The following is a 62,200-nucleotide window of genomic DNA, read 5'->3' as shown; positions in this document are numbered from 1 at the left end:
CCTGTCAGCTAACTAACTAAATACTTCCTCCTAGTCTGAGAAAATAATGTCAGTTACTATTTAATGGTGTTGTAAATAGGAAAGTGAAGCACTTTGAAGTTTAATTTATTGCACAGTTACTGTGATGTATACATAACAGTTTTTCCTCTACTGCTTATTGTATATATTCTATAGGCTAAGCAAGCAGCAGAAAGATTTGCTTGATGCATCTCTGTTCCCTTGCAATGGCTGGGGTAGGGAGGGAAGAAGCCATCAGCGGCAGGGCCTGTGGAAGCTCACTGCACTGTCACAGTAATCTCCCCCAGGCTGTGAGGTTATCGTCTACTTTGCTGTTTGAAGTGTCCTTTAGCCAGATAAGAAGCCAGCAGAGCTAAGTTACTGGCCATTAGACCTGTCTTGTAGCCAATATTTGTAAACCAATAGCCAATGCAATAAATCAGTAGCCAAGTGCTTGCAAAATGCTTTTTGTGACTAAATAGCTGTGTGGTTTCTTCTCATCCAACTGCATGTGTGGATGCAGATAGTTGCAGTTCTGGGGACTAAAACCCAGCCACTTGCCCACCTGTTGAGCACAAGAGGAGCTGACCAATTCCCTCCCGCAGCGCCAGCACAGCCCCTGCCAGGAGGGGAAAGGCCCTGCTCTCTCCTGCAGCTTGTCTGAGGTTTGCATCCAACTGCAATGCAGCTGTCCGAGGGAAGAGGGGTGGGAGGGGGCATCAGGGGCCCGTTGCCCATTTCAGAAACCATGCTTTAAAGACGCTCAGTGGTCCGTATGTGTCCTATAGTTATCAAATATCCCCTCGGTGCCAGGACTACTTCACTGGGGGTAGGAATTTGGACCTATGGCAAGCTGGGATCTCACCAGAGCAAGAGCATGCATGTCAAGCAATAGTCTGGCCCTTCAAAAATTGGAAGAAACAATCTTGTCCCATTCTCAAGGAAAGCTGAAACACTTTCACTTCACAGACAATCCACCACTCATTTACACAAAGGTTCTTATTAATACAGTGACCCTTCCCTGGGTCTTTCTTGCACCTCCATCAGCAGTTCCTCCTTTTCCCTGTGATGGGGACGCATCCCTGGGCAGGAAAGCAAAGAGGTGGCGAGAGCCTCTCACCCAGCTGGGAAAGCTCCAGCACAGGCTGGCTTGAGGACCACTGCAAGGCACAGAGGACAGCTGCTGTCCCCTTGACCCCCTGCGCCCCCCATTCCGCGGCTAGCTGGAAACATAAGGAGAAGATGTGGAGGCTGTTTCCCATTTCCTCCCCCTCCCCAGCACATGCCAGGCTGTGCCACCCCATCCCTGCCCTTCTGACATTATTGAGCCCCACAACTGCCTGACAGGATGTGCCCGCTGGGCACAGTGACGCCCGTTGTTGAAGGGGACATGCGGGGATCAGCACAAGCGGGACCCACTGCCACTCACTTCTTTCTCTGGGAGAAAATGGCGACAGGCAGCTGCAAAATGTGCTGACCTCAGCAGCGGGTCGGGCCCGAGGGGTCCCCCCTCCCCGGCACAGGGAGCCCTTAGCGGCAAAGGCACTGCTGCCATTGTGCGGCAGGATTGGATGCTTCCATGTATTCATTTCGCTTTAATGAAGGCGCATTCCTCAGAGGAGAAATATTTACATTCAGCTTCCCAGGTGGTCACCTTCGCCCAGATGACACACAAACAGGCAGCTCCCCCCCCGGCTCCCTTTTCCAATCCAAACCTCTTTAGAGGGCTCAAGGAGGAGGGGGGCAAGGGGAGGGGGGCTGCTGGGGAGTAGAATAGAGAAGGGAACAAAATGCTAATAAATCAGCCAGCCAGCCCTTTTCCCCTCCCCTCTGCGGAGTCAATGGAAAGTGTCATTTCACATGCTAATCCCCCTCCGCTCTCTTCACAACACCTTTTCCGAAAAGTGTTTGGGAAAAGTCCTTGTGGCCCGTTTACAGCTCCCTGCCGCTTCGGATTCCTTCTTGTCTAAGGCCGCGGCCCCGTGCGGGTCTCTCCCTCCAGCCGGGCTCCTCACAAAAAAAATCTCAACAAAGACTTTGGAGTTCATCAGCCTCCCACTGAAACTCACAGCTGCTGAACAAACTAATCCCCTCTCTTGGCCTTTCTTCCTTTCAATGGGTTCTTGGCTTCAAAGACACTTTGGGAAAGGACTTTGTGGGGACTCACACTGCTCCCTCAATACAAGTTAGTGCAAGCATTATCTTCAGAGCAAGTGGCTTTACAAACAAATACTGCCTAACAACCTCTGCCCCTCCAGCTCCCCCAAACACACACAAGCCTCGCCTGCAGACATGATGTTATCTGCAACAGGATTAGAGCTCTGTTCTCTGCGCCCAGGGATCCTTTCCTACCGCTCCCTCCTCCCCCAGTTCTTTGTCAACCCAAAGGCCTTCTCACCCAACAGAAAACACTTTCGCTGTTGAGCAGCACAGGGATGCTGCGGGAAGACATGCCAAGCAGCCCCTGCCTGTAGACCAGAAGCTGTAGCCAGCCCACAGACAGCGCTGAACTGGAGGAGTGCTTTCCCGGGCGGCTTGTGAGGACACATACCGCAGCGGGGCCACAGGGACAGGGCTTCTGCCACAAGCCTCTCAAAACCCCTCAGGTGGGTTGTCTCCCTGCTCCCACCTGGTTTCCCTAACGAGAGTTTTAGGGACAGCGCTCACTGGGGTAAACCTGAAGCAAAACTGAGCAACAGTGGTACAAAGGGGCAAGCAGGAAGGACATGCAGCAAAGGCAGGATAAATAGCCAGTCCCTGCATGAGCCCATGGCTAGCAGGAGCGGTGCATGCTAGAAGGAACTCAAGTCAAACACACCTGAGAAATACATGGAGAATGCATGCTTATTTCTCAGTGGTACAAGCGGCCTGAGTTAGAGAGAGGCTGGGCTGCACAGGGTACTATAACTGGATCCAGAAAGGCAGAATCTGAGAAGTATCAGGCTCCTTAAATTACCTCAGAAAGCTAGGACTTTCCTTACATACTTGTTAAGCATGTGTGCCTCCAGGGTTACCTGCTCGCTCATTCAGCATCAGAAGGGTCGTAAGACAAGTTGTTTCATCTTCCTGATAGGGGATGGCTGGCGGGCCAGACTGTTTGCTAACTGCTCCCAGACTGGGCTGCAAAAGCCACCTGCAAGACACCGTGATGCTTCATGTTTGCCTCTGCCAGCAGCAGAACTAGCAAAGGCTGTTCTTCCCTGAATGTGTGTGTGCTGTGTCCATAGTACCCCAGAACCTTCATAAACCTTCCCAGCAATAGCCCTTCAAATCTTCCCCAGCAAACAGTCTTTCTCAACCTTTAGTTCCTCCAAACAGGGGAGGATCTCATCACAGGCTGGTTACTTACTGACATACCTCCAACTCTCAATGTCAAGTGTAAAATCCCCAAGGCTGCTGTGATTCCCCAAGAGAAGGTCAGCCATCCCAGGGGCCTCCTTGTGTCTGATGCAGATGAACAGTCACAACAAGGTGGGTGATCTGGAGAAGATCAGTTCTCTGACCCTGCAGCTTTAGGGAGTGGGTAAAGTGTGAGGTGTCCCCACACAAGGACCCTTGCTATCCACATGAGCAGAGCCCAGACTCTGGTTTGCCCCACACCATTCTCAATCCCACCCCCCATCACAGCCAAGAACTCAGTGGGTGGCCCTGTAGACTGAGGTAAGTCCCCTGTAGCTGGAGGTGACAAGTTCATGAAAAAAGCTAGCAGCATCACAAACCACAGCTTTTATTTCACTGTTCTGTAATTTCTCAGTGCATCAAACCGCAGCAATAGAAACAACACAGCAGCAACAAGGAGGCACTTTGACCTGGAAAGGTGAGAATGAGACATGTTCTCTCCCTCCCTTCTCTGAATCCACTCCCTCCTGAGTCTTGTGGTAGAGCAGGCTGATCCATGTAAATCACTGAACCACTGGCCCACGATGGCATTATCACTCCAGTAGCAAGCAGAGGAAGGGGGGGCTGGCTTCAGCCAAACATGGGGAAGAAGCCTTGCTCCCAGCTAGGGCCCAAGAATTACACTGCCTGGTTAGAATGAAAGGGTGAGAGGAAGAGAGGGAAAGACACACATAGATGTGCCCTAAAATCCCATCTGCCTTCCCAGACTTCTTCCCCAGGACATGCATCTGTTTTACCACAGAGGAAATGCCAAAGTGATGAAAAGCATCAGCACAGCCATATCCTTGAGACCTGATGGCATGTACGTTGCACGAGGTGATGCTAAGGGGCCTTGAAGAACCACCTTTGCACATATCTGTCACTGTTGGCAGAATGAATTCACCACACTTGGAGCAATGAGCTGTTTCCCCCTGTTCAAGTCTGGGCTGGTTAGAGTAGCTTGAGGGGATTCTTTCTGGGACCTGAACAATCCATGCTACTCTTAAAGCCCCTAGACTGTCTGAAAAGCCCAATGTAGGCAGTCTTCAGATAACGCCAGTGGGCAAAAGGCCAACTGTATCAACATAAAATAAGTGAAAAGGGCCAGGAGCCAGAGAGTGTAACTTTTAGTCCAAACGCAGGATGCAACCGGCTCTGGGAAGGAGCACACAGAGCGGTCCAACCTGCTAGTATTCCTGAATGGGAGAGTACCACGAGCTGGAGGAGGGAAATAGCCCTGGGCCTGAAATTTAAAGGGCTCAAGCTTGCAGCTTATGGGGGAAGAAAATATAAAAGTGGGACAGGCAGTGAACAGGAGACTCGACTATGAAAAGAAAGGGCTGGGTGAAGAAGAGTGAACCAAAACTAGGCCAGAGCAGGCTGGTAGTTAGCCCTAGTTGTAGCAGGATATAGGTGCAGAGGGGCAAGAAGGTGAGTCAAGGATGAGAACGAAGGAGGAGGAACCAGAGGAGAGATCCCCACTGCAGCCCAGCAGAACAGGGACACCCCAGCTTAGGTCCCAAGGGAGCCCAGCTACCACTCAGGCAGCTTACACTAGAGCAGGGAATAGAGCCTGAGGCTCTTCTGTCCGGTGGCACTGCAGGTGCCAGCCCTGTTTGTCTCCTAAAAGAATAAAGCGACCTCACCCTGGTCAGGAAGCAGTTTCCCCTTTGTGCCAGGTAAACAGGGAAGAGGGAAGATCTCTGCAACCTAGGCAGCCTGAAACTGGGAAGCAGCCTCAGACTACTAAGAGAGTAGAGAGAAAAAGAACAGTCTCCAGGAGTCCCAGGCCCCAGTTGGCTGTCTGGAGAGCAGGTGAGGCCACACACACTGGCCCAGCACAGTTCCAGGCACTGGCCCAGACTTATTTCTCCTGAGTCAGAAGGAGAGTCCATGACCTGCAGCATGTCAACAGGTGAGGGAGTCCACCAGCTCTCAGCGTGCACTGTTCCAGCTGCTCCACACTGTTTACACATTCAGCTTTCCAGCAATGGTCATGAGGACTTTCAGGATGGGCATGAAACCAGACACCTCACTGAAACTGCTGCTGCTCACCACCTGGGTGTGAACCAGGAGACCCTGTTGGTAGTTCCTAGCCTCAATGCAGCGGGCAATTTCATGGAGACCCATGAGGATGGTTGGAGAGAGCTGTGGGGAGGGAGCAGAAATGAGTCAGCATGCTCAGCACTGTAACACAGACCCCCTGACCTCCACATCCTTCCCTCTTGTTCCCCACCTCATCCTCAACAAGCAGCACCTACACAGTCAAGCACTGACAGGAAGGATAGCCTGCTTCTTCCCTTGGTTTCCCAGCCCACAAACACTAATCTAATACCCAGGCTGGTTTACAGTGAATGCAGGTCCTAAGTAATAACATTTCAACATAAATTGAATATCTGAGGTATTTGAAGAGGTCAAAGGCCCATCTAGCACAGAACCCTGGCTCTGTTCAGGCCTAATATGGACACTAAGGAAAAGGGTGTATGCTAAAAGAATTCTTCTCCTGATAGCTATTCCTCCAGCAAGCGGCATCAGCAGTTGCAGAGTTTTCTAAGCCAGAGGTTACACTAGGTTCACACTTAACAACTACCCCCCAACTGCCCATTCCCATCTGGAACCTGTCTATATGCCAGTGTACTTCCTGGGGGCAAAAGGACTCTGCAAATAGCTCTTCAGCTGTCTGGGCCAAGGTTAAGGAAGATGAGATGGATTCAAGGTATGTTATAAGGTTTGGCACTCCCTTAGCTTTCTCGAGAGGGTTTGTGCTGGTAGCACTGGGACAGATACCAAGACCCACAACCCAGTGCAAAGGTGAGGTCAGGAACCTGGGTAGACCTCAGGGAATGGTGGCATCTACTTACTGCCTGCTCACGGAGCTTCTCATACAAACATTCCAGCCGCTGCAATGCATCCTCCAGCTTCCTTCGGGTTTTCTGAAGTGAAACAGTTATTGCTAGCTCTGTCAGAGCTTCCAAGCCACCTTTCCCAGAACAAAGTTGTTCTCTCTCAGTCCCTCCCCTCTTCTCTGTTCTTCCCACAGCACCTTACAAGTCAGCTGCATCTCAGCCTTTGCCAGCCAGGGACTGTGACACAAGCCAGCCATGCCCTCACTGTGCACATATTAATGCACATGTTCTCTCCCAAGACAGGAAGGTGGATTTGCCCCTTTTCCCATCTCTCAGTTCAGGTGTTCCTCCCTTCTGACAGTGCTTACAGACCACAGGAGAGAGTGACGACTTCCAAAGCTTGAGAAATATCCACTAGGTGACCCAAGGGACATTTAGACAGCCTCACCCTGACTGACCTAAACAGGAGGAGACCTCCTGGTCTCCTTGAGGAAAAGAGGGAATATCCTTCCCACTCCAGGTTTGACACCAGTCAAGCATCTATGAGGGCAAAAAATCCAAAGATCAGAGAAGGGAGGACTTACTGGATCAGTGGCAACAGCAGAGCAGCGTTGCACCAGCCCTTCAAATGTGGTCTTCAGAGCCTGGTGCTCAGGGGGCACCTCCTTCTTCTCAACCCTCTCCACAGGTAGCTGGTGATACTGGCAGAGAAAGAAGGAGCTGAATTAATGCAACAGGAGCATAAAGGGCTGGAGCAGGGAGATTCCTCTCCTGCAACTATGAACACAAAAGAATTTCACTCCCTCACACACCCAGAGAATACCTGGAAGCACAGAGTTAGATTATCATATTCAGACTGCGGTACAACTTCAGGTCACTGTGGATCCCCAATTCCAACAGGCTGACGGCCTGCCTGGCCTCCCTGCCTCTCTCCCAGCCATACCCAGGTGTCATTTTCCAACCTGGCAATTTCTCTAACAGGCAGGCAGAGATGTCTTATAAGGGCCAGGGAACAACATAAGCCCTGCAGCTGCCAAGCAATAAGAATCTCAAAAGCTGAGTTGTTTTTCTACTTGACTTGTGGCTGGGGAGCATCCCACTCTCCCTGGGTACCTGCAGGTTGCCTTCCTTGGGTGCTCCTGGGGGTGACTGGCCAGATTCTTGCAACCTAGACAGCTGAGGATGGATCCCTTGGGGCTCAGCAGGCAGGTTCATTACTGGAGCTGTGATGGGGGCTGGAGGAGTAAATTTCTCAGGCAACTGTCAGCAAAATGAATGAAAAAAAAAAAAATATCAAGAAAACCGATTCTGAGGAAGGAGAGTTGGTTACACTCTCTGCAGCCAAATTCAACTCCCTTTCTCACTTGCACAGTTCTGAGTTCTCAAGATGATGCATAACACAACCCTGTTCTTCCAGCCCCCTGCCCCAAAGCATGGGGCCCTTCCTCTTGCATCCTAGATGAACAGTCAAAGCGACAGCAAGAAAACTCCTCTGGAATTGTTCAATCAAACAGATCTGTTGCCCCTGAAAGCACTGGTCCTCAGAAAGCCGCCTTGGCTCTGCAACGGCACGAGTCCTGAATGCAGAGATTAGCAGCAGTAAAGTGTCCAACAGCGCAAGTGTTCGGGAAAATCCCACGACATGGGGGGGGAATCCTCTTGCAAACACTTCATCATGCCCCTGCTAAGCCACAGAGTCAGGATAGATTCACTCCAACGGGGCTAGATCAAAAGGAGATGGCTTTAACAAGAGGCTAATCCTGTTGTAGTGAGCACAGCCTGAAGCAGGTTCCCAGCTATGCTGCCAGAAAAAGGGCGAGAAGTCTGTTCCAAGCTAAAGAAGAGGAGTGGGGGGTGGGAATGGTGCCAAAGAAGCTTCTCATCACACCTGCCAGCAGGCAGCAGTGATAGAAATGGGGTACTGAGAGCATTTGTTGAAAAAGAGCTCAGCTCACAGGTGCTCCAGTGCAATCACTACAAGGCAGAGAGCAGCAGGGCCAACATGGCAGGCAGCTCACAGCTACACCTTTCCCAGCTTCTTTCAGCAAAGGTGTCTCATCAGTGAGTATCTGAGTAAAATCCCTGTGGGTCTCACTGTGCTGAGGGGAAATGCTGCCCCCAGCTGTCAGGTGTGAAGTGAGCACGATCTCCCCGGCCACTATCAGAAAAGGTGCATGGGCAAAGGGATGAGATTAAATCCATATTTCTAGCAACAGGTGACTGTAGTCAGCCTGGGAAGCAGTGACAGGATGCAGCAGCACAGATGATAACCATGTTACAACACAGCCATCCTGGAGAACAGCATGCGAGTTTGGATGGCAAAGGGTCAAGATGACTTAGACTCCAGTCGTAGCTAAGCATGTGATGCAGTAGGCAGACCAACATGGAATGAGACCTACTGAGCAGGACAGGGAGCATTTATAGGAATGCATCTGTTGCATGGAGCTCCCTGGCTAAAAGACAACAGACATATTGCAACTGAAAGCTTACCTTTTTCTTTTGAAGGCCTCCTCTTCCAGCAGAGGGATCAGTCCAAGATTCCTGAGCTGCCAGGAGAGACAAGACAACACAAATGTCAGAAGGTGGCCACAGCAACAATTCATGGTTTCTTGTGTGGTTTGGAACCTCCCTCAGCAAAAGGGCCCATGGCTCTAATTCCCTCATCACTATACCTTCAGATCAATTCTGCTGAGGAATTTCAGGCCCAGCTCACAGGCTCAAGAACTGCTCTTGCTTCCCCTTCTCTTTCTTAATTACATGCTTAGCATCTGAGTATATGCAGAGGCTTCAAGAGGTGATATCTGATCAGATTGCCCTGGTGCATACCTACTCTAACACAGAAAGCTTTTTTGCAACTACCTGAAGCTTTCTGCATCCTGCACAGGCTGCACAAGTCAGACTCAGAGTACCAGGCCTGCACCTTGTTTGGGACCTGCATGTGTGTGCACATCAGGGTTCAGGGAATTCCTGGGGTTCCCCAAACAGAGCATGGAGTGCTGACCTACCACAGCGAGGGCTGCGTGAGGGGTGAGAGGAGGCTGCTCAGCAGCATTCACAGGAGTGCCTCACGGTGGCAGTCCACAGCAGTGCCAGCTGCTGTGATAAAGGGGGGAAACTCAGGAGTGGGTTGAAATTTTCCCCTTCCAAAATCAATGTTCAGAACCAAAGCCTGGCAAAATTTGCTGGCTTCTCAACTAGAAGAGGACAGACTTAACCAATAACGACCTTGGGAGCCAAGGCGTGTCTCAGCAGATGCTTCTGTGGTACCCAGCCTCTAACCCCCCTCCAGGTAATTAAAAATCCATCAGACAACATGACATCAAAACACTTGCGACCACGCTTCATTCTGCGACGGTCAAATTCCAACTACCTTGTCTGCTGCTCTCCTGTAAGGGTACCTGCATCTCTAGACAAAAACCCAGTGCTTCTTTTGTCATCCCAGTATTAATAACCTCAAGCACATGAGACAGAAATAATCTGTGAGAAAGTGGCATAATTCTAAGGGGCAATATCAGAATTGCTGGAGCTCAGTGCCACACTTAATGAGCCACTGATCCTGAACTGAGCTTTAAAAATCTCAGGGGAAAGATGCAAAAGGTGCTTCATTACTTTAATTACCTTTATTATTAAAATTCTGGCAGCTTCTTTTTGCCCTCCCTTTTCCCATGATTTCAAGACTCTCTCTCAGATGAATTTGGATCAGTAGTTTAATTAAGTTGGCACTTACTTCTAGCTTGAGGATTCTGTGTCCTAGAACTCTGATGGCCCCCACCGAGCCTGTGGCCTAGCAGCCCTTGGCACTACTCCAACCCAGTGGCACTTTGAATCCTCACAGGAAACAGCTATTTAAATTACAGTCTTTAAACCAGGCACTTAAATCATCAGACATGAGACAAGAGGACCTTGCTGCAGTTTGCTTGGATGAAACTCTGACTATCTGGCCTATGCTAGTCATGAAAGAGATTTCTCATCAACCCTGAAAGGAGTGCCCCATGGCAGTGATCGCCAGCAATGCCTGTCCTAGAAAAAGCAAGACCATCACAGGCTGGAGTCAGGGATTATCTCGGCCAGAAGGGAGATCAGCCTACACGCTGTCCTTCACCCTGCCCCTGATGCTCCCCAGGAGCACGAGATTTCTACAAGTGGAGATCTCCCTTCATTGTGCTAGTGTGAATGTGTTCATGAGCTGTTCAGATCATGTTCAGGAATTTCCAAAGCAAGCAAGTTTGGCCAGTCAGATTGAATGAACTTACAGGCCCCTTCAAAACAAGAACAAAAACAGCAGGCAAGAAATCCCTCTCAAGGAAGCCAGTCTGCACTGCTGACCTGGATGTGTCATCTGCTGCCATTAAAACTGAGGGTAAATGTTGCCAGAAGCAAAATTCCCAGCAGAGAATTCCCAGAGGGCATCTTCAGTCTGAGGAAGTGCTTGAAATCCTTCCATGGAATCATCTTGCCTTTAAAAGGGAAACACTGCGTTGTTTTGTTTCTCTGCTGAAGGGACAACTCCTTTTCTAGAGTCCCACTCCACACAGCAAGTCTTGCTTCCTGGTCTAAGTGCCTATGGAGTATTCACATTTCCGAGGTAAAGCTGAGACTCCCTAGATAATCTTTTGTTCCTGGCTGATGGCCTGTGGTGCAAGAAGCAGTCACTGTGCAGAGACAGCCCACAATATACCACAATGTACTGACAAGATAGATTGGAAGATATCCTGCTCTTCATCATCAATGAATCTCAAGGAGATAAATCAGTACAAAGTATCAGTCAGAAAAACTCTACCACCCAAATTCTCCTCAACAGATGGGCTGAGATTCGAAGCCAAACTTTGCCCTGTAACTAAAGTCAAAAGGGTTCTCCACTTCCTCTTGGAACAGAGCCGCCAAATTCTGCTTGGGAAGCTCTACTCCACCACTGCTCATGCTGGGACCCACCTCTTTCAAACCACCTGGGGAAAGCACAAGCAAAGCCACACATAAGGCTGGGGGTGTAACAGGGAGAAAAAACCCACTGGCCTGTTCCTTGCCTAGAGACCCAAGGAAGGAAAACAGTGGGCTTCCCTGTCCTGCTGACCCAGCAACTGCCCAAAGGGACACAGAGACTGAGAATGCCCTAATTCCTCCAGGACTGATGTAAAGTAGAGAAGGAAGAAGCTGGAGCCCTGTTTTCTGTACCCAACTCATCAGTGCGAGCACAGTGCTTTCACTTCACTTTCAACACCCCAGCTGTTACTTACGAGTCCTCAGGACAAGTATGTCCACTCCCCCAGCTCTATAGCTCCCCAGGCATGCAAAGAAACAAAAAACAGCAATGAGCATGCACGCATGCACACACAGCAAGATGTGCACACACCCCACGTTTCACGGAAAGCAGCAACATTGCCTCCCCCTGAGGTCTGGAGGCTTCTCTGGGTACTACCTGCATGATCCATGTGGGGATCTAGCCAAGGGAAGAAACCTGAAAATCAAGGCAGGGTGGGAGAGTCATCAGCACCAACAGCTTTTACTCAATGAGTAACATCCCTGGATACTATCTCTGATAGCTTCTCAGAAGGAATTTGTCCAGCCTCTGGCACAGAGCTTCACACAATGGGATTTGCTGTTCTTCGTTAAACACAGCTCAGCAAAGGACTCCAGGTGAAGGCAAACCTGAAAGCTGCAGTTCCCTCGCTCTCAGAATATATGTGGCTTGAAGAAGCATCTGCTCAAAAATCTAAGGATTGTCAGCCTTGTTGTTACGGATGTCCCCAGCCTGAATAAACCTGTCCCCTGAGACAGCAAACAAAGAATTAACAAGTACCAGATGTGGTGATGTTGTGGGAAATAGAGGGAATGCACATCCACTGGGGACTAGGTCCAACAACACTCTCTTTTTCTTCATCATGCTAGCAAGGACTTCACAGCACTTGCAGGCTGGGCTGGATTCAAACTACAGACTCAGAAGGGAAAGGCTCCAGGTCTAGAGCACTGCACAGAAGAACCCAGAAGTGCTTCCCAGGCAAGCAATTTGTGGCAACAGGAAAAAACAGGAGAACTAGAGCACAGTAGACCAAGGAACTTCATCGTGAAGCTAAGCAAGGGGTATCCTGCTCTCCCAGCATTTCAAATGCACTTCTTGTGTAAGTTACACAAGCAGTATCAAGATCAGAAAGCCTTTCACCACATATTCCCTGTGAATCACCACTCTTTCAGTCAGAGCAGATACCTCTGGAGTAGATGACTACTCAGGGTGCATTAGGGACCTGAGGAGACAGCATCTTGTAGCCACAATCTGGAAGACAGAGCAGCTGAGCAGGCTGAATGAAACTGTCGTCTTTGCTGTGTTTCACCCCCACAGCAAGACTCGGCACAACGTGCCTGTAAGGTTAGTCTCAGCCTTTATGGTGACAGACCAGAACTCAGAAGGTCTGTGTCCATTACGTACTGCAAACCCCATCCAGGAGTGTCGTGGACACTTGAGTCACACAAGCAGTACTTACCCGTGGGAGGAGGAGCAATGTTGGCTGCTGGCAAGGGTTTAGTAGATGGAGCTCCAGGACCTCCCTGAGGATAACTCATGTTCGTGGGACAGTTGAAGGGTGCTGCAGAGAAACTCAGAGGAGGCTGGCTTGGCACAGGGAGAGGACAAGCTGCAGGAAGCTGAGATGATGGGACGGAGACTGGGGTGAAGACAGCAGGTCTGGGTGGCGGAACACCAGGAGATGTCATGGGCATGGACTGTCCTGGCAGAGAAGGCTGGCTGGGGAAGGGAGCAGGACCAACAGGTCTGACCCCTGCTGGTCCAAATGGCTGAGACTGTGAGACAGCTGCAAATGAGAAAGAGCATCACTTGTTTCATGTGAAAACTACTCCTGATGCTCTCCATGCTGTTAAGTCTGCCCTCCTCCAACCATACCCTAGAATATCCATACCAGGTATATCTCCCACAATCCAGGCTATATCAGTCAAATTCTACCACAAAATTGGCTGTGGTTTCTCCAGCCATGTATATGTTTAATATCAGTGGACATGAAGCAGCAGTTGCTAGAACTAGATGTGACAGAAGCACTGAAAAGCCTCTCAGACAGCTGACTTGTTCTTTGCAAATACAATAGGCTTCTGAGGAAGAAAGCAGAGCAGCCATCCAGGCTGAAGGCTTTAGTCTAAGAAAACCTGGAGAATGGATTTGACTATGAGACAATGCTTACCTGGCCCTGAAACGGTTGCTGGAGCCAAGCCCAAGTTGTACTGTGGGTATGGGGGCCCTCTGGAATAGACACTTGTTTGTGGACCTGGGCTGGTCTGGGGAGGGACAACATGGTGAGGTGTCATAGACATCGCTGGCACTGGCTGAGGTGTGAAGAGGGAAGGCACTGAAGGCTGAGGAGGTGCTGAAGGGGCAAATGATGACTGATAGTTTGGCTGCAATCAAAAAACAAAGAACTTGCAAATGGCTGACAGACATAAGCAGATGCTTTCTAGCCCTGTCACTTCTCAGGCAAGAGAAGATCCTGTTGCTGTCAGTGTCCTGGATGGATCAAAGGCCTTTCCCACCATGTAACTTGCTCAACAAGCTGGGCACCACACTCCTCAGTTTTCTCTGGCTCTCAAAAGAATTAGTCCTCAGGAGCCAGTTTCCATACAGTAACTTCCTTGAAGCACAGCCAGAGGAAATAATGAAGGAACAATAATGAAGTAATAGAGGCTGGACGCAAAACTTCCTGAACAGTTTTCTTGTGCAAGAACTGAGATTATACCATGCTACACTAACTTTACTGAGACATGAGGGTGAGATGGGCATAGGAGAATGAACCACAGCCCCCTTTTCCCTCAGTATGTGAGATCTCAGTGGATCACTACACCTGTTAAGAGTTTCCTCCAGTGACTGCATGTGGGACAGGGCTTTGTGAAAAGATGCCTGACATCCTACTTTAGATTATCATAGAGCTTCTGTTTGCTTCAGTGAAGGACATCACCGATGAGCTCCTCAGTGCCTGCAATCTGCATCATGTCATATTACTTTACATGCCTTCCACAACCCAGTAAACCTTCCTTCCCCTCCTCAAGCCACAAACCCCTGAGTTTAAGGCCTACCTTCTCTGGATGTCTGGGACTTGTTTTGTGGGCTGCTCCTTCAGGGGCTGAACCACCCTTGGCTGCTGGAGATATGTGTTTAATGACACCTACATTGACACGAGTGTAGGGAAAAGGTGGTGGCTGCTGATCAGCTACATTCTCTCCTTGAGCATGGAAAAGCCGGTCTCGAAGCTGTTCGATCAGGAGCTGAAACAAACTATGCTTTAGGAGAAGTGCCTTGAGAGCCTCAGATGGAAGGTGCTGGGGAGGCACTCAAAGCAGACCCTGACCCCAAAGCACCCAGCATCAACCTGCAAAACTAACCATTTCCCCAACAGCCACCAGGGAAAGAAAACCCAAACACCTGTAAGTGACAATCTGGGACTTCACCTGTCATATTCCCAGGCAGACGAAGTCTCACTGTTCCTTCCCCCAATCTTTAGAATTTTCCCTCCGCAACCTCTGCCCATATTTGGGCACTCAACAGATCTGTTTCAAACTACAAGGTGACCTCCCCATTCCCTCCCTCTACCAGCTAGTTTCAGGAATAGATGCAGCTTCCCTAGGGAGCTGCTTCTCTGCATTGTTCTCCAGGAACCATTTTATAGTTCTATAGTTCCCTTCCTTTTCCCCGAATCAAAGGGACTACACAAAGAAAAAACAAATGAAGACAAAAGCTGTGTCCTAGAAAAAAACCCACATAACTCTGTTCTCAAATTACCATAGTTAAGGTGAAACTTTAAGTCCTGATGCATGTCAAAACTCAAGCACCTTCTCAGACAAAGTGCCATTTTTCCCCATATCCTGCTCCTTCCCAGAACAACTCATTTCTCACTCACCTCTTTAGAGCTGCTAGGTAGGTAATTCATTGCAGCTGCCAAGCATCCTTGTGATGCCAGGAGACTGGCATATTGGGTGATTTGTTCTGCCAAGACAGGGCCTGGCGCCGGTCCTGCTGTGCCTCGGAGCAACTCAATGGACCTGCTCAGCACCATCACCTTCTCTATGAGATCCTGAATAAGCCAGGGGGAGGGAAGAAACAGACCACTCAGAATCCAACTGGCTTTTCCCACTTTCAAATGACATCAGGTCCAATGTGAACAGAAGTTACTCCACTCTGTATCAGTTACTACCACTGATTACCATTTCCTTAGATGCACTTTGTGGAGAAAAAACAGGAAACACAAAGCAAACCCTGACATTGCTACTTTTATGGCAAGGGAAAAAGAAAATCAGAAGCCACAAGGACATTCCAAACAACTGCCGTCTTTTTACTAGGAAATTTGTACTGTATCTCTATGAATTACAAGCTACCAGCTTGGAAGAAGGATTAAAATCACACCAGGAGAAATTCGCTAGGAAAAACTACTGGTGCTGACAAACAGACCAGAAGATTTTTAGTTATTCAAAGCTCCTTCAACTCATAGAAATCAAGGTTATGTTTATATCTTTAGAATGATATATACATGATTGGCTGATAATTGGGAGGAGGCCAGTTACAAACACAACCAGGAATGCTGAAGATGTCTTTTTGTTGCTGTTATTCACCAATGGGTTGCAAAAACAGGGAACTCTGTAGCAGAGGGCATTATCTGCAGATATCTGAGTGGAAGACTTGTCTAGTTCATTCTAGTGACTGCTGGACACAACCGGGTTTAGTGCCTTAGTCAGGACAGGTTTAGGTGTAACAGGTAGTTAAAAAAAACACTTAGAAGCCCCAATTCATCTGCAAATTGTGATTTCCTACAAATGATCATTCTACTTGCAGTGGGAATAATACAGTCTAGACTTTATTTTGCCAGAGGTTGTTCTGAAGGTAAGCCAGATAACTCGACCATAACTGGACACATGATAAGCACAGCAGCAAATGTACTCCCAGGCAACTACTGGTAAGAAAACAGGTACAGTCTAAACTTCTCTGACTAAAAGGAAGCTCAGAGATGACACTGGTATACAAAGACAGGCAGGTAGGCTGTAACTCCTGTCCATGGCTGGATTTATATGCAGTGTAATCAGTACTCTCTAAACACATGAACCCTTAACTTTTAAGAGTGCAGGTCTCCTTTAGATGTAAGCCTGTAATCCAGGCTAGAAGGAGATATCTTGGTGACTACGAACAGGTCTCCACTGTCTGCTGGGAGTCAGATATCCTGCTTGACAGGATAATGCAAACAGATCAGGGCTACCAGACTGGCCTAAAAAGGAGTCAAACCAATATTATAGCACCTCTACCTGCAAGGCAAGGGGTGACGAAGTCTCATGGTTTTTTACCCAGCATTCCACCAGCCTCTCCACATTGCCCGATGAGATGTAGCAGAGACAGGCATCATTGGACAGAGCTGCATCTCCCTCCGACTCCAGGCGGGCACCCAGCATGTCTAGAGAGAAAGAAATACAGTCAACACTTAAACACTCTCTTTTTGAAGAGCTCATTAACCCCAATGCTCATCTCTTAGCAATTTTGCTCTGTCTTGGAATGAAAATGCATTGACAGCTTTGTATCTGCACTTAATTCTTGCATAACACAGAGAAATAAGCATCATTAAGGAATCCCAAAGCCAACTTGGTTGAGAAAAGAAATAATTTTTAAAATATCTGCTAATTTTTATATGTCTGCCCAGACATACAAAAGAAAGAAAAACCCATAAAAAATGACAGATGAATTCAGTGAAAAAAATCCAATGCTTTTTCTTTCCCAAAGAAATCTCCAGGCAACAGTAGTGTCCAGTATCAGGGACTGCTAGTAATCTGGTAGTGGTAATGTTTAGCAAACACTAGGAGATAAAGGTGAGCTGGAACTATCTCACTAACACACCACCACTTTCCAAACCTACAATTTGATCTGTAAAAGATGTCATGTTTTCTTGCATTTCAACTTGTGTCATCTTACTTGTATAAAGTGCTGGCATTTCTCCAACAGCACCTGGCTGTTCCCATCAGCCAGGAGCTGGTTCCCAGCAACACGAGTAACTTCATCAGATTCAGTCACTAGATTGTCCCTGAATTCTGACTCTCAGAATAACCAGTTGCTGAGCCTGTTGGACTATTAATAGGACTGCAGAAACTACTGAGGCAATCAAATATTCATTAACCTCTGTTTCTGAGCTTAAAAGGGAGGGAAATGTGCTGGAATGGTAAACCTCTTTCAGATGGAGTGAAGCCACTTGACCTTTTACTGTCAAGGAAATCCCCTTCCCTGCAAAATAAAATAATAAATATCAACCTCTTAGTGTCTCAGTCTAGTGCCTATCCTATTTTCTTCCATGCTATTGGTAGAGGTGACAGGAAATGTCAGCATATATAACTTTACATTATGATTCTCAGCTATAGAGTGCATAAATTATTCTGCTAACTGAACAGTCCCTGCTTATTCAATAAGTTCCAGTTAGCTGTAATGAGTAAGGAATACTTTCCTTCCTCAACAGTATCCACTTCTTTCTGTAAGCGGTCCCGAGTTGCCTTCCCCTAAGGGAAATCCTACCAAAACGTAGTACACTGCATACCACAGAGTTGGGTATAGTCCTCATGCTTTGAGTATGTTAACAAGATGGCCAGTGCCTCCTTCCAGCTCTGTAGATCACATGTGCAAACAATATCTTGCCAGTTCTGCTGCACGATGGCGGAAAGCAGCTGTAAGAGAAGCAGAAGGCCTGTCAGTCACTGAAGACAAAGATAAGCCGACTGCTTAAGCAAGTGCACCCACAGGGATAGCTCACTCTCAGGCATGCTTCCCACTATGCCTCAACTACCTCACTGTACATTAAGGTCCACCAATCCCAGCATCCCAGTGTTAACAGTAATTGGAATCCAATGCCCTAAAGAAAGTAAAAAAGCCCAACAAAGCACTTAAAAGAATATGAAAACAGCCACATTAGGCAAGACTAAAGATCTGTCTAACACATTTCTTGTTTCAGAGCAGCTAGCATCAGTGACTGGGAATATAGTGTTAGGAATCTATCCCAAGCCCTCTTAGACTTCCTCATTTGTCAATTAATAAGCTAGGACCTTCCTAGCTGGGCTGTAAAGGGGCAGGATGCTCCACAGGCTACAAGCATGGGGAGCTGAGGCAGAAACCATTGGATAAAAAAAAAAAAAAGAAAAGGAAAGCAGAACAGACATTCTAGGTAGGCAACATTAATCTGTCATAAAACTACCAAGAGATTAGAGTAAATGTCTAGCAAAGAGGAGACGCACAGAGTCTGCAGACATTCTATTTCCTGCCAAAGCATTTGCACATATATTCAGACAAACATCTGCCAAGATACCACACACCTTGTCCTGCTCAGTAGCTACACAAAACTGTCACTTACCAGGGAGAGTTTTGTCTTATTCTTGGCAAAATAGCGCTTCTGGGTCTCCTTTAGGAGGTTCTCCCCACCAGCTATAGCTAAGATGATGGCATCAGCAAAGCGTTCTGCCCTCAAGCACAGCTCCACTGCACCCTCAAAATTGCCCAACAAAAGTGCTTGGCTGATGAGTCCATCTGTATCTACAGAGGTGAGAAGCAGAGTTAATCCACAGGGGCACCATCCAAATGCATTGATGATGTTCATTTTAAAGAGCAGGCAGCAAAAACCACTAATGTATGGAAGCCCAGCTAAAAGATGTGGAAAGCCAAATCAGGTTTTGTACTTAACCTTCACTGACTTGACAGTAAGTCTTCCATCATCTAAAAGATTCTTCTGTACTTTTAATAGGTCTCTTATATGTGAAGAGTATTTCCTTGCACAATGCTGATAGATGTTGCATGACATTGGGATGGGTCATGTGTTTTAGAAGTGGAACAGATTCTTCCTGGTATCTCTAATTTTCTGGTTTCCCCCTTCTCCCCTTTTCCTAAAAGGACAGAAGCACATTTCATGTAACATACCTTCTGTGACAGGAATCTCCAATGTGCTCATATTCTGGGGGATGAGGTTGTCAAAAAAGGCTGAAGAGGAAACAGCAGCTACATCATCACTGGAATTTATCAAAAGCTGTGCAAAGAGGGCAAGAGGTTAACTAATCCATTGAATGCACAGATCCTGCCCAAAACAGTGTAATGGATTACTGAGTGAGATGGGGCTGCCTTCCATTTGGTTAAGCATGCTCATATAAATCTGATTGCAACTTGAAAACCCATCATGCCTCCTGTCACTGCTCTATCAACCTGCACAGTTTCACCAGGGCAGCAACAAGAGCAGCGCTGCTACTGACAAATCTTAGGAGACTGACAGTATAACACATGCAATGCCAACAGTACTGCTGGCCAGCATTCATCATCTCGAACACCAGCCCTTGAGTAAGCCGAACAATTTTAGACGGAACAGGGACAAGCACAAGCGATATCTGTAACTAACAAGGTAGAATCACAGTCATGCTTGGTGCTCTGTTGAAATGCAGGACACAATTGCTACCCCTAGAATATCTCAGCCAGTGTTTAAGGTTTGTGAAGAAAGTTCCTAATTTGAGGACAGCAATTTTAGATACCTTAGAGGAATAAAATTTACAGTGCATGGTGAACCAGGCCTTGGAAGGCATCTCAAGATGGGCATCCCAAAATCATGTGAGAATACATTTCAAAGGACAAAGGTAAAAAGGAAAGAAATTCAAAAGAAATACCACAGCAGAAGCTTCACAGAGGAAATCCAGAACTGCAGCATGAAGTTAAGCTGCGGTGAGGCTAATTCTATCACTGAAGATAGAATGCACTTGTGAAGCAAGCCTTCTTGCGGCGCTGGCAGCCAGAAGTCCATCTTCATCATCCACTGATTTGTTTTAAAGCCAGAAGGGACCGCTACAATCGCTTAGTCTGACCCTGTGAGTGGCTGACAGGCCTGTGAACTGCCCTCTGTGATGCCTGCATCAAGCCCAACAACTTGTGGTTGGAATTAAACCTTCCTGTTCATTTTGCCCTCCACTGCTTTCTCAGCTGACAAGATGTACAGGACATACCTGATCTGGCTGTACACCGTTTGTCTCATCTGCTTCAGGAAGGGTCTGTTTATCTGGGATCCTGTTACTCAAACAGGAGGCGATCTGTAAAAGCAACAGACAGAGTGAAGCCCCTACCAAAGCTAAACACTTGGGCAACAAAGCCACCAGGTGACTGGCAAGCCCCAGACATAATTCCCCCAGGTCTTTCACCCGTTTGGAAGCTCTTCCTCTCCCTGTTCCTGGCTGGTTGCCTATTGGAGGTTATTTGTCCTTTTCAGAGCATTATCCATGCTGCTGCAAGAGTCTCCTCCCCTGCAGCTCCATCAGTGCTATGCCAGCCTGTCTTCCTCTGTCACCTTCTTCCTGGCTGAGGAATCCCCTGAGAGCTGGATGCTCAAAGAAGTTCTCACAACTGCACCATTGTTACACACCTCCCAGAGCACCAACAACTGGAAGCAAGATAACAGGGCTCAAGACCCCCTTGGTTTGATCCAGTACAGCTACAGTTATACCCTTAGAGGTGCCCATTGTTTTTTAATGGGGGATACTTGAGGTGCCTCTCAACTGCATTTCCTACAGTTTGGTCTTTTGTGTGCTGTGAGATCACTCGGTCATTTCCAGTAGGGACCCTACAACTCTCCTGCAGCAGCTTCTGTCCTGTAAATGTTTCTCTCTATTGGAAAGACCCTTTACCTTTTTTTGCAGATCCTCTTTACTGTAGCCCAGCAGCTTGAGGAGTTTAGTCCTGGAATCCTGCTCCAGATTCACCTGAGTCCCAAAGGATATTAAAAAAGACAAGAAAACATGTAAAATCCTAGACAGCTACACACTGCCAACAGTTGGCTACTTTTGGAAGCATCAAAGTTTAGAGCTCAGTTTATAGATAAGGAACTCAACTATGACAAGTCCACATAATGACTACTGTGGGAAAATCTATGGAATTTAAGTTATAATAATGATAAAAGGGTGGAATTCAAGTTTGTCATGTAGTTACAATTGAGGTACAACTGCATATCAGGGCTATGACTGTATGCATATGTAGTGTACACGGTCATTGATTCCCTGGATGGTATAGGAATTGCCAAGCTCATCTCTGCATAGAGACTAGGGAGTGATTTCAGTTCGGATGAAACTGAGACAAGGTGGTTGCCTGAACTCCTAGCTGGCTTCACTTGGTTTGTTCAGCCTGAAGAAGAGGAGACTGACGGGAGACAGATGCAGAAATGGTCAAGCAGGACAGCCTTCTGTACAGAAGCTTGATTTGTAGTTTAAGACAATCAATAGTAATAGATCTTGTACATGTCAGAGTGGTTTCACAGGACCATGGGCCAGCTGGATTATAAAAATCCACTAGAATGACAGTTTGATGTATCTCAGCCAATGCAGCTGAAGACCCTTATTGCAACAACCCTTGCAACAGAGACTACTGTGACTACCTAGACAACCTATTCAAGGGACAGGATTCTCCATGCAAGTGTAACACTATTCCAAATATTTCACCCCACACACAGCCTGCCTACAAGTGTCTGTAAGCCACTACCAAGACTAAGCCCTGCCACTCCTCACTACCGAACTCTTTCATATTACCAAGTTGTCAATGAAACCATTGTCCTACATAGCGCTACAGTCAGTCCTTGTGCCACGACAGGTCTCTTCTTTTTTACTGGGGAATCTTGTTGCCCCTTTGGACTTTGCCTTGAGAAGTAACAACAGTAGAGCTCCACAAGTAGCAGGCAGAGATAGCCTGGCAATGGGTTAAGATGAGAAAAATCCTGTTTAGTACCTTGACAGGAAATCCAAACAAGTTCACTGAAAAGACCATTCCTACTGAAAAATAAGAAAACCTCTAATACCCCAACTGCAAAAACTTTTCTTTAGACAAAACTAACTAGCCTACTTGGTTCCATTTTATATCTTTAAAAAACCCCAAATATAAAGGGCTAGAGAGGACCATAATGAACACATTTCACCCCAGGACTCTAAAAGAACTTATATTTGTGTTTCACCACAGCTATCCTACCTTCAAGAAGTTCCAAAGGTTCTCATCAAATGGCAGCTTGGCTTTCTGGATCTTGCCCTGGCAGTAATCAAGTAGGTTCCCTGACTGCAAGGCCATCTGCAGTTCTCTGGACCGCAGCAGGAATTCAGTTTCAGTAGTGACTTGACTGATGAACACCTCATGTGGGTAGGTTTGCTGTATTTGCTGTCCAGGAGCTTTGGTAAGACCAAAGGTAACCAGTTTTCCTCCAAACTAAAAAAGACAGAGGGAGACACAGTGAGCATTCTTATAAACAAAGGTAAAAGGAACTCAGCTCTTCATTTAGTGAGGTGGACTCAATCTCCAGCTTTGATCACAAGGAACCCAAACAGTTTAATGTGTATGGATGGCAGGGACATTGAGGGACTTCACATCACAAGCCCTTCAGCTGAAGACTGATAACCATTACACTTGTACATGTGCTATCAGGCCTAGTCAACTGCAAATAGCTGAGAGACACAGAGGAAAAAGTACCATTTGGAACTGTTTGTTCTTTTCTGATGTGGAGAGGCAGGCTGCAATGATAAAAACTACAATATAAATGGCAGCCACTAGACAGAGAACAAGACAAGCCAAAGGTTAAAAGAACTTTCAGCCTTCTGATTTAGGAGTGAAAAGGTGAAGAAAATCAAATATCTGGATAGGAAGGAGAAAGAGAAGGATGGGAATGCACATCACAGCCTACAAGATAGCTTCGTTAACTCCCACTTATGACCTCCTGTTCTCTGCTACAGGACTCTTTCTTGTTAGAAATATATCTGAATGTTGAGCAAAAGAGCTTTGGCTCCATGGGACATCACACTGCACCTTAAACAGGTATTAAAACAACTAGCAACAAGAAGATAAAAAGGTTTCCCTAGAGAAAGAAAAGGATTGTGTCACAAGATGACATCTATTGCATTTTAAGGTAAGGATGCTCCATTAACTTACTGCAAATGAAACACCCACAGGTCTGCGAATCCACTTGGGTGGCTTTTTTAATGGTGGAATCACGGTGGTCTGAGCTACTTGCTCTGGCACCTGCAGAGGAGGAAGGATCTGTCCTGTGCCAAAGGGATCCAGGTTGTTAAAGGAGGAAGAGATCTAGAATCAGATGGAGAAAGGAATAAGGTATGACTCAATTCCTCTCTCTATGGAGTAAGCACAAAAACCAATTGCTTAGTAATTAGTCACTTTCCTTGCTGATGAAGAAAGAGGCTATTACAGCACCTCTTCCTGGAACACCACCAAGCCCCTATGTGACAGACTTAGTATTTCCAAAGAGTTCCAGAAATTATTTCTCAAGAAAGCTCCACCATGGGAGATTTTCAAGTAATTTTCCCTTAGCAAGGTGCAAATGCCCTAACAAATACTGCTTTGCCTAGCACCGAGCTTATAAACACAGAAGTTACAAAATTACTTGTTTTAGGCAAGACAGTGACCACATATGGTCAAAAGTTATCCAACTTATTTCTTGTTTTGCTCACAAAGGAATGCTGACCCCCTTTCTGTTGCTGGGGTCTTTCAAATGGGTTAGTTTTAAGGATTGTCTCGAGCTTTTACAGCTTAGATGAGGCTGGTGAAATAATCTCTCCAGACTTTTTTGCCTAGAGAAGAGAGGGTCAAAAGTGGCCTCTGATCTGGATTTCTGACATGGAGCATACATACAATGCTGTTCACATGCATTCTTAATTTTTAACATTGCTGGCATATATTTGTTGTTTGCTAAAGATAACCCTGTTCAAGTTTGACTGGACCATAGGGCATCGCTCCAAAATACAACTGACCTGCATACCTGACAAGAAGCAACACAGGGCTCATCAGGCTAAGGTTGCCAAATAATCACAGGCAAGACCTACATGTCTCTTTTGAGGGGAAGCCAATTCCAAAGACAGACCATTTCCTGAAGGAACAGCTTATACCTAACATATCAAACACCCTAAACCTTCAAAAAATAAATACACACTACCAGGGTACCAGTAACACCAACCACGTCTTCAACAAAGTTTCTGTCCTGATACCATGGAACCCAGAGGAAAGAGACTTCCTGGTCATGAACTCCCCGCCTCCAGAATTGTCATTATCTCCTCCTATGTTTATTCTTTCTTGTTATTCTGTTTATCGAGGAATTGTTCTGCCCTACTGTCTTCCAGCTTTGAAGAGTGAAAGTGTGGCACGTGCACGTGAAGAATGCACAGAAAGAAAATTCTCCATAGGTTAAATAGATCATTAATCTTCTACAGCTGCTGCTTGATAAAGTATTTTCTGTCTCCTGCAAATCCTATGAAACTGAACCCAGACAGTTGTAAATGACTATATAAATAACACTTAAGCCAGCTCATGTGTATTCCCTTAAAATCTGTACTGTAAGGCATTTGTTGTCTGGGAGAGAGGGAGGGAATTAAAAGACTAGACACCAGATTAAAGCTAAAATTTTAGACAGTACTGACGTTTAATCCATTCAGAGTTTGTCCACCTATTCAATGGCTGAGTAATGGGTTTCAGTATCAAAATACTAACATGCTCCAAGTTATAGTCAGTTGATGAGGAAAATTGCTAATAGTGCTTATAAGCTACCTATAAACATTCTCTTCTGAACTAATAAAGAATAATGTGTTGTATTAATTAGTATCAATGCATTTAATTTTAACCTAATGACAAGACAAGCTTGTTGCTCTAACAAGTGTGCTGCTTTATTTTCAGTCTAGTAGTAAAACTATAAAATACATATAACATCAAAACTACAGTTGATCTTGGTTCTCTTCACACACGACAATTAATTTTGCAAGAAATACTGAGACACTTTAGCCAAGAGGCAATGTAGTCCATTTGGGACGTGGTGGATATTAAGTCCCCACAGAGGTAGCTTCTGGTTTCCACACCTTACAGCTACACATCCCGGTGGGCAGGACAGACTGTGTCACTCAGTCATCCTGTGGTATGTGTGCTTCTGACGCTCTCAGCAGTGACATGAGTACCTGCCAATCTGATGAGCTATAAGACATTCACAGGACTTTACCTTGTCAGCCTGGGTCTTCTGCTGAGCTTCTAAGTTGCCACCCATAACAGAATAAATGTTGATCCAGCCATCGAATGTAGCAGCAGAGAAGACTGAAGGATTCCTGGGACACCACTGGACGTCAAAGCACCACTGACTCCGAATGGGTAACTCGTAAACCACCTATCACAGAAAAAGAGGAGGCAGAAGCACAACACAAATAGTCCCCTGCTTTCCTCAAATTACTTGCCCGTGGCAATTGTGTCACACTTTATTTCTATTTCACCATTGTATATGAGTATTTTATTTTTGTTTTTTGAAGGACACATTTGCGACCAAATTACAGTGCATTGAGCCCAAACAGCAGAAAGCCACAGAAAAGTGCTGTACAACAGGATTCTGATTGTAGGAAAACAAACAAACAACAAAAAAAACAAGTCAGTTTTGCTGTGCTTTCTAAGTACTACCGTATCACAACACTACAGTATTGTCACACCTGCTGTTAACTAAGGGAGATACACCAGAAAACAACACAGAAAAACAGAAGCCAAAGAGCAAGAAGGTGTCATGAGCAAGAACATGTAAACAGAAAGAATAGACTAGAACAACAAATTTAACAAGGAAAATAAAAGCCTATGGGAAAAAGCAGAACAAGAGAGGACTGTAATAGCTGCAGATAACTATGAAGGATAATTGCAGCCAACTAGTTTCTGGTCCAGCACTCAAAAATCCAAAGTTCAATTCACAGATGCTGTGCAACTCACTAACACAACCTTGACTTTGAACCTCCAGTTTGTAAAATTAAGGTATTTTCTTTATGCCTCACAGGCACAAAGCACAGAGGATCACAGCTTCCTTGTCTGTGGAAAGAAGAGCTGGTTTTCTTTTCTCAGGCATAAAATCTTGCACTTTGTGTACCAAAATCTGAACTGTTAAGTTAAAAAAAAAAAAAGAAAAACAAACAAACAAAGCAACAAACCCCACATCTGAAAATTTTCTGTTCATTGGTACGAATACAAGTAGAGCCTCCTAACAATAGTTGTGCAGAAATGCATAACTTGAAGTAGAACTTTGCAAATCTACAGCAGCATGCAAAAAGATGAGCCAGCTGCACTAAAATTGCTTTTTCAAAAATTTTCCACTAAAACACAGTGAAAAGACTTCTGTAAAAATTAGACATCAGGAACATTTCGGAATCTGACTCTCTTCTAACCACTAGACTCTGTACCGAGTGAGCATCAAATCCCATGAAACCACAACAGCAGCATTTCATGCATTTTATGAAAATGGATTCATTTTTTCCATGCCTTCAAGGCAAAGGTGGTCAGCTAAGTGAAATGGTCCCATGAAATTAATCCAGCCTGAAGCTCCCAGCTGGACTTCATTCAGTATCGTTAGAGCTGCTTTCCCCAGTCTATTATCAAGATCAACTCCATAAACTTTGTTCAAAGTTCAGAATTCACAGTCCTATTTTAATTCAGGTGCTCCTAAATATTTCAAATATGGTAATTTTGAGATACATGACTAGATAAGCACATACATGTAACACCACTGTAATATAAATAAAGTGTACACACGTACTTAATTACATTGTTCCCTTCTCAATGACCCTAACAAATGATGTTCATCCTGCCTCAAGTTTCTCCCCCAAAAACTTATCTCCCTAGGAGAAAGAAGAAGAAACAAATGGACACAGAGAACACTACATGTGTGAACACAGCAAGAGTAATCATAATTAGCTGAAACTAAGTTTTAGTTAAAGCTTTCTTTTCTCCATGACCTCTGAGCACAGATACATCACAGAAAATCTCTGCCTGTCTCTGTTGTTTTCAGTCAGGATATGGACAACATTCTCATTCACTCCAGAGAGGAAAAGTGCAGAAAATATACTGGAGAAAATTACATTGGCAATCCACAGGGGTACAGAGGGACACACACATAGCACACAACTCTGTATCAAGCAGATTGTGTGTACTTATGGTTGTGGTTATGTACCTCCCCCATACTTGGGTTCCAGCACAAGATCCGGTTGTCTTTGGCACTGCTCAACAGCAGTTCAGGGTCAGCCTGGCACCAAGAGACAGAGAGAACTCCCCTGAAATAGATCAGAAAGAAACCAGTCATATATCATACCCAGCCCACTCTCCCACCCTGTCAGCAAGCAAGCACCATGCACCAGCACTTACGCTCAGAAATGCTAGTGCTCATTTACATCCTCAACCAGACTCAACTGTAAAACAAAGCAGGTCTAGCAAAAAAATCATGGTTCTCCTAAGTCCAGTCTCCCAGATGTCTGCCTTTTAAAGATGGAGATCGTTGAAAAGGCAACAAAACAAGCAGGCCCTACCTCGTGTGCCCTTCCAGCTGGCTCAAAGGAGAAGTAGCAAAACGTAAATCCCATATTTGGATCACTGGCAAGCGGTCATCCTCAGAGGAAAGGACTAGCTGGGTTGCAACTTCTGGATGCCAGGCCATTCCTGAGCAATGCATCTAGGGACAAAAATAGCACAGGCTGAAAATTCAGCAAGGCAAGGTGGCAATAGCACAAATGGCCCAGAGCCATGTTATTTTGCACTTAACTGATCTAAAATGCTTGACATAAAGCAAGTCTAGCAATGTCTTGCTAAGGGAAGCAAGTACTTCTACCTTCCCTACCCAGCAAAAAAACCCACTAATCATACAGAGGTTGAAAGACTAGTTCAAAGTTGACAGAAACAAAGCTGACAGTTGATTTTGTCTAGGAAGACAGCTCGGATTAAAAAGCAGGAGACTTCTCACAAATGAGCTGCGAACACAGAAAATGAATGCAAGGGTGCCCTAATTTTAGAAACAGCTGGGGCTCTTGTATCTTCATTACATTAGGGAAAAAAAGAGAAGAGGTGTTTTGGTGTTACAGCTCCAAGAGAACCAGGCCCAACAGCTCTCACAATAAAACCACTTGATCCCAAGAGCGTGTGCCACTGTTTCGCAGTCACACATGGCGTGTTGCAAGCTAGTTAGAATCACAGTTGTTCCTCCACTCACTCTGTTGCTGTGGTCACTGACTTTGATGATAGGCTCATTCTTCCTGAGGTCCCAAACCACAGCCTTGCCGCTGGGGTGGGCAGAGGACAGGATGTGCTGCACCTGTCGGTTCCAGGACACCACACTGATATCTTCATGAGGCTGCCAAAACAGGAAAGGCCACACATCCATTACCCCCATGTTGAGAGAACAATAATCACAGGGTTCTGTCACTGGCTTAACTAAGGGATTTGATGATACATAGATTCCTCTCTTCTACCACTGATCAACTAACTGGAAACATCAGCAGCATTGACCAGAAAGACTAGGGAGCATGGGAAGTCCTTTAGTAAGAGAGTACAGTGGACAGTCAAATTTGATGGCCAAATGTCACCTGGAAAAGTACCTTTGCATTTTGGGGGTAGGTACTGGAATCTTCATTGGCCAAATGTGTTACAAAATGGTCCACAGAGAACTGTAACTGCAAGAATATAGATGCTTCAGCTCCTGTGATGAACTTAAATGGAAAGATGACCTTATGCAACATTCCAGGAGTGCAGCGAGATGGAAAATGATGAAGCATTCAAGGCTAATTGATGTTACTGTATCTACTGCAACGCAGGAGACAGGCAACAAAACAAATGGGAGGCTTATTGGAGGAAAAACTGGGCCTGCTTTTAGGCAAGCTTACTATGATTTTGCCAGTTTCAGGAGTTGATTGCACTGAATAACATAATGAGCATCAGAAGCTTCTTCCTTTTCAAACTCAGGAAACATTATCTGGGAGTAATAGCCAAGATACATTAAATGGCTCACTGGCTCTGCTAGGGATATTACTTTCATAAGATATGAAAAGCTTCAGCTGAAGCCTGAAATAAATTCTTTCCTCAGAGAAAGTCCCATAAGCATTCTTAATCCATCACACATGCCCCAGCTGGATCACAAGATAAACTGGTCAGTTACTTGATTCAAATCCACAAAGAGCTTACCCATGCATGCAAAGCACATCCTTCCAGAGCTTGCTGGCCTACTTCCCCCCTCCCTTTACAACATTTTCTACCTCCCCAGAATGAAGCTGATCAGTCACTTCTGATTCATCTTTCTCCTGACAGACATCAAGGTCATTCCCCCTTCACAGACTGACTAGACCAGCAGGACTCCACACACTCACATCTTTTTGCTTTGTCTACTGAGATATAAAACTGCAGAAGTATTGCCCAGAGGAAAACTCATTTACCTGTGATTTAGCCCCTGGAGTCATAGGCACACTGAAGTTATTCAAGTCCCAGATGAAAATTTCAGAATCATTGGCTCCAGAAGCCAAGAGGTTACTCTGTAGAAAAAAGAAAAGCTCAGACGAGTTTCCTGCTCACAGGGAAAGCGGACAGACTTCTTAAAAATACACGTAAGCAAAATACCCAAAATCTTCCAAAGTCAGATGGGAGCCACATTTCACAGGCACTGGTAAGTAGAAAGATATAACTGGATTATAAACCAAGCATGTCCCTAGCCTCTGTGCCTTGAGCTGTGCCATAGTACAGACCGGCTTAAAATTTGTCTGGGGAGCTACATGCACAGGTGGCTGCTGTTACTTATCATGAAACTCTGCCACAGGCATGGAGGCCACTGTCTCTGGCCAGCTGAGGCTTTGTCCTGCATCCCAGCACGAAAGACATTTCTTCAGAGAAAATGCAGGCTTTCCACAAGGGTCTGCAGGCAACTTTCGGTTTGCCTTTGTGCGGCCATGAGAATTTGTGTTCTGTCCATCGCTTGCTTATGCTGCAGTCAATTCAAGAGTGATTAGAGCCTCACTGAATTAGACATCAAATGACAAACGAAAAAAAGTAGGTACGAAAAAAAGTACTTCTGATTTCAGACAAGTAATGCTCTAACACGTAACAGCATTAGAAGACATGTTTTTACAGAGAAGTAAGAGGCTTGATCAAGATCACAGGGGAATTCAGTGGCAAAGCTGTGAACAGATCCCAAATCCAAGACCCAAACCAGCCTTGTGTCACAACTACGGTGCCTCTTTCAAGTTAAAAACGGTTCCTTCAGTTTATAAATCTCTATACGCAAGGGAAAAAGAACTTTTTTAACATGGAGGTTAACTTTCCTTTGGTTAGAAGAATCTTAATGTTACATACCTGGAAAGGGTTCAAGTCAAGAGCTCGCACAGGACCTGAATGCTTCTCTGTCTGCCCAATTACGGGCTCACTCTTTGAAGCCAAGATCCGGTGCACGCTGTACATTGTCAGGACACCATTATCCCCTCCACCAATGATCACTCCAGAGGACTCTGGAGAGCCATTTCCAAAGTTACCCCAGATCAGCTTATGAAACCTAAAAAAGAAGAAATAAAGCTGGTGTAGGCCTCAATATTTGGTGGAAGTCAAGACACCCTCTGCATTACTGAAAACCACATCCACGTTCTGATCTATCAAACATAACCATCCGTCTGCACCATTTCCCTTTTTAAGAGGACTGTGGCTTCTGCATGCAAAAAGAAAGAGTTTCCTTCCAAAGACTTTTAAAGGGAACTTGCAAAGGAAAAACTTGACTCTCTCTCTCTTTTTTTTTTTTCTTAAAATGTTTAGGACCTTATATGGAATTTGGTGGGTGAAATCCTTTAACCTACACTATAAAGAAAATTAGATTAGAGGACTATGTGCCTTCCTTTCCAGAGCTGTTATCTGAAAAATATGTTTATCCCCTTTAAAACCTGCTAGTTACAAATCACGGCTGCATTTAACAGTGGATGCAAATGTCACCCACACTGATGAGCCTAATAAATCAACTTGTATCAAGAATCTGGAAGATAAGTTTCACTGCCTCTAGTGTCTTTACTGCAAATCATTAGCTTCAGCTAATTCACATGATATGGAATAACTCTAATGAGTGACCACCATATAAGTCCTTTCAGATTTCTCCAATGGTCCAACTTCTGTACTTTCACACCCAACATGATTTGTGTCAGTGAAAATGTTCAATTCTTGAAGACAGAGGTCAACTGATCCAAAAGATCACACTTTATACCTCAAAACATTATCTCTTCCCCTCCTTTCTTGTACCAGAAAAGCCCTTTTCAGTTCCACCAATTGATACATCAGTATGAGACTCTAGTACCTGTTTGAGGCAGACAGTGTTCCTTTCTGCTTCATGTCCAGAGAGGGATCCCTGAAGTCAACCTCAAATATTTCCAAGGTGGCATTTGTACTGAAGGATGCATCCAGCTGCTGGGCAGATGTTCCTAGCAAAAGTATAAGGGCAACACAAGTGGGCACTTCTTTCGAGAGCACAAGATACAAAAAAAGCAAGGGACTAGAAACCTGCTCTTCATACACAATGCAACACTTCAACACAACCCTGGTGGTGTGCCTGACCAAGGAAAGGACATGTGTGAACACCTCAGAAAAAGGAACCGACAATTATGACAAAGACTTTGAAAGAAATTAGAACTGAAAGAAATTCTGGGCACCAGGGTCACTGTTACACAAATAACTTTCTCTCTTTAGATATAATTCTTATACCCTCTTCCAAGCAGCCAGAACTTCTGATATTGAGTCCTTATCTAAATTAAAAGTGCAGTTGCACCATGAAACCCAGGTACCATTATGATCCAAACCCTTTTGTATACTGTTCCTCAACCGTGATCAGATATCTTGATCAGACATTCTAAACTTAGCCTACAGCTGAAGTTCTTCAACCTTAGCCAGCTAAACACCCCCCAATGACCCAGAGACAGCTGGCAGTCACACAGTGGTGGCTTCCTTCCTTTGCCCTCGATTACAGAATAAAAGCTAAAAATATATTTAACATTGCCTAATGGGACACTGACAGGCAAGTGGTCACCCAGTTACCAGCGGGATGCTTTGTAACTGCCTATGGCATGGAAAGTGCCCAGGAGATTATTAAAAGGCAGTACAAATTATGAAACTATGCAGTTTCTGATCGAAAGCAGACTGAAGCCAAAATCTTTGGTCCAACCAAAACTCTGGCCTTATTAGAGAAAAACAAAATAGACTGTCTACCCCAAAAATAGTAATGTTGCTTTTAAAGCAACAGCTGAACTTTTGTCACTTTCTTTTGACAACCACCCAATCAAAGCAACATGGCAGCGCTGCAAACCCAGGCAGGAGACAGAGCTGAGTTCTCAGACAACCCAGGCTGTCAGTTCCACACAGACACTAAACTCACCTATTGCCAACAAAGTGAACAGGCTGACTGTGTCTCAGGAAGTAGGATTACTATAACAATAGTGAATAATGAATAATATCAACAAAATGCAACTTTAAGGTTTTGCAGAAGTAATGAAAGTCAAATGTTAACCAAAACAGGCAACTTTAGGGAGAAGAGGTTTCTATTATTTGATTGTGAAGCCACGTGATAACGTCTGAAGATCAACAAAAATAAAAGTGAACTTAAATGAACATAATTAGAATGAACTTGTCAAGTACGTAGCCTTATTTTGTTTTATTTTTCATAGCAAGCAAGTGCTGGAGTTCATACAGACTTAGTTAGAAGTGAGATGTAATAAAAAAGCTGTGTATTCACTTTGAAAAATCACTATCCTTTAAGGCGTCGAGGTTGAGCACAAAAGTAAACTTCTACCAGTCACTTTAAAAAAAGTAAAGACTCCAATGTTTTCAGTATATTGCTTGTAAGTTTTCCAGAGATTATTAAGATGGGAATTGTTGAAAGTTACAATCAATACAACTCTACATAAAATCTCCCTGTGACTCATACTTTAATACTAACAAATTGTGAAGAACTTTACCTGTTGCTAAATAAATGGGGTGGTTCCTTGCTGGACTCCATGCCTGGACAGCTGTTCGCTCAATTTCCTTTAACTTCATTTTCTAGGCTCTAGAAGAAATTTCACACAGTGGTTAAAATAGCCAGATAAAGTCAACATGAAAATGATTGCACCAGTGACAAAATATGCCCCTTATCAAGGTATCACAAGAACAAATTTCTCTCAATAGAGAGAAGCTACTTGCTACTTCCTGAAGCAGTGAATACTGTTTTACTGGAGTGAATTAGGGTATTCTAGAATTAATGAAAATAAAACACATTCCCATCTGTCTGATCCTATATTTTCTTTCATATATAGCACTCTCTTTTTCGTATATCCCAATTACATGAGAGTAGGAGAGTTTCAGAAAAAGGAAGGTGATGTAAATTAAACAACGTGCTCAAGTCTTCAGTCCAGGCTGTTTTAAATCAGCTGCAGAAATTAATATGAACAAATGTGTTTGCAAAGTACTAATTGCTCGCTCTCTCTGGACAACCTGATGCCAGTACAAATACAGGCAAAAGGGAACAGAAGAAATCTCAGGGCAGGCTAAACTCCAAGCAGAAAAGTAATGTGGCAACAGAAAACAAAGTGCAATGTTATCATGTGCCAACTCAGCTAATGTACTTTGTTCTCGCTCCTGTCAGACGCAAAAGGGAAAAAAAAATCGTTTGACTTTCTCCTTAAGGTTGTAAATGGTAGGAGAAGGTGAGAAGAAGTGATCCAGAAGTATTTTCTGTGTTTCAATCTCAGCTCTGACAACAATTCTTTTTATTTACTCTAGATAGATCAATTGACTCCTGTAAAACACAAGAACACAACTTCCCCATGTCACTGGACAGAGGTAAGTTAGGCAATAACGTAGCAGGTTAACTGAAAATCAAACATCAACAGCAGGCAGCCAGGAGGCTGCAAACCTGAATATAAATACAAAATATTGTTCCACTTGGATCCCATTTTTGTGAGGAGGAAGCACCCAGCACCTCTCCACCCCACACTGTGCCCAGGCCTTCTAGGCATGTCAGCAATGTAAGTGATGTGTGGACATATCACTCACAGGCTAGTGGAGTCATAACTGCTCTCATGAGCAGTTCCCAAACCTTTCGAGCTTGGCTGCAGTGCAGTCTTTTCACTCTAGCTGATCAGAGCTGCTAACTACACACTCAGATTATATCATGCTGAAGAAAGTAAAACTGTCAGCAGGCAGCACAGCAAAACACTCTTGCTTGCCAGCTCGCTGTGATTAACCTCTCCTGGTGACTTGACACTGTTTGTGTTAGCCGGGCTGGTGGTTAAACAACAGTCTGCATTCCCTGGCCCTCTCTTCACATGCAGGGCTACAAGTGTCAGTGCTTCCCAGTTTGGCCTTACTCAGGCCAGAGTACAGATGCGTATTCATAACCAGGTTCACAAAGGCAGCTTGCTCTGGCCAGCTCACTGTTGGTCAAACTACCCCCCAAAAACCCTACCCAGATTTGAAAAAGCATTCTGTCATCCTGTGGCTGATACAAAGCTATGGCCTCCTGAGACCCACACAAGAGGAAATCTGATCAGTGTTACTTATTGGGCTTGGACCTCCTGGCTAATAGCTCCACACCCTTTTTAGGGTTTCCTTTCCACCACAGTCAGAAGATACGGGCATCCTCTCTCTCCCCCATGCACTATCAGAATATGCTGTTTGATTACAATTTATGTAATGCTTTTTAGTATTAAATCTGTACCAGTATCTCTCAAAGCTTAAATTGCCCATTGATATTCTCACATTAACCTTATCCCAAAATTAGCTAAGGCCCAGAGGAATCTGAACAGAATGCTTGTACAATAAAACAAATGCAACTATTTACTTGTGTAGCCCAGGAACACAGGTGGAAAGGTCACCTCCTCATCACGGTAACAGACCTCTAAAGCTTCCTTTCGTATATTCTAGCACACCCTTTGCAGGGTAGTCGTTAGAGCTCCATCACATTCTGTCTGCCTAGATGCTCCAGTGCCCACTCATCTGTCTCCCATACTAGTGCAGCAACACTGTTCAGGTCTCCTCTATTAGCAGGGGGGAATGAAAAGGTGAACCTGCTAGCAATAGCCTACTGCACCAGGCACTGCCTGACTCCACTGATGTGGGGGAGCAGGACAGCTGGTGTGTTCCTCACCAGTCCTTTTCTCACCTGCTGCTCCTCCAGCGACAATGCATCAGCTGGAGCAGCTGAGCTCGCTGTACATACAGGCCTCAAGAGAGCAACTACCCTGCAAACATTATTAGACAATGGCCATGAGACCTCTTCCCTCTAGTAAATTAACTGGTAAGGAAACAATGAAGAGCTTAGCTAGGTGAATGGCACAAGCTCCCACTTCTCACCCTCTGTGCTTGACTGACTGCACGGCTGGCACAATTTGCACTTAACACACAAAGACACGCCACAAAAATGTGCAGAATAGTATTGACCAATTGTCTAGTTTTTCTCATCAACAGAGTATTTCGCACAAGAAGGTTAATATTACTGTTCTCTTTCCACAGACTTCAGTCAGGACAGAACATGAAGATAAAGCGTCTTGGCTGTGGTAGCTCACCTAGACATGGGAAAGTAAACAAGGCACCAGTGGCTCAGTTGCAACAGAACAGCTGTAGAAGTGCAGGATCACAGGTACTGAATAGGTACACTGTGTTCCTGGTCCCCAAGGCCAAGCAGCAGTAGGGCCAACAGACTCAAGAAGGCCCACAGGAGATGCATAAAAAGGCAAAAGATCACAGTATCACACCGTCTCTTCAGCAACCCCTATCAATTGAGCTCCATTGCAGCAGCATCTTCTCCTTAAATCAGTGGGCTCTGAGTTTGGAAGGGAAGGAAAAAGAAAAAACAAACAAACAAAAGAAGCCTGATTTGAGTCTTATTCTTCGAGAAGTGATGCTTTTATACACTGTGCACGTCAAGACTCACGGTCCTTAAAGCAGGAAAAAGCCCTTCTTTAGCAACCTCTTGTGGCTGCCTGAGAAAAAAACACAAGCATTGAGCGCTTCCACGGCAGAACTTTTACGGAGAGGCTGCCACCTGCTGCCATCTCCCAAAACAGCACCTCAGACTTCTGAAAAAGCTCATGCTTTTCTCAGGAGTTCTAATTAATTAATCACGACAATTGCGCCTACTCCTCCTTCTACAGACATCCGATTACAGATCTAACGTATTAACGAACCTTGGTCCCAAGGGGATTCGCAGGACAGAAGCAGCATATCCCCACAGCCTCCCCCGCCGTGATTTCCTGCAGTGTCTTTAAAAGGTAACACTGCAAAGCAAAACCCAGTGGGTCAGAGCGCTCCCCACCACTGGGAAATGGAGAGCACACAGATGAACAGCAAAGAGTAAAAGTACGTGTTCTCAAATCATGATGGACCACGCAGACAACGCTGACAGAGGCAAAAATTCCTCACCTACGCTAACTCAAAATACTTGTGGCTTTACAGTACATTGTAAAAGACCGTGGGTGTTGTATCAACTAATCGACCCTCAAAGCTATCATGATAATCCTCTCTGACATCACCCTAGCAAAGCCTTCTCTCTTGCACCACCCAAATACTGTCAATCAGAAATCTCCTCCTACTGACCTTCCCAGCCCTCCTCCTGCCACTGGGCACCCAATCATTCCTCTTCAAAAAGTTCCTGCTGATACTGGGCTTGATAGTCTGATCCCCCTTAGCTAAAAGTGAAACTTGGGCAGAACAGAGAGGACTTGTCCAAGGTCACCCAGGTGACAAGCAGCCACCCTACAAATTCAAAAAGGCCTCTCAGCCATGACACAATGGTTAAGACACCATCCTACAATCTCCACACCCCACGAATGTTTGTCCTGTCCCTTCCCTTTGCGCTGAGCAGACGCCCTTTTTTCGCAGCTCCCCGGTACCCCACAGCCGGGCTGTTCTCATGAGTGCTTATTATAAACCCCGATTAACGAGGGCAGAAGGCACAGGCACTAATCTCAACTAATCGCTGATGGTTGCAAGGCAGGGTTGTTACAGGGCAGGGCTCAGCACATTCCTCCGTGACAGCTCCCATAGCACACGGAGAAACTCCCTGTGCTCTGAGCACTTTCCAAAGCCGTTGCCGAGCGCCGCAGCACTGTACCGACGGGAGTGCGCACACGCGTCTGCCAGCTTGCTCTGCACAACCGCGTTACACTGTGTGACGGTGAAGAAGAGGGAAGGTCCCGGAAAAAAGCATGACAGCTCCTGACACCGGGAGTCACCAAACAGGCTCTGGACTACGCCAGAGGCCTCTCCGCGGCCCCGGTCAAACAGCCCGGCCCCGCCAGGCGCTACGGAACCTGTCCCCGGCAAGGGGGGAAGCGAGCTCCGGGGCTGCCGAGGGAGGGACGGAGCCCCAGGACCTGCAGACAGAGCTGGCACGGCGACACCGGGGCAGGCAGGGCAGGGCAGCAAAGCCTTGGCGGGTGGGGACGGTGACGAGGGGTCCGGCGGGACGGGGGCGCGGCAGGCGGGGCTGGGCCGGCCCGAGGGCGGCTCCCAGCCCCTGTCCGCGGTGGCGGGGCTGAGGGCCGGGGCAGCAGCAGCCGCTGGCACCAGGCGGAGCGGCGGGGAGGGGAAGGCGGGCGCTGCCCTTACCGGCTCGCTGGCTGTCCCGAGCGGCTCCCGCAGCTGAGCCCTCGCGACGGTGGCCGCCGGGAGCCGAAAAGCCCCCGCTCGCGAAATGCCGCCCGCGGCCCCGCCCTCGCGGCGCCGGAAGGAGCGCGTGCTGCCCGCCCCACCGCGCCTGCGCAGCTGCAGCCACAGCAGCCTTGGCGCGCTCTGGGGCGGGATCCGCTACCGCAGGCACAGGGACGAGGGCCCGTCGCCGTGGGGGGCCGGGCCTCTGCCCCTCAGGTGTGTCCCGGAGGCGTGCGGGGGACTGACAGGCCCTGCTGACAAGGTGCGGGGTGTCTCTGGCTCCACCGCGGCACCACGACCGGGACCCCGCGCGGGGCTCCCAAGACAAGAGGCTCTCGGACAACTTTTCTGCTTTGTGAGATACTTGAATTTGCTCCATCCACTGCTCTGAAATGATCCACGATGTAGAACAAGGGCCACCCCTCAGAACTTTGCCTCAGTACAAATTCAAGCCATCCTGGGAGGGCAGGCAGCAGGGAAAAGCACGGGGCTTAGGAATATATTTTCCTAAAAACATCAGAGTTGCCAGAAAAACAAACCAACCAACCAACACAAAACAACACAACACAGAAAGGCCCAGACCTCCCTCCCTCCCCTGCCTCTCATTTTGAAAAAAAAAAATTGCCTATGCTACAAACTCCATTTTTAAGGGTTTCTGAGCCATATTCTCAGCCAAACCCATTATGCCTTCCCCATGAGGAAAAACATCACCAAGTTACCGGTTAGATCCAGACAGGGTGTGAAGCTGCCCAAAGAGGCAGCATATGACACCTGGGCAGGGCAGCCGCGAGGCGCGTACCACAGTCAGCTGGATGCGCCCCAACCTGCCTCTGCAACTGCTGCACTGTAATTTTACACACACCGAGATAAGGTTCCTATTGCTGCCCTGATCGTTTTCATTTTACTTGAAGGTTCTTACAACTGTCACAACATTGTATGTAGCACTGTCACACAGCTGCTGTGGAATGCTAATTCTTACTCAAGCATCCCTAAGGAGCATTTTCTCCTGCTGACCACGTTGTAACACAATTCAGTTTCAAGGTCTCCACAGCTCAAAAAAATACTTAAAGCCTTCTGGGGTTAAAACATCATTGTCCATAACTTAAATGTAAGCATTTCTGTAAGTAGAAGAGGACAGCTTACAAAAGCCAGAAGGAATAGTGATCGCTCAGCACCTCCAAAGAAGTTAGTTTTATTTACACACAAGTATTTGTATGTCCCAGCATTCAATCATGTAATTCCCTTGAACATATACCCTTACAGAAACCCCTACACAGAGATCAAGATGTCCTTTAGAATCTGGGCTTAAAAACCTTTATAGAATGAAAAATCATGAATCACGGTCTTCATATATCTGCTTCTCTTAAAGCATAAATCTACGACTCATGACAGTGTGTTGAGAGCAGGGCACAGCATCCCATTCCTAGGAGCACCCAGAGGAGCCCAAGCCTTTATCTGTCCATCATCCTGCAGCCAGACAGCGGGATCTAACACACAGCACAGGGGAGCTGAGGGAACTTTCATTGCAAATCAGTGCTCAAGGTACTGTCTCCTCCAGCAACAAGAAGAAAAAATAACATTACGAGAAGAGTGGAGCTAGAAAAATCTAGGAGGTTACTAAAATTGCACATGTAACTTTCCCAAGCAAACTGCTGCTGAAGCTATAGGAGGCCCTAGACCCATGGTTTGCAGAAAGACAGGCAGGCTTCATGGGTCAGACAGAACTCCAGCCCTGATGGATGAGCTCAGGCCATACAGGAGCAGCATGGGCATCTCTGCTCTTGGACAAAAGTGCAAGCACAACAGAACAGGTCTGGCCAGAGCTCACTAGCCTTTTTCTATCACTGCTGTCTACAGTCTCTGTGCCTTGCTAGTGCTCCCTACCGGTTGTGCAAGCTGTACTGAAGAGGTCATCTAGACCAGGAAGAGGCCAAGGCCAAATCCCAGTAAAGACAAACAGTTATCCCCACTGTATGAGACTCTCAAGCACTGGTACTTGCCAGTCTGGTTCTGTCATTTCACATGAAATGATGACACTTGTCCAACTCTAAGCAGCACCTGCAGTAAGCCACTTGGTAACAGGCAGCATCTCCTACATAAACAGGCTTAGCCAAGCAATGTTTGCGCACAGGGTACATAAATTAGCAGCAGTCTTAGGACTGCACTCAGAACTTTGCCCCACTTTGCCCTGTTTAGAAAAATGGCAAAGGTCATTCAATTTCATTGACATTGCTCAGCCCTCTGAAACCAACACAAGACAACTAGCACAGTAGGTATCATCAATATATTTCACTGCAGTTAGTGGTTGAACATTGAAGAACAAGCATTAACATATGCCACAGTGAACACTAGAGAAGATGCCGTCCCCAGCAGAAACAAGAGAAACATGGCACTTCCAACAACTTTCAGATTTCATAGTGCGTCACCACTGGTGGCTCTTTATTGGGGTCTCCTCCTCTCTCCAGATACAGGTCATTGAAGGGATATTGCTTCGGTCCCTACAAGGAAAGAGAAAGAGTGGCAAATTCACCAAGCAGCTTAAAGGGTCGAGGAAAGTGTCTCATCCCATCCCACCCCCACCCCAATCAAGGCTTACAACTAAAATTTCTATTTCTTAAGCGCTTCAGCAGGAATAGTAGAGTACAAGGAAAGTAAATTCAGAGATAGATTTCTTTGTACAAATACAGGTCCTTTAACAGAAACATCAAGGTGGTCTTGCATTTCATCTTGACCAAGAGTTTGTCTCACAGCATCAGGATAATATACTGCAGAAGCTGTCTATGTATTCAGATGTATTTTTCAGAAGTACATTCCAAACAACCCAGATCATGAGGTAACTAAAAATACAAGGCAAGAGAAGAGATAAACATCTCCCTCATGCAGATGCCCAGAGGGCAGAATATCTAGACCAAAAAAGGGATACTGCAAGAAGCATAACTTAAAATTAGTTCTCTGTGAACAGGAACTCCTCACTATGGAACAGAACCTGTGAGCTGAGCCCAGCCAGTCAGCAGAAAAAGTCAGGCTGGATGAGGTCCCAGAACATCCCTTGTCCCAGCCCCTGCCAGCAGCAAGGTTTTGCATTCACACTCATCACTTAGCTTCAGCAAAGTCACTCTTCTGGGCATCAGCAGTGACAATAAGCACAGCTACTTCTCTTCCCTTTGCCCCAGTGTGTCACTCACCACAGGCCTGTAAGATGGATAGAGCTCTCCAAGACCAAACATGATCAGCATGGTACTCAAAAAGATAAGGAAGTGTCTGCGCATGATGTGCCAGGGAACTGGAGTGGGGGATGTATCAACACGGTTCCGAATATACATGTCAAAGTCCCAATGCATCTAAAGAACAAAGGAAAATGGCTGCACATTTACCAACAGTGCTCATGCCGCTTTTAAGAAGGAAAAAAATGCTTTACAACATTTACAAAACTGCCAGAAGCTGCTTCATCTCCACCTCGGAAGTGGCTCGAAGGAGATGAGTGATCTACCTACAGTCACTGCAAGTTGTCACTTACACAAACTCAGGACTCCAAACTCCCTCCTATGTTTATACCAGGCAATATGCTTAATTGTAGAATAGCAGCAGTTTTTATTTATATATATATATATATATATATATAATCCACCTTCAATTTGTTCCCCAGCACTGTTGAAAAGGCATGGTATAAACTGGTACCTGCATTTATGGAAGTTCAGTCACACACTCAAATAGAAGCAGCAGTGCTACTTCAAGCAAAGAAGCAACTACCTGCCACTTGGAAGCTGGTACCTCAAAACAGATAGAGCACCTGCCACTGTTACTCTATGGCAAGTGCAGGGCTGGTAGCAAGCAGAAGGGCATTTAAGCTTCTGCCTTGGGCGTATACATAGGGAAGAGTCCCAAGCATGTTCTGCCTATAGTCTGCAATCACATTAATGAGAGCAGGGACTCATTAATTTGTAGCTCAAGTACCGCCTCTAGCTCCCCAGCTGTCCCCTTTGGACACAGCTGTTTGCTGTCAAACCCAGAGAGCCAGTCTGAGCAGAATCCAGTTGCCTGAACAGAGGAATCTGCTGACACTTGGGCTGACACCCCTGTCACTGCCAACCCCGTGTGCAAGGGCACCAACACAGGCCTTCCTGTACCAAGCACCACAATAACACAGAATCACCACAGGGTTTTTCACATGCCTCTACAATCATTACAACATGCACTTCAAACCTTACCATGGTACACATGCTATTATGTTCTCGCATATTTACACTATGATATATTACATACACATGCTTACATAACCTCTGCTTTCATTGATGAGATCTCAATTCAATTACCAAGTTCAGTAATCACAGTTAGATTGCTGTCATTCATAGAAAGACCATGCATGCACTAACTGAAAAGTTAGTCCTGATGAGGAGTTTGAGGAAGTTAAGATTTTGAGAGCTGACATAAGTGCTCTATTCATTCATTTTTCTTAAGGATATCTTGCAAAGTTTCTTCAGAGAAACCTCCTTATTTGTATTCTATCCCAGAACAACCCTTGAGTAATAGAACAGCAATAGCTACTTCCACTGTGCTAAGAGGACTTTACTTAAATAATGGCTTCTTTGCTAAGTGATTCTGAACTAAACTCTCATACTAACTCAGAAGAGGCAAAGAAAATGGATGAGATTTTCCTGTTCTCACAGAGAAACTTAAGTCTCTAAAATCTCCCTCCTCATATATGAGGTTAACATTCCTCAGCAACTTCAAAATATTTACCCTGATGGCCACAGTCTCAGTTTCCCTCCAACTGACTGTCCCTGCTTGCACAAGCAACACACACCTGCGCTTGACAATGCAGTTACACAAGCAACTAAAAAGAAAGCACTAACAAGATATGCATGTTAGTTTTCAGTGACAGTAGCATTGTAGTCATAATAAAAAGTGCTACTAGCATTCCTACCGGCTGTCCCCAGTTATGCCTCATGTCCGGCTGGTCCCACTGGTACCAAGGGTCTCTCTCATGAAGAGACTTATTAGGGAGCTTGGGATAGTCACCATACCTGTGAGAAACAGACAAAAGCCCAAACACACAAGAAATCTGTATTAATTTAGATACATTTTGTATGCGACACTATAGGATAGTCCAATGGAAATCTAAGATTTAAACATTACTTTGTTTTTATAGCTACTACATATATAGATTTTTTTTAAATGCATACATGCCACTAGCACAATCATCACCTTGATACCAGTCATTGTAACAGAGATCCTGAAAGTGGCCTTTTGAGGCTATGCTTGCTGGATGAAAATGCAAGCTTAACTGAAATACAGAACTCTAGTTGTCTAGCACTTTGCACATCTCAAAGTATTCCCCAAGCTTTTAAGCATCTGTGTATTCCAGAGATGGCATTTGGTTCATCCCTCTTAGCCCTGCATTACAACAGCATACAAAGTCTGTCATACAATATTCTATTCACACAGGCCTCCAACTCGTTCCATTAATTCCTGTTTTAAAACACAGACGTGTGCCTTCAGAGCTCTAAGCTCACTGCACAGCATCACCGGGCGTTCGCCAGAGACTGCCGGCACGCGGGACCACCCCACAGGGCCGCAGGCGCTGGCCTTGGCCGCCTCCCCGCTGCAGCGCCACGGGACCCCCAGCTCACCCGAAGCCGTCGTCGGGGTAGGGCTCGTAGTCCTCCACCCGCATGTTGTACTTCTTGGCGGCAGCTGCCCGCTCCTCCGGCGTCCGCGGGTACGGCCCGGGCAGCAAGTCCTTGGACATTTCCGAGGCTGGCGGGAGAGCAGCAAGGCCGGGTGGGCGCGGGCCCCGCAGACGCAGCCAGCCGGGGAGGTCACGCCGCCCTCACAGCCCGGCCCCGGAGTCACCAGCCCGCCTGCCCCAGGACACCCGCCCGCCGCCGGCCGATTCCCCTCAGCTCCGGCCTCCCCGCTCGCCTCCCCGCTCACCCGCCCGCGCCCCCGGGGGCGCCGCCACGGCCCGCGCCGCCCACAGCCGGGCAGCCGCCCGCTGCCAAAGGACACCACGGAGCCCGGCAGCCGCCATCGCCTCCAGCGCGCAGGCGCGGCCGACGGTGGCCGGTAGGGACCCAGAGCCGGGACGGGGCGGGGCGGGGCGGGGCCAGCGCGGGGGCGGGGCGGCCCCAGCCACCCCCTGCGCCCCGAGGTACAAGCCCCCCCGGCCAGGGCATTAATTAATCAGCTGCGGTTCCTGTAATACTGACATAAAAGCTAATGGACGGAAAGGGCATCAGTGCGGTATTTCGCTCTGGCTGTCGCAGTCTGGAGCGGGGTGATGGGAATTGATGGCAGGTGTTAGGTCCAGACGCGGGGCAGCCAGGTCGATGCTCCATTGGGCGAGTGCCACGGTTGGCAGCGCTATGCAAATTGCCTTCTTTGTACCAGTACCGATATTATTAATGTTAATACCCAAAGGTAATCGTCTTATCTCTGTGGAGCCAGGGGAACGTGAACAGCTGAAACGGCATGTTAATTTAGTGATGCTATTCTTCAAATGTAAGCAATATATTATTGTAGATAAAATCAATATGAACATTAATGGATTTTGCAGTTTACTTCATTATGTAAACTCTGTAGTAGTTGAACTCATTTTCCTTCAGTTATTCACATCAACCATAATGGGTAATGTCTCTATAACAATCTACATTATAAACCTCTGCGGATCAAAGCTATCATGGACCATTTGTCATTAAAGTCATTCCTTCTAATAACAACATTAATTGTAAACCTACTAATTGAATGAAGATAGCAGTAAACCACAAAAATATATGTGATACTTAACATGCTTGAGGTGGGGGGACTGTTACAGGCTAGAATGGGATCCTTTCACTCATCCCAAAGAAAGGCCTCATTGTGTAGTTTTAGGGACAGTGTTTTATTTAGCCAACTCCTTTACAACCAAGTATGCAGTAAAGTTAGCGTGTAAATTAGTTATTTAATAAAGTTACTAACTCAGAGCCCAGCCCTCTGCTACAGAGGCTGCTGGTGTTTTCCATGGAGCAGCACTGGGTGCCTGTCCCACCCCTGCAGTACATGGAGCTTTGGGGACAGCAGCGTCATGCTGGAAGTGGGAACCTTGGGCTCTTGGCAGCAGCCTCGGTCTGAGCTCAGAGCTTGCTGTAGGCTTGGGTTGTGGTCAGCTGCTCCTTACGACAGCTCTTCACGGCTGGCTATTTACTTCCTAAGCACCCAAATATGCTTCCAAGTACGTTGTAAAAATTTTCTTAGCCGGTACAGGAGTAGTGCTGTAGATTTAAAGGGTGGGAGGGTGCTCATTTTCTTAGAACTAATTATATTAATAAATTTTGGAATAGCAGAGGAAAACAGATTTCATTATTCTCATGAAGGCAAAGCTTTATACAGCTGGAACAGAAAATTCATCCACCATAAGGTGAAAACCATTGAATACCAGAGATGGAAATTTTCTGAAGAGCTGGTGCCTCCTGCGACACTCATTCTTAAAAACGAGCAATCACCATTCTTGCTGCTTCCAGATTAAAAGCAAAATGTAGGCTTTGTCTCATCAATAGCTCCAGCCCCAGGCATGCAGTTCATGAAGTCTTGCTAAAATGATGTAGCCGCATGATGTCCATTCGTCATCAAAAAGTGGATGTTAGTTACAGTGAGCTCCAGTATGCATTTTTTCTTGTAGCAAGTGTTAATCCAGCCTCTGGTTTCAAGGCACGAACCCCAGCTGTACGTTCTCTGGCCGGCCTCTGGGCATGGCGGTTCGTGGTTCCCCCAGGGCCGGGCGGCGGAGCAGCGGCGCTCCCGGGGAGGGGCCCCCAGCCGCGGGCACACAGGGTGGCGGGGCCCGGGGCCGCGAGGGCCAGCACGAGGCTTCACAGACGCTCCCGTCCCCTTTCTGCCGTGGGTTTTCTCCCGCGGGGGCTCCCAGCTCCCACGGACGTTCCCAAAAAAGGTGTGAAAGGCAGCGGGGAGCAGAGGCCACCCCAGCCTCCCCCCGCGCGAGGCCGCTGCTCGGTGCTGCTGCCGCTCCCTCCTGCCCTCTCCATGGTGCTCCCTGTGCTTCCCCCCTGCGCCCTTCACTTCCGGCGTTGCCACGGGCGGGAAACTTCCGCTTCCGACTTTCTGGTTCCGGGTTCTCCGGTGGAGGCGGCGATGGCGGCGGCCTCCTCCTCCTCGGCGGCGGGCGCGGGGCCCGGCTGGAGCGACTCCCAGTTCCGTCGTTACTCCTTCGAGACGCGGCCCATCCCGCGGCTCAGCCACAGTGACCCCCGCGCCGAGGAGCTCATCGAGAATGAGGTGCGCTGGGTAGCGGCGGCCCAGGGGCTGCGGCGGGGCTGGGAGGCTTCGCTCCGCCGCGCCGGGGTGCCAGGCCGGGCAGAGCGGGGCCCGCGGAGCGGGGTGCGGGGCTCTCCCGGGTCCTGCTGCCGTCCCGGCTGCTCTGCCCGCCGGGCCCCTGCGCGCGGGGCCGGTCGTTGGTGCCGCCGCCCCGTCCCTCTCAGCTGTAGCGGACGTTTCTTTTCGGTGCCGCCGTGTTGAGTCGTGAAATTTACAGGAAACGTTTGGTTTAAGTGCTCTGTTGTGTGGATGAAGATCGTGGAAATGTGTGAAACCACGGGCACGTGTTGGTTGTTTTCTAAGCGAGAGCAGCCACAGTCGTGAAGGTTGCCTTGCAATAGCAGGTTTTGTATTGGTTCTGGACAAGCTCAATCTACTTTTGGTAAGATTGCTAGTCTGGTGGTGTTTTGTTTGTTTGTTTGTTTGTTTGTTTTATAAAGCCTGCAAGAAAGGAAATCTTATATGCACAACTTGGAAACACAGCAGATATCATTCTTGTCTAGGTTGCCTACTATTTATAGGTGAGGAGACAGGTGGACCTTTGTCTTCCTTTTGTAATGGTTTTTGTTTTGGTGTAGAAAAGAGAGGGTAATGTCAGTTTTTTAATGACTGAAGGTTATCTGTGATCCATTAAGAAACTATGTGAGTGCTGTTTCTGGATTCAGAGGTATCATTCTGCCAGTATTGACCCCTTCATAGCTGAGGTTGGAAGTGACCAGACAGAGCCTGCTGTGTCTCTTTGCTACATGGCAGGATCAGGTAGGCCTAAAACTGTTCCCAGCTGATGCGTGTCTAACCTCGTGTTACAGATTAGCTAAGTAGATAGTGGAATCTGTCCCATTGATACCAGGAGCTTGCTGTAGGAGCAAGCCACCACTTTTCTTAAAACTTCCCATCGTGTTTTGCTTGTTTTTCTCCCTAGAACAAGGTTTGTGATTACTCTAAATGCCTTTTCTAATTCCCAGTTTTCAAAAAGAGCTTGTGTGGTTGCAATAATGGATATGATCATTCTCAGGTTCAAGAGGTCCTTCAATCAATAAACTTCCTGTTTCTCTCCAGGAGCCAGTGGTGCTGACAGATACAAATCTGGTTTATCCTGCTCTGAAATGGGACCTGGACTACCTCCAGGAAAATATTGGCAATGGGGACTTCTCAGTGTACAGTGCCAGCACACACAAGTTTTTGTATTATGATGAGAAGAAGATGGCCAATTTTAAGAATTTCAAACCCAAGTCTAGCAGGGAAGAGATGAAGTTTTCTGAGTTTGTGGACAGACTCAAAGAAATACAACAAAAAGGGAGTGCGGAGCGGTAAGTGATACACAGAGGTTTCTCTGATTCTGCAGGTCTAAGTAGGAAGTAAGTTTCTCTCCAGTCAGTGATGATTAAAACCTCTCAAACTTTTCATTTTTTTATCACCCTGCTTTTCCTACAGGGCTACTACTTGACAGCAGCCTTGTTACCTGATAAAAATGTCATACCATTAGTTAACTGTTCACATTGTCTGCAGAGACCTTTTGTTTGTGTTTTGTTTTTGGTTTTTTTTTTTATTCCTCTGATCCTCTATGTCTAAATGTAAGTGTGGCTTTAAAGTAACTTGGTGCTGAAATGCACTGGGTTTCCTGAGCCCTTTTCTGCCCTCACGCACTTCTAGCATAAGGGGTAACTCATTGTAGATGAGTTGGAGTGGTGACATTTATCTGGGGATTATGCATGAGTGAGTTTGATGTTTGATAGTGGCCAGTCTGTTTGCAGTTTCCTCTTCCTGCACTGTGAGGGAGTTGTTCTTGCTCTAAAATTCTCTTTTTACCTTGTGATTGTTGAAGCAGAACTAAATTCTGTTCCTTTCTCTACTCGGAAATATTTCAGCAAAGTTTGGGGACTTTTTGAAACCATTTCTTTCCATGGGTGTTCATGGTGTGTGATGTTAGAACAGAATCTCTAGGAGTTATGTCTCTTTGTTTTTGAATCTATTTGAAGAGATACAAAGATAAGTCTTTATGTTCATGACAAAGCTTAATACTTGATTTCTGCTTGTCTCTGGGAAAATACAGGCTATATCTGCAGCAAACCCTGAATGACACAGTTGGAAGAAAGATTGTGGTGGATTTCCTTGGCTTCAACTGGAACTGGATTAACAAACAGCAAGGGAAACGTGGCTGGGGTCAGCTCACTTCTAACTTGCTTCTTATTGGCATGGAAGGTAAGCAGGTTCCTCTGGCTGGAGGAGAAGGGGAGAAGATTTGCTCAGCAGTTGTGTATTTCAGTTCCAGAAGGTCTTTCAAATGTTTTTTCCACTAGTTTCTAAGTGTTTCTTCAGAGCAGGCAGTTTAAAGCTTTAGGGTGGGAAGGGACTGTTGTCACAACTTAACTTGGGTTGTAGAGAGGAAACAACCAAAGGAATAGCCTGTGTTTCCCCAAGGCTGTACTGTAAGTGCCTGGATGTAATCTTGTGGAAAGGCTCTGTGTGAGGTATGGTAGGTGCTGGTAGGGCAGTGTTTTCAGTAATTGCTAATCATATTCTGAGACCTGTTTATTGTTGGAATGATTCAGATGCTGTAAATTTAAAATGCTCAGAGTCTGCAGATTTAAAATGCAAAAGGGTTTGCAAGTTAAGCAAAGTTAGTCTTCTGGACTTTTCTTAGCATGCACAATGTCTGCCCAGGAGGAAACGCCGATTATTCTGTGAAACATTTGCTCTTATTTGAGCTGGTACACTGGGGAGGAATTCTTTCAGTTAAGAGCTGAATTTCTTCTTGGAAGGTTAGAGGGCACTGCAGAACTTGAAGATGGATAAATCCTAAAAATATCTGGATAGAGTGGAATTCAAAATCCATGTGGAGACTGACTCATAGTCAGGTGCCTTAGAAGACAGAGGTACTACTACGCTGTTGACAAGGAGAGCATTCCAGTAGAAAGTAATCTCAAAAGCTGGGCAAGGAACATACACAGTTTTGTGAAGTGGGATGGCCTATAATCAGTGTGGCTGTCACATCCAATTATAATTGTCCAGTTATAATTATTTGGCAATTCATGGCTGTTCAGTTCTGACAGCAAATGGTTTTTCCTATTTACAACAAGTCATACGCAACTTACGCTAGTTTGCCACTTGTTTTACTTGCTGAGACATATAAAAAACTTCATATAAAAGCACCGTACTGACACATCCATAGAGGTCATAATATGATTACTGAAATCCTGTTATCAACAGGTTACGCACAAGAACCAAGGCATTGCCTTGAACCAGTGTGTGTGCTAGAAAAGGGTCTGTTTTTACAGGAGCGCGTGATTGTATGATCCCTTTAAATAAAACGTTATGGGGTTAACTGTTATCTTAATTCTCTTTAGTAAAAATATATATGAAGAGCAGGCTCAAAGAATAATCTCTGAATTGGCAAACAGCCTGAAAAACATAGTTGTGAGGGATACAAAACGACCTACTGTATTTAAATATTTGATTAAATTTAAGATCTAGTGGTGACAGTCAAGCTTCATAATTGTTAATTAGACTGAAGAGGCACTGTTGGGAGCTTCAATTACAAAGACATTTGTTTACTTATTTTCTTGCAAAACTACTAGGACTTTTTTCAAAATCAGACTGTTAGACTTATTTTCTCTAGACAAATAATTTTTGAAAGTCCATTCCACAGCTTGTCATCTAAACAGAGTGTTTTATGAAAAAGCTTCCCATCAACGTTCACCATCTGCTGTTCATGGAAACAAGCTGGGAATCTTAATCCTGTAGAGCATAAGTTGCTGAATATGGATTTAGAATGGATTTTAAGTGGGACAGCAACTGCTCAATAAAGGCTGACTGATACAGTGATCAGTTTGTAACATTCCTGTGGTCATTTTCCTTGGTTAGTTTTCTGAATATGTGAGAGTGTATTTATTGTCCTTAGCATAGAAGATAACTTGTTTCCGTCTTTCAAACCTGTGCATGAGAGTGTCTTGATTATCATCTTTTCTCTCTCTGTAGGGAATGTGACACCAGCTCATTATGATGAGCAGCAGAACTTCTTTGCTCAGATTAAGGGTTACAAGAGGTGTATCCTGTTCCCTCCTGATCAATTTGAATGCCTCTACCCTTATCCTGTGCACCATCCATGCGACAGACAGAGTCAGGTGAGAGTGGCAGATCTGTTCTCTGCTCCATGCCAAAAGAGGGCATTTATGAAGATGCTTGGTGGAGGAAGCTACACTGGATACTGCTTGCTGAGCTTTTGCAAAACCTGTGTTCAGATCTGTTAAGTGGTGAATACACTGAGAACAGATAGAAGGACTGGTGTTTCTGTTTGTGTCTTGTCCTGACTTGCAAGTGCTATAAACACCCAGCACAACTGGCAGTTGCTGCCTTCTCTGTTCTGTTTCATCGATCACTTGCTCAAACACAGATTTGCTCAGAGAAAAATGACAGGACTCCTGTTGAAGTTGGTGGTACTTTGTGGGGAGCTGCAGGGACCTTGCAGTGGATTTAAGACACAAATAGGAGCATAAAAGCCATATAGGGAAGATCAGGATGATTTGATGCGGAGAACTAATAATGAGGACGGTCACTGCAGGAAGTTGTTCTGAATTTCTTAATGTTTTCTTCTGTTAGGTGGACTTCGACAATCCTGACTATGAGAAGTTTCCGAACTTCCGAAGTGTGGTTGGCTATGAGACGGTGGTGGGTCCGGGGGATGTGCTGTACATACCTATGTACTGGTAAGGAGCATGGTGAGACTGCACAGTGACCAGCAAGAGAGGTTTAAAGGTCTTCTGCTTAAAGTTTTGGGTTGGCTCTTAAGAGAATTTTGTTTTGACTTCTTCAGCAAGTGTGATATTTTCCATGATATCTTGAGCCAATCTGCCTCTACTTCCTGTCTGTTGGATGGGAGTGGTAGTTCTCCCTGACACTACGTTATTGTGTGAGTACTCCACTAATGTGTATGAGAAAAGGATCTGTATCTAAATAAGGAGAGCTTTCTGGAAGTTCTGAGGTCTAGATGATGGAGGGATAGGGCAGGGCCTGTCTAGTGCTGTCTGAACTCATCCATCCAAGATATTTCACTGTAAACTACAGCCATAGTTTCTTTTTTTTTCTTTTTTTCCTTTTTTTTTTTTTTTTTTTCTTTTTTTTTTTTTTGTGTGTGGTTTCCATGCAGGTGGCATCACATTGAGTCTCTCCTGAACGGGGGGATTACCATCACTGTGAACTTCTGGTACAAGGTGAGTACAAGCACCTTCTTGCGCAGCTTGGATAGCTCTATCCCAGAGGATTTTTTTTTTTCAGGTAGAGATGTATCGGCACCTGTTGTCAGTATGAGAACTTCATTGCACCGAATCTTTTGCTTTAAAGCTGAAAGCTACTTTCTCCTTTTTGAGTGGTGCATGAAGATCTGTGTGGCTGGGAGAAGGTGGAATAATCTGCCAATTTGGGATGCATGCAATGAGCTATTTTTGATATTTCAGGGTGCCCCAACCCCTAAGAGAATTGAATATCCGTTAAAGGCTCATCAGAAAGTGGCCATAATGAGGAACATTGAGAAGATGTTGGGAGAAGCCTTAGGAAATCCACAAGAGGTACAAAAAAGAACCATATAGTCACTGCTGTTGAAATAGTTATAGCTTGATGCAGAACTCGAGATGCCAACTATTTGGCTCTGCAGGTGTCACAGTGAGGGTAGGAGAAAGCAAGCTTGCTCTGTTGCTGTGAATGGTTCTTCCTGCTGTCTTCAGAAGGTCCTTTGGCTACAAAAAGGCAAGCTCTTTAATTTATCATTCTGGAGAGGACCACTACAAACAATGGAGTAATTGTTCTTGGATGTGGGGGAAGGTGTACTTTGGCTTTGGGCACTGCTAGGGAAGTGTTGCTCCCAAACTCCTCAACCTTCTGCAGCAACGGTACCCAGTATGTGCCAAAAAAATGAAACTGTTTTACCTGTTGAATCCAAATCTCTTAAATAAGAGAAGTGTCTTCTATTAAGTTGTGTGCTTCCCCCTTAATGCACACCTTAGTAATTTCTGAATTCCTTGCAATTTTCACCAGCTGTTATTTCAAACAAACAGATTGAAGTAATAAGAATATGCTTTTGAGGCTCTCCTGCTGATCTGAAAGTGTAAATACTGGATGCGAATGGTCTGTAACCCTTACCATTGTGCAGAACCTGCTTTTTAGCACACTTAAGTGGGATCATGCTTCTCCCCTGAGATTATCTTACTGCTGTAGCATGCTGAACTTCTCTCAGTGACCACCAAGTGCTGAGAAATGTGAGTGGTCTTAACTGAAAACAAAACGTTAGCAAAATCGTCAGTCCTGTCCTTCCTTCCAAGTGACCCCAAAGACCAGAGGGCATTCAGTGAATAAGAATGTTCTTTCTCTGCCCTGAAAAAAAGCAACCTGAGGACTGTTGGCTCCTTTTAGTAATATCTACTGAGAAGTCACAAATCTAGACTGAGGAGTGAAAAAGTTTCAAACTACTACTATGAATGCAATGGTTTGGTGACAACTGAAGTTGGATGTTGGCAGAGAACCCTGCAATTTTGATAGAGCATTTGAAGATGTGCTCAGGGGTGCCCTAGTGTTTTATCTAGAAAATACTTTGAAACTGGTTCGATGTACCTCAGGCTCAGTTTGTGTGCTGACACCCCCTGCCCCGGGGCGGTCAGCTGATAAGGTGTTGTGATGCAGAGGGAGTAGGCTTTGCAGCTGCCATTTCTGTGTAACTGTCCCAGCTAACAATCTGTTTTTGCTTTCAACAGGTGGGTCCCTTGTTGAATATGATGATTAAGGGGCGGTATGACTAATGCCTGACTGCCCCAGGTGGCTGATGTTGGAGCTGCTTTGTTCACAAGCAATGGAAGATACTGAGCGCTAGTATTGCACGCAGCACTTAACAGACTGATGGGTTGCATAGCCCATCCCTGCCCCACTACAATAAAGGGGGCTACTGGAACTGCAAAACCGTTAGTACCCCATTCATCCTCCACTGTTATCTAACCAAACCTCCCGAGAAAGAGTCTGCACTTATTGGAAGCTGGATTCATGCTCACTAACTTGGTTTTTGTCCCTCTGCCCTGTTTGCCACAAGGAGCAGGGCTTCTGGCACGTAGATGTGTCACTTCAGGATTTTCAGGCATTTGAAGACAAGCTTGGAGGAGAACCAGGAGTGATCTTGTTTCTTGGGCCTCTTGGCTGGGTTTATGTGTTGGTGCCTGCAGTGGATATAAGATGGGAAGTGACAGGTTTCACAGTCCTCTGTTGTTAGGGGACCTGTCCACACTCAGCTCTGGCACCTTTTTGTGTAGTGGAAATGAGCATGTGAGATGGCCTGTGTGTGATGAGCAACTGGACAAATGATGCAACTTCTTCAACTTAAGACATTTATGCTTTGGACTTAGTACAGGGTAGATACCAGAGTCAATTCATCTAGAGTGTGAGTACCAAATCCTCTGTTCCCCAAACAACATCTGTGTTGTAGGAATCTAGATAAACCTCCTTTCTGACAGCTCTCTCTGGGGAGCGAAGGCTTCTCTCGCCCTCTTGTGAAGCTGCAGTGTGGTTAAAAGGGGATGTAGCATTATGAAGGGAGATGCATAAATGCCAGGGCACTCTCCAAGTTTTGAATGATGAAGCCACATTTTTAAATGAAATTCCCCCAGGGGTGCCAAGCTAGACTGTCGAAATGCAGTGTCAGATAGGTACGGAGCCTACTTGCTCCCCACCAGGGGTGCGGGCTCCTCGGACTAACATGGGAAAGTGCCCTTTTTTACTGAAACTGCAAGAACTCAAGTGTGTGTGGCTGTGCACAGGTGCGCATGTTTGTGTGAAGTTGTGTGGCTCCTGTCCATCAGTTAAATCCATGCCAGTGTGTGGTTCCCTTCCTTGTACAGTCATGTTAAAGAGGTCAGGGCTTTCTGCTTAAAAGTGGTTAAGTTTATCTTGATCCTTTTTGTGTTCTGGGACTTGACATGGCAGGCTGGTAAGTGACAAGACCAGGTCACAGGAACCAGACAAGCCTCTGTTGAAGAGTCCTGAGCAAGCACCCTGAAAAATGATTTTGCTTTCTTTCTCCTCCTCTTCCATATGAAAGCTTTAGGCTCATGTGGAGGCTAACTTTTTGTTCCCTGAGGAGTGCTGCACCCTGCTTTGGGGGGTGGTGCAAAGGTCCTGTGTATTTGATGCGGTTGTAATAGATCCCAAGAGCTAGAGGTGGGAAAAGCTGTTTCATAGCCTGTATATCTCATCCCAGAGAATAGTGAGGGATTTGTTCTGTTGAGACTTGGCAGTGTTTTCCCTGTTGTTCTTCAGCGTGTATTCTGACACGGGATTCTGATAAAAGTGTTGAGGACTTGCCACTCAAGAAGTGCTCTGTCTTTGGCCTCAGGTCCCATCGTTTGTTGGGACAGCTCATGCACCACTTGGAGTGAGCTTGTCTTGTACAAAGGTGAAGGGCTTCTCAAGCAGGAGGTCCCGGGGCTACTTTTCTGGCTGCTTTGTAGGTCAGAGGAAATGAAGTGTAATTGGTAGCTGCAGGGTCCTTGTTTAAGAAATATATCTGTGTCACTGAGTAGTCTGACTGCCATGTTGCTTGTTGCAGACTCTCCAGAGCTGTGGTTAGATCCAAACGAAGGTCGCTCAACTGGATACTTAGCAATGCTCAGCCTTTGGGCAGGTGGGGAAGCAGGCTAAGCTTCTGACTCTGGCCAAAAGCAAGGCCTTCCCAGGAATCCTGGGCACATGCCCTTGGTTGAAAGATGCTCAAATGAAATCCCATCTCTGTGCTGTTTATTCAGCACATGGTAATCTCCAGTACTAGTTGTTAGACACCATCAACTCTTGAAGCTCAGGGTGGGAGTTCATATCCCATGTGGAGAGAGAATGGTACTTAGAGAACTTTAGGATCCTTTTTTTTTTCTTTATTTGCCAAAGGTCTAACTTTCAAAGTGTCTGAACAGGTTTTGCTGCACTTGACTTTGTGAAAGCTCATTTACAATGCACTGATGGACTGACTCCCCCCCTTCCCTTTTCACCTTGTGCTTTCAGTGCCCCTTGCCATGGTCTTGGGAAGCTGTGTGTGTTCTCTGCTGGGGGTGTGTGTGCAGGGGGTGGGGTGTGACAAACACACGGTACCTTCTGAAGTGTAGTTCTTAAATACAACCAATGTTGAACAACAGAACTGTGTGGCTTTTACTTTGTGAGTTTCTGTCTGGGAGAGCTGTATAAGGAGATGTGCATATAAAGCTACCTTTTAGTCTTCCTAGTAACTCCACTTGGGTTGTTCACTGGTGAAAGCTGCTGGTCTCCAGAACTGCCTTCAAAACAGCAACACCAACTGTACTATTGTGTCTCTTCACAGCTTTCCTCATACTACTTCTGTAAGTCTGAAAGGAAGGCTGGGGATAAGATGGTATCCTTGAACCCTGTTCAACAAGAAGTGTTCATGGGGAAGGAGGGAATTCTCCTCCCTACTCACCTAAGTGGTGTCACCATGCTCTGGTCACTGATGGGATGACGGAGTAAACTACACTATTAGGTCTAAAGAGTTCTATCAGTTGCTTATCCTTTGGGATAGCTTGTCCTCCATTTGGTGGTTTATCCGATACATACTTGGGTCAAGGAGATTTTCAAAGGAGGCTTCCTGTATGTACTTCTGCTGTATGTTAGCAGCCTTGGGTGGTAGAGTCCCCTCCACCTAATAAAAGACACAGGTTATTTTATGGTAATATTAACTACAGCAGTTTTGGCATCTAACCATCAGTGAAATGTTGGCTAAATCTGAACAAATATCTAATGTGTAGTAAAATAGGAAGAGTTGAATAGAGATTAGGGATGTTGGGGTGATGAGGAGAGAGGGAAAGAGATGACTGGCTGAACCTGGGGTATCAGAACTGGCATTCTCTCCTCGCACCCTCGGGGGATAAGGCAGGTCCAAGGTGAAGCCAGCAGGTCAGGATCAGGGCCAGGGCAGAGGAGATATGAGACACAGCTGTCTCACAGCTGAGACAATCCAAGACAGGGGAAGGTGAAGGAGACACTCATCATCAAAGCGGCTATTGAGGAAAAGAGGAGCAGGCCTGGGCTGAGACTGCTGTTTCTTTACAGCAGTTCTTACCAATGAGCAAGCTGACCCTGAACTCTGTCAGCTGCTCTTTAGTCCTCGAATGGGGATGGTGCACTCAGGGTCTCTACAGTCTTGTGGCAGGCCTCTGTGTCGATGCATGATCAGCCCATGCTGCCGTGCCAGCCCGGAGAAAACAGCACAGCAACTGCAACAGGGAGTGCTGCCTTTGCGTGTTTTTTTTCAAGGTGCAGTTCTCTAAGCCTTGCTCCTGCTGTGTGTGTGTGAGGAGCTTCCTTGCCCTCTGGTTTATGAACTTTGTCTTCCGTTCCTGTTTTGGAGAAGTCACCTTTCTTATCGGTGCCCTGGGAAGTCCTGAAGCCACCACCTTCCCTGGATGCTTTTCTGCTTTGGTGCTGCCTAGAAGGAAAGGGAAAGAGATGCTGTTTCTGTGACAAACACATGCAAAGTAAGTTCTAATTACTGCCTCGCAAAGTCAAATATTTGTTGCGAGCAGAGGACTAATTGTGGGGGGAGGGAGCGGAAGTCGAGGCTCTTGGAGTCTAAGTGGAACAGATGCCTGGACGCCTTGGGGAAACGCAGCTTTCCTCTACAAATCGGAGCTTTAAATTACAAGGCTTTTACCAACGAGAACAGTTGTGGGAAGTCGTCTGCTCTCATTTGCGTAATGGCTTCTGTCACTGGTGATTAGACACAGGATGAAGGAAAAGAAATTTGACAATTAGGAATGAGCGATCATTAATCAGAATCTTTGTTAGAAGGAGGGAAGGGGGGGAGAATATCCCACAAACAATGGAGGTTTCCACTAGAGCCACAGTGAAGTCCATGAGATGCGTAACTCTTGAGTGCTGCTGTTGCTCTACAGAGCCCCCTCTGCCAAGGTACGGAGCGGCAGCAAGGGTCTTGGCTGGGTGGGAAGGCTTGTGGGGGAAGGCAGCTGGGCAAAACGCCTCCCGTGCTGTTCAGTGATTCTCAGATATCTGCTCAGTAAATAGAGAGCATATCTTGGAGCTCTCTCCTTGCCTCATCAACACTTTGTGTTTCCTTCTCAGTGCCAGGCTGCAAACTGCCAGGAAAACAAACAAACAGAAACAACTTCTTAAAGTTTTGTTCTCTCCTTTCCCCACACCTTGCATGCAGCCTTGCAGTCTCTGGTGCAGAGGAGAGCAGGGATGGGCCTTGACTGGCACACAGAACGAGTAGGATGAGCGACATAAAAGCAGTTCCAGGCTCTGTCCTGATAATGTCATTTCCTACAAGAGCATGGAGGAACCTGAGGGGCTGCATGACAGGTGAAGAAAATAAGGCAGTTGTGACTTCTCTGTGGCTGTTGTGCACTGGCTTAGCTCATCATCCAGCCATGTGCAATCCAGTATATGCATTTGTTTGGGTTTTGTGGGTTTTGATCACATTATCAGTACACGTGAAATCTATGGTACCTGTTTTTTGCACAGCTGTCGTTCAAGGTCTTGTCAGGTTAAACATTTTGATGTAGTTTATGAAAAGAGGCATTGCCTCTGATTACATCAACAGCTATAACTTGGGAGGGGGAATGACAGACCATTTGTGGGGCATATAATGTTTGTTGGTGCATCTCAAGTCTTAAGCTTACTGGATTCATTGATTTCAGTGACAACCTCCTGGCTTTGCAAGGCTCGGTCATTCACTTGAGGCAGAGGTCTCCATCAGGGTGATTATTCTTTCTGTGACTGGAAATCAAAGCAGATACCTTGAAAGCGGAGAGCTGAAGCCACGTTGCCTTGTTCCCAGCTGGCTCTGAACTTGGACAAATTATAGCAGCTTGGATTTTCAGCCTCTTCCCATGACTAGTGTTGTTCAAAACAGAAGCTCAAAATGAAAGAGAAAATGGCGGGTGTCAGGACAGGATCTAACGTGGCTTTTCATCCAGCACTCATAATGAGACAAGTTAGGAGAATCACTGGTCACATTGCTTAGGGTGGGGAGATATGTCAGGCAGTGACTTTTATCCCTTCTTAAATGTGTGAGGGGAGGGCTGCTTCTCATTCACAGCAACATTTAAATGCATGCTTACATTTGGAGGAGTCCACCTAACAGTTTTTGTGGATGGTAAGGCAGTTTCTGATGGTGTGGGCTGGCTGTTGAAATTCACCTTGCAAACTTGCAGTAAACCCTGAAAAAGCCCAGACTTTAACATGGCAGGGTATTGCCCTTGCCATAGGAAATGTCACTGTGCTGGATGGCAGGAGCAACAGTGTGACTTTCAGCTCAGATTTTCAGTTGTGGTTGTTTCCTGAATAGTCAAGATTTGTTTCCTGAATAGTCAAGAATGCTTTGACAGGGAGAACTCCTGGATATGAGTTGAAACCTGCTTGGGAAGCCAGCAACCACAGAGTGTGTGCCATCCTGTGCACAGGTGATGTGTTACAAGATCTGCTGCATGCTCTGTGCTCCCTGAGCTGCTTAAGCACCGCTGGCCTCATGCAGTGAGCTGTGTGAGGGCTCCAGCTGGGCTGAAAGCAGCTAAGGGAGTGAGGTCGAATCATTTCCTTCTACAAAAGGACAGTCCCTGTGCCCACAGAGAGGGCACATGGGGTTAAAACAGCATCCAAGAGGGTAGCTTCTGTGGGAGAGTTTAGTACCACAGGCAATGGACTGATTCTGCTCTGTGTTCCTCTGCCAGGACTTCTGACAGTCTCTCAGAAGCTGCTCCTATCCATCTGTTTCACTGGGATAAAATGCTTCTGGCAGCAAAGAATTACTGGTGCTGGTGGGTATTTAGGTCAAATTCCAGCCACTACAAGCTGCAGAGCTGGAGGGTATGGGGTGGTAAGGCTTTGCTTGGCATTCGGGGTAATAAGCTTCTGGTCTGTCAGCCCACATGAACTGCAGAGATCTGTGGAGCTGGGGAGTTGTGGGGCCATGATACTTGGGCTGTCAGGTCTGACACCGCTCTGGCAGGGCAGACCTTAGTGCTCCCTGAGCCTGTGTTCAGGGGTGGTGCAAACCTGGGGAGTGAATCTCCAAGTGGAGTTTTTGGGGCTCTCAAGGACCCATTCATCTGCCACCAGTTCGCTCCAAGCACAGCCTGGGGCCCCTTGCTTCCATCTCCTCCCCAGCACAGAGGCAATCCTGTGTCTCCTGCTTTTGCTGTTTGTTTATAGCTCTCCCCATCCCATCTGTCTTTCTCTCCTCCTTCCTCCCCTTCCTTTTCCTTCCCTCCTCCCCTTCATTCCCTGTAAGCGATTAATCATTTTGACAGGCTCGGCGATGGCCTTTATTTCCTTGAGGCAGCCAAGAAATGTCTGTGAGCACCTTCTCTGACACCCCTCGTGTTCTCTCGCCAATCAGATAAGCCAATTCGCTTGGAGTGACACCACCAGAAATGTGGGAAGGGGAGCGGGGGGGGAACTCCAGCAGAGCCAGCTGGGGAAATGGGCAGTGGGGCAGCATCCAGTTGGGGTGCCATGTGGGCCCCTGTTAGCTGTGATGAATATGTCATTTCACTATAGCTTGAATGTGTCATACTTCGCTCCTTCCCTCTCCCCAGGCCCCCCTTCAAATCTTGGTTTCAGTGCAAAGGCAGTGGGGAAGAGATCGGGCTGCTCAGAAAAATATCAGCCCCAACAGAGTGGCTGGAGGGAAAAGCTGTCAGAGAAGAAAGAAGATCAGGCTGGGATCATCAAGGGAAAAAGAATGGGGATGATTTTGCAGATGGATGTTGAAGCCTTCCTGGGAAACTCCCCTTTGTCTTGTGCAGGAAGGAGGTTGCCTGTGAGTCTCTGTCATGGTTCACCTGGACTAGTCGTCTTGTCATGAGGATGCCTTCCATTCACCTGCAGCCAGGAGAGCTCTCAGGCCACAGTACTTGAGATTGCAAATGCTCTGCCACCTACCTAGAATGAAAATGGGGTGGATCAGGGTGTGTGATGTTCCCCAAAGGATTTTTTTATCTGCTATAATGAACCTTTACAGCATCCACTGTCCCCTTGGCATGGAACCAAGGAATGCTGTACTTCTAGAGTTATCCTTCTTCCTTTTAGCGTGAAAGCAGATATCCTCCACGGTGGGAAGGAGAGACCCAGGAATAACTATTCTGCCCAGGACTTCTGGAGATATTTAGATGCCCTTTGTGCAGAGCAATGGATTATAACAAACGTTTACAGAAGTGGAGGAGACAGGGAAGGAGAGAAAGAAGTTGAAGATGATGTACTAGAAGTCAGATGGAAAAGATCTTGCATAAGGTGGTCAGGTATCATAAGGCAGGAGACTGGATATAGTGACCCCAAGGGATCCTCTCTAGTCTTATGGTCCTGTTAAACAAGTAAATAAGCCCTGAGCTGAGCCTAGAAGACAGTGAATAGGCTCATCCTGGATGAAAGGCCCTAGAGTAAGACTGCCCCAACTCTTCAAGTAAGCCAAAGAGCAGGGCAGATGGGATGAGGTGTCTGTTATTTTGAAATGAGACAAGGCAGCAACACAAGGCCAAGCCCCCTAGCCCAATGCAGCTATGCCTCTGGGAGGAGTAGCCAGGCTGGTGATAGTTCCCAATTGACTCTGGCGAGCTCACACCCTCTTATGAAATGTCACTGCTCACAGTTCACCACAGGAGCTTGAGTTCTTTCCCTACGTGAAAAGCATGAGAGTCAGTTCTAGCAGCAGGCTGGATGGGTTTAGTGAAGATGCTAAGGAAAAAACACAGCCTCACTCCTACACCTCCCTGTTAGTTTTCTCCTTGTGAAAATGTTGCCCTTCAGCTACAGACCTAAAAGCTGATGTAGCCTGAGTCGAAGCGGAGGGCAGTGAACTCATCTGGAATAAACATCTTTGCTCCTTGTGGGCTGACTGCCTCAGGTGTCTGGAAGGTAGGAAGACTTGAACTAAAGAGGAGTCAACAGGCACTTCCCAGCAGATGAAAAGGCAGCGTGTGCTACTTCTGACAGACGTGTTGCCCATGTCTCGGGAGTGGCCTCTGCCAAGGTCACTGCTGAGTTTCTCTAAACTAACATTTCTCTCAAGGAAGTATTGATTTTGTGCTGGTGGTGCTAAGCAGTGCTGTTGAACGAGAGGCTGTAAATGCTTGGCAGAACAGTGGTGGCCCATCTTGGCAGCTAGACTCACTAATCTGGCTTGCTTTCTGCAAGCTTGTGCTCATGGGTCCAGGGCGAGGAACACTGGCTTTGGGCTTCCAAGCTAGTGACCACTAAAGGCTTCAGTGCTTCTTCTCTAAGTGTGGGGTAGTTATGTTTGCTCCCTTGTGTTTAGTCAGGAATAGGAGATGTTCATTAGTAGCAGAAAATGGCCCGTCCCTGGACAGTTTACATCCAGTAATAGGTAGTAATGTTTCTTTCTTGAATATAACATAAGAAGGAAACATGGCAGAAGTTTAAAACTGTTTATCTCAGGGCTGATAATTTTCAGAGAAAATGTATGAGATAGTCAGAAAAAGTCCAACCAATGCAGTTAATGCTGGCTATCCTAGGAAGCCTGTTTTAAATCATCAGCAGCCCTAGTGAGGTCTAGGTCTTTGAGAGTTCCTGCCTGTTGCATGCACCCGAGGCTTTGAATCACATAGCACTGCAGTGACAAAGTCTGTGTCTTTGCCCTCCCAAGCCATGAGCAGCAAGAACAATACAATGCTGTCTGTCTTTCCTTCTCTTTTACAAGGGCAAACCACGAAAAGAGGAACCCGAGATTGTGCAGCAGTGGTTTCTGACTATTGCTTTCATCTGTTAAATTAAACTTTGCACAGAGAGGTTGTGGTGTCTTCATCCTTATAAACATTAACTTGACGGGCCGAGGCCCTGAGCAACTTGATCTAGTTGTGCCTGCTTTAGGAAGGGGGCTGAACTAGATGATCTCCTGAGGCCTCTTCCAACCCAGATTATTCTATGATCCTATGGGTTTGCCCAAGAAAACTTATCACCTGATGTGCTGTATTTCATCCCACCCCATAAAATGATTATTGAAACCAGATAACCCAAAACGTAAGAGAAGTATCAGATTATTCTGTTTTTCTATGTAGAAGCCTTTGTGCCATGATGTTGTGGGATACTTTCTCTGGTGTCCAGGATTATGAAGAACTTCCTCCCTGAACTTGCACTGTGTCTGTCGGCAGAGCTGGTTACTGAGGCAGGCTTGGGTAGATCACATGGCAGATGCTTGTCACTTCCCCCCCTGATGAGTGTCCGT

The 62,200-nt window shown here is 46.2% G+C and overlaps 3 protein-coding genes across 8 annotated transcripts; 1 reads left to right on the top strand and 2 right to left on the bottom strand.

The window, feature by feature from the left end:
* Positions 1-3,689: 3,689 nt before the first annotated feature.
* SEC31B (SEC31 homolog B, COPII coat complex component) lies at positions 3,690-37,728 on the bottom strand. Of its 5 annotated transcripts, none has more exons than XM_082054698.1 (27): positions 37,615-37,728; positions 32,985-33,073; positions 31,334-31,457; positions 30,355-30,550; positions 29,445-29,540; positions 28,229-28,369; positions 27,552-27,694; positions 27,200-27,299; positions 25,226-25,387; positions 23,158-23,310; positions 22,210-22,440; positions 20,883-20,957; positions 20,208-20,291; positions 19,144-19,249; positions 18,584-18,762; positions 17,777-17,903; positions 16,506-16,651; positions 15,113-15,286; positions 14,292-14,480; positions 13,406-13,619; positions 12,698-13,024; positions 11,638-11,676; positions 8,712-8,767; positions 7,335-7,481; positions 6,806-6,922; positions 6,237-6,308; positions 3,690-5,523 (listed from the first exon to the last, which is right to left on the bottom strand). In XM_082054698.1, the coding sequence occupies exons 2-27, from the start codon at positions 33,061-33,063 to the stop codon at positions 5,344-5,346; spliced, it is 3,657 nt and encodes a 1,218-aa protein (XP_081910824.1). In that variant the 5' UTR covers positions 33,064-33,073; positions 37,615-37,728; the 3' UTR covers positions 3,690-5,343. The 5 variants fall into 5 exon arrangements, with proteins under 5 accessions (XP_081910824.1, XP_081910825.1, XP_081910826.1 ...); XM_082054699.1 differs by lacking the exon at positions 37,615-37,728 and adding an exon at positions 36,192-36,211; XM_082054700.1 differs by lacking the exon at positions 37,615-37,728 and adding an exon at positions 35,571-35,825.
* A 2,197-nt stretch (positions 37,729-39,925) lies between these two features.
* On the bottom strand, positions 39,926-43,735 carry NDUFB8 (NADH:ubiquinone oxidoreductase subunit B8). The gene is made up of 5 exons (XM_082052855.1): positions 43,591-43,735; positions 43,287-43,413; positions 42,581-42,680; positions 40,842-40,997; positions 39,926-40,154 (listed from the first exon to the last, which is right to left on the bottom strand). The coding sequence occupies exons 1-5, from the start codon at positions 43,685-43,687 to the stop codon at positions 40,062-40,064; spliced, it is 573 nt and encodes a 190-aa protein (XP_081908981.1). The 5' UTR covers positions 43,688-43,735; the 3' UTR covers positions 39,926-40,061.
* Positions 43,736-45,758: 2,023 nt separating this feature from the next.
* HIF1AN (hypoxia inducible factor 1 subunit alpha inhibitor) lies at positions 45,759-55,126 on the top strand. 2 transcript variants are annotated; one of them, XR_014184193.1, is made up of 9 exons: positions 45,759-45,927; positions 47,026-47,276; positions 48,020-48,168; positions 49,945-50,090; positions 50,566-50,672; positions 51,113-51,176; positions 51,420-51,530; positions 51,617-51,708; positions 52,710-55,126. XR_014184193.1 is itself a non-coding variant. In XM_082054007.1 (8 exons), the coding sequence occupies exons 1-8, from the start codon at positions 45,784-45,786 to the stop codon at positions 52,752-52,754; spliced, it is 1,017 nt and encodes a 338-aa protein (XP_081910133.1). In that variant the 5' UTR covers positions 45,759-45,783; the 3' UTR covers positions 52,755-55,126. The 2 variants fall into 2 exon arrangements, 1 of the variants encoding a protein (XP_081910133.1); XM_082054007.1 differs by lacking the exon at positions 51,617-51,708.
* The last annotated feature ends 7,074 nt before the right edge of the window (positions 55,127-62,200 follow it).

This window comes from Streptopelia decaocto (genome assembly GCF_964273445.1).
Source record: "Streptopelia decaocto genome assembly, chromosome: 5".
NCBI lineage: Eukaryota > Metazoa > Chordata > Aves > Columbiformes > Columbidae > Streptopelia > Streptopelia decaocto.
Note: the sequence above shows the minus strand (reverse complement) of the source record. Positions and strands in the feature narration are given on the sequence as shown.

What these genes read in the sequence shown, in the direction of transcription:
- SEC31B (XM_082054698.1), bottom strand. Translation starts at nt 33,063, where the DNA reads ATGAAGTTAAAGGAAATTGAGCGAACAGCTGTCCAGGCATGGAGTCCA. An exon ending in TCCCCACATGGATCATGCAG is followed by an intron (nt 8,768 to 11,637) that starts GTAGTACCCAGA and finishes CTCTCCTGGCAG; the next exon opens with CTCAGGAATCTTGGACTGAT. An exon ending in AGAAGCTCCGTGAGCAGGCA is followed by an intron (nt 5,524 to 6,236) that starts GTAAGTAGATGC and finishes CCCTCCCCACAG; the next exon opens with CTCTCTCCAACCATCCTCAT.
- NDUFB8 (XM_082052855.1), bottom strand. Translation starts at nt 43,687, where the DNA reads ATGGCGGCTGCCGGGCTCCGTGGTGTCCTTTGGCAGCGGGCGGCTGCC. An exon ending in GGCATAACTGGGGACAGCCG is followed by an intron (nt 40,998 to 42,580) that starts GTAGGAATGCTA and finishes TTTGTTCTTTAG; the next exon opens with ATGCATTGGGACTTTGACAT. An exon ending in ATCCATCTTACAGGCCTGTG is followed by an intron (nt 40,155 to 40,841) that starts GTGAGTGACACA and finishes CTTTCCTTGTAG; the next exon opens with GGACCGAAGCAATATCCCTT.
- HIF1AN (XM_082054007.1), top strand. Translation starts at nt 45,784, where the DNA reads ATGGCGGCGGCCTCCTCCTCCTCGGCGGCGGGCGCGGGGCCCGGCTGG. An exon ending in GCTTCTTATTGGCATGGAAG is followed by an intron (nt 48,169 to 49,944) that starts GTAAGCAGGTTC and finishes CTCTCTCTGTAG; the next exon opens with GGAATGTGACACCAGCTCAT. An exon ending in CCTTAGGAAATCCACAAGAG is followed by an intron (nt 51,531 to 52,709) that starts GTACAAAAAAGA and finishes TGCTTTCAACAG; the next exon opens with GTGGGTCCCTTGTTGAATAT.